Source organism: Coenobita brevimanus, chromosome 94 (assembly GCF_032717465.1).
Source record: "Coenobita brevimanus isolate Jiangsu-jjx chromosome 94, ASM3271746v2, whole genome shotgun sequence".
Classification (NCBI taxonomy): domain Eukaryota; kingdom Metazoa; phylum Arthropoda; class Malacostraca; order Decapoda; family Coenobitidae; genus Coenobita; species Coenobita brevimanus.
The window spans coordinates 12,357,317-12,429,405 of NC_137047.1; the positions used below are offsets into that span (position 1 = coordinate 12,357,317).

A 72,089-nucleotide genomic window follows, 5' to 3' on the forward strand; every position below is an offset into this window, starting at 1 on the left:
TCTATATTAAGTATGAAACTGCTTAAGTCTCAGGCTTAAGTATTCATTCTTCACAACATGTCAACCCTGTGCTACCAGAACTTATTTTGTGCACACCTGAAAATTCATTGATGGTGTACAGTAATAGTGCTTTTTTTTATTTATTTCATGTTTTAGTTCTGTAATTTAATGAACTGCTACATTAATTATCAGGGTAGGCTACAGTAGTTTTGAATATGCATCCCTATGACTCTCGGCAGGCAACAGTAGTTATACCAGTGACAGTAAGAGTAAATTTAAATATAGTAATGTGGTTATGCTGATTTGAATATATGTGTACATGACTACAGAAATAATGCTGATCAGTCTGATATGCTTTGATAACTCGTTTCGTTTGGAAGGCTTTTTGCCATAGCTACATGCCTGCATGTGTTGGCCATGTTCACCTGCTAGCAGTGTTCCATGCTACATGATCTCTGGGAGCATCTCTGTTCATTTCCTGAGCCTTTTGGTCATAATATTTGACTTCACAAGCAAATTTCATGGTTTTTAGCCACAAACTGTTTATTGAGACCAGACATGGTGCAAATACTGAATAGCTAATATTTGAAAAGGTGAGGTATACAATTTAACCTCAGGATGATGTAATTAATATGAAAGTACAGTACTGTATATTGTGTTTCCACTTTGATCTATAATTCGCCATACGAAAGCTGTATGTAAGCATTGTTTTAGTTGATTCAGTATAAATGCTTCACTGTATATCTTAACTCCTTAGCTGAGTGTACAGTATGATGAAATTTCCCACCAGTTCTTGGAGAGTGTTCTGTATTTAAGAAAAGTAAGTATAGTATACCTAATTTAGTGAACAGATGATCACAGGAAAATAACAGAATCATTGCAGCCCAATGCTTTGGTACATACGGTACTGTTTTATATCACTGAACAACATGCTTTAATTATTGTAATAATTTGTGTTCATGCTGTCATGTAATAAGGTGAACAAGCAGTTTTGTTCCAACAACAAACCCTTTCTGCTGGTAGTGTCCTGTAAACAAGCAAAAGTTTGCAGACAGTTTTCTGCCAGCATTATATCTTGTCCGGCATATTTTTCATTCCTTACCAAACATCAGAGAGTATCCTTATTTCTTGTAATCATTTATTCTTTGCTTTATATTTGCAGTCACATAAATTTTCAAGCAGCACTTTTCATTAGCACAACCTACAGGGAAGTTTCAGCAAACTTTTGATTGTGATAATTCTTCCTGAATTCATGCACACTAATGTACTTCAAGCCTTTTGGTAAATTGTTCCCATTCAGAATTTTGCATAAAATATAATACAGAATATTACTAAAAATTCAATGAAAGTGACAAAAAGTTGCTAAGAAAATTCATTTGTGATTTACATAATTGTCATGAAAGATGAGTCATTACAGTTAAAGCATATTCTGTGTGTCATCGTACTTGTAATGATACTGTAGATAAGTATGCAGTAAATCACAAGTAATGAACATAAATACTGTATAGTAATTGTGCTTTTTAATCAATAGCAATATTGTACAGTTTATAGCATTCTCCTAGATAATGTGGGAGTTATGAATTTGCTAACATGTATTCATATTCTACATTAACAATGAAAATGATGCAATGTCTGATACATTTTAGTATGAGGGTGAAACTGAGAATTTATGATTTTTAAAATAAATATAAATTGTTTTGAAAAAAACAGTTGCAGATACTGTACTAAAAAAAATACTTATTCAGAGGACATATTTATCTCCAATGTAGCCAGGTTATTCAGACCAATTTAGTCTCTCATACTGTACATACCTGATACTGTTTGACAACAACTGGTACTGAGATATGAAGCAGTGTATAAGAATAACTCTTGCAGTCTTTGGTACCACCTAAATTTGCCCTCTAAATAAACAAACTAAATACATCATATATACATATTTGACTAGAATATTAGTACAGTAGTTGTGGATGGAACTATTTACATATCTACAACCTGTGTCCAGGTCATCCTAGTAATATACTGTCTTCTAGATATATAATTACAAACTGACTGATCACTCTAGATAAAAAAAAAAAAAAAATGTGAGGAATAAAGTTTTCTTTTAAAATAAAAATGGGTAGTGCCTCAGTTATAATCTGTGTAGTGTTCTGCTTGCATTCTTTCATACCAGTACCCAGAAACTAATTTATCAAAATAGTGGTCCATTGTAATGTTAGAAAAAAAGTACTAATAGGAGTCTGCCTAATTAAATTTATGACTCATAATAACTGAAGTCCCCCATCTTTTCCAAACATCCACAGATGGTGTGAATCTTCTTTTTTTCATGCTACAGTATTTATATAGTGACCATATTTTGCAGATGCAGTACATCATACTGTTGTAGACCTAAGTACAGTGTACAGTCAGGTCTCCTTTAACACATATTATACTGTACATTATAATGGTTAGCTGGAACCCAAGAAAGGCACAGCACATTTTTAAAAGATATGTACAGTATAGTATACAACATAATGCAATTTCCTGTGTGCTGAAACAGTCCAGTTATGAAGTATTAGAGTAGTTCTTACTTCATTGTATTACAAAAAAAAAAAAAAAAAAATCTGTATTGCGACACAGCCTGTTCCAAAATAATAAATTTTAGATGGCCTTAACTCTAGTAAGCATGTGTAAGAAATCCCTTCACTGTGATTCTTTCATTTCATTCCTGCTATATCCAGACAGTTATATTAAGCTTGAGAAGAAAGGAGAGAATACAGAAGAGCACCAAACCATAATATGGCTATATGCCACTAAGGTAGAAGGGAGTGGGGAAAATAATTAAATGTACAGTGTGGAGAGCAGTAAGAAAGTGATAATATTGAAAACAGAAACAGTGAAAGAGTCACCTGGAAAGTCAGTACCATAAGCAACAGGGGCTGATGTAGTGAGGAAAGGAAAGGGGAAACTGAAAAACCATGTTGGAGTGTAGATGAGCAGTCAAGAGATATGTGACAGATAGTCATGGGGCAGTTACAGGGTGAATAGAGGGGCTGAGGGTCATGGCTTATTAAATGACTAAGTGAGGAGGGTATGACCTAAGTAAAAACGAGCAGGGATAGTCTCCCATCGATGACTGGGGTGGGATGATGTGTGCCAGGGAAGAACTGAGGATATAAAGCTATGAAATTTGTTGCTGAAATGCAGGTCCCATAAGGATTGCCAGTGTTCATGGTATGATGGGTCAGAAGAGGAGAATGATCAACAGCAGGAATGGGGTGGAGAGAGGACCAAAAGGAGGGAGTAGCAGAATGTGCCAGTGAATTAAGCTTGAGAGTCACTATCAAACTGGAGGTGACTGAAGGAAGGAGGGAAGGAATAATGAAGAACTAACACCAAGCCATAATATGGCTATATGGCACTAGGCAGAAATGACAGAAAGCCTTTACTCACTCCATCAGTACCACAAGTCTTTGCTAATTTGAGGAAATTGTCTGGAGGTAGCATGAAATAATGAAAGAATGATGTCCTCCCACTGAGACCATTAACTGGTTTTAGTATCACTTTCCCTAATGGGATGTGCTAAAGTTGCCCATTTTAGTTTAGTTTTAGTGCAGTTTACATTAAAGTATTAAAAATATCATCTCAGATTTTGTGAAATAAAATTACTGGTAATTTTGGTACACCAGTACTGTATGCTGACAACATCTTGTGGATGGGCAAGAAAATAAAGAATTATAATATGTGAACATATTCTTCTACAGTCAATTATGCATTATATTCAGCAATACAGTCACAAGATAACAAGATGCTCTGCAAGTTTTTTACTGCACCAATGTGCAGAGTTCGGTAAGACTTTTAAATGCTGCCTCTGCCTATGCATTTCACAGAGCTACTCTTACCTAATTGATCCATTATCTGCCTTTAACAGAACTAATTTGAAATAACTTAGTATCCTATATAAAAAAGTTAAGAAATCACAAGATGGTTCAATCAAATTGCAAGGCATATGGCAGTGTGGTTTCTCTTAACCATTTTGGGTAATCAGCCTCTAGTATACATGAAAAGTATTTTGTGGCATCCAGTGCCTTTTGGTTTGCTTTTAGCCTTTGATAGCCACCACTGCTGCCAATAATAACCCTAACACTTCCTGTTATGCTGCTGTAACCTCCAAGAAAGGCAGTAAAAACCTAATGTGAGAAGGCAAAGATGTTACACATGATAGATAATGCTGGTGTGTGAGTTAGTGATTTCATTTTTCAAGCACTTCATGTACAGTCTATTATTTACTGCTTTCACAATACAGTACTTTACATTAAAGGTGTCATCAGTGTTTTGATGGTTAAATGTACTGTACAGTTTTATTTACTGTAGACTTTATGTTTGCAGAGCCAAATGATTCAGTACAGGCATTGCTTTCTGTGGTTCATATTTTTTGAATCCTTATGTACTGTTATTCTTTTTCTTTGTGCTTTGTACTGTATTTTGTCTGGTGTGCGATAAAATTGGAAAAAATATGATGAATCTTTTGATGAAGCTTCTGTCTGAAAATGTTTTCTGGTAGTGGGGTTTTGAGGTGGTGTGTGGATGTGAGGCTTGTATGACTGGTTATGCAATTTGATATACTGTATATATTTTTCACATTACAGGTTTTATTTTACCTTTTATTCAGAATCATGCCTCACTTCTTCTTGTAAGTGGGAATTGGGATTGGGATGATGATGGCAGTGATGAAGTTTAAGGCCCCCAAATTACTTTTCCTCATAAGTTACTACTTTGCCTTACGATTTTCAGTTGCATTATCTTCCAGTATCAAAAATTGTGAGTGGAAGTCTAACTGTACAGTTTAAAACATTAGCAATTATGGAACATTACAAACCTATGGTATTTCTTGAAGTTTATAAAAAATTCCATTACTTGTTATATAAAAGTCTAAAATACAGCAGAATTATCAACTAGATGTGAACAAATGTGTGTCCTGAGTACAGTAACTGCAACCTCTCATCGTATTTTAACTACTGCCGGGCTGCCTTTAGATTATATTCGTCTCTGTGAGGAAGAAACTCCTAAACTCAGGTGTTGCATTAAGAACACAAAGCCTTCCTATAAATAGGTACCATAATAAATATGCAGTAACCAAAGGCATGTGAACTGTACCAACATGCATTATTAGTAATTTGATAATGATGGGTTTGGAGTTCAGTAGTCTGTATAGAAACTCTTGGTGTTACATGACCCTTCATGCGTATGTAGTACAGTGTGCTAGTTGTCCAATAAAAGTATCAGATGTCTCAGTAAGATACCATACTGAGAAATTTAAAAATATTTACACATGCTTCTAATGGAAGGGTAAAATAAATGGATAAAAATCAGTTGTACAAAATTAAGTACAGTGTTAAAAGTGAGATAAGGCTGTACCTGGCACTTCTGCACTGCTAACATATATTGGTGCAGTACAGTACAATTTTTTTTTCTTAGAGAATAGTTGTTATGTTTAAATTTCTTCCATTTTTGCTACTGTAAGTGATATCCACCTTGCATAAATTTGTGCTTCATGGTTATGTAATTGCTGACATTATTTCAGGAATCATAGCACTGTATACAGTGGCAAGTACAGTACATTTTCTTAAAGTGCATTTCCATAACCCTGGGATTAAGCACTTTTTCACATGTGTATTGTACTGTATATTTTATTTGTGCTACCTTCAGTTTCATTCAGCTTAGAGCCATTTTGAACTCGAGGGATTGTGTTCATTTACTTAACCCCTTCAGTATGAGAAGTTTGTTGTAAACTGAATAAAAGCATCTGGAGGTAGCAAGAATAAATTTAAAATGATCATCAGATTGAAGAGGTTAAAAAATTAGGGTTAATGTTCAGAGGCTCATATACCAGATAGAGATCATACCTATATTACGGAATTACCTTATTGGATGTAACTCATATAAATATAGATGCTATGCTCTTAAAATATTTATGGATATAAGGTTTATCCTCATTTGAGACAAGACAATTAAACATTCACTTCAAACAGTCATTCATTCTATAGTATATTAGTAATGGTAACTAATTTACTGTAAATCTACCTTTGGCCCATGAAAACTTTTTAGTTGAATATCCAGCAAGCACATTTCAACACCATCAGCATCTAGTGAAATTTCTGACAGATGATTTCATGTTCAGTTCACTCACAAGATCATTCAATACACTGTCCTGTCCCATTCCTAGCTCTTTTCAGTATGATTTCTCCTGTCATTAGATTCTTGCTTCTGTCATATTATTTAATTCAATTTCAGGGGAGATTTCCCATTGTGAAGAAAAGCTTTACTCAACAACTCCACTTTGGAACATATGTACGTACACATCCAAGACCACAACAGACTCGAAAGCTGATTGGTGTTGTAACTAAGACTTGATGTTACAGGAAGAAAAGGTGATGCTGAAAGATTCCCTGCTCTCATCTCCTTCCCTTCGTGCCAACAGATGAACTGTAACTTAAAAAATGGAATTGATGATAATTTTGTGACTTTGCCATCAGCTTCACTTTACACAACAATTAAGGTTGCTATGGAAATAAACTTCTCAACAAACATTTCATATCCATCTCCATTTTAGAACATTACACTTGTTAGCTGCACTTCGCACCATCCAGTTCCATTTTATAACTTAGAAATCAATGGCTGCAATCTGCAAGTTGTTATCCACTCTTCAGCCTTACATTGCTTAATGTCATATTAAAACCTTAATTTCATTGGCTGCACTACACACACCATCTAAGTCCATTTTAAAACTTCCCTCTTGGTGGAGGCATTTGTAACCTATTAATGTATCCATTTTGCAGCCTTACATTGCCTACCATCAAACACCACATTAAAACTTCAACAGTTTATGCACATTTCAGTTTTAAAGATCTTACTGGGGTTGGCTGCATTTAATACTATACAACTTCATTTTAAACCTATACACTCATTGGCTTCACTTTGTACCATCCATTTTATAACTTTCCACTTCTTACCCTGAAACTCCATTTTAAATTTCATAGCATCATACTCCATTATAAAGCCTTACTTGGGGATGGTACATTTGAACCCATCCACTCTCATTGTAAAACCTTATATATTGTATTACCTGACTTCATTTTAAAACCTTACATCTCATATTTTCCAGCTCATCTCACCATCTAATCCAGTGTTGCCCCATGAGGAGCGTAAGAGCCCGGGGCTAGGCAAGTTGGTCCTGACATTTAAGTTGAAAGTGACCAGCCTCACTCATCCCTGAGTGACATTACATGAGCTATAAACCCCAACCACTCCTTATATGTAAAGCTGCACTGGCTCAATCTGATTGGAACGCCTTAATTACCCACTAAACCACCAGGCGCCTCAATTTGGTTATATAGTTGCCATCCAGCATAGTAATCCATTTGGCTTGTCACTCAGTGTAGTCACCCAGAGACAGAAGGAAGAGGAAAGAATGAAGGAAAGAAAGACAAAAGAGGAAGGAGGGAAAGAAGGAAGGAAGAGAGGAAAGGGCAGGCCCCCAACAGCAGCAATGCATCGATTGAGTGGTTAGTGAGTGCCCCCAACTACATTTGAAAACCTAACGCCTGACTCCATTTTAAAACTGTACATGTCTTGCCAACCAACTCCAGTTTTAAATCTCTCACATGGTGGCTGCATTTCCCAGACCTCAAGATGATTCTGTCTTACACATCATCCTTCATAGTGACCTTGACTGCATTAGGAGAGTAGATGTTGACACCTTTTTTCTCCTCTGGAGGCATGTCATTTAGGCCAGCTGTTTCATCATCCTTGGAGGCTGTAGTGAGAGAGTGCATAAGGAGTTAATTGATTAATAAACCTAAGTAAAACAGTACTATACACTAAAGATAAAGGTAATGGTAAAATAATAGTAACCAGTTTCATATTACCTCCTCTGAAGTGCAGCGACTGAAGTCTAGGCTGCTGTAGTGCAGATAAATGACTGTCCTGTGTCCCCCAGGTGACTTTACATGGTCAGTTGCACCTTTTTATTGTAGATTAAGGTAGCCTTGTCTGAGACCCCTATTTCTCAGATGGCATAATAAGGACTTGGCTGTTACACTAGCATGCATTAAACCACCATACATAATAAACCTTGGAGATAAACATAAATCTAGGGTAGGTGTTTCCCATACCTGAATAAAATAATTTGAAAGTAATGTAATTTGAACCTATTCCTAATGTTTCCTAGCAGTAATTAAGGTATTAATCTCCTTCCTCGACAAACTGGGGCTTTAGTTTTAAGATTTACACTTGTACAATATTGATCATAAACCATCATGAAACCTCAGATGTGCTTTATGTTTTATGCTGAAATGCAGTATTTATTCAAACATGAAGATCTTAGAGTAATATAAATACAGTACTTTGTTACATGCAGTTTGTTGGGATATATTTCTTTGGATCTGGTTTCTTTTTGTGTGTTGTGTCCTGTTGCTTATCTCGCCTGATTTGCGTATTTATGAACAAGCATTGATGTTATGGATTGGTGTCTGGCCAACCAGTGACTTTTTCTTCACTTTTGACATAAGTGATAGGAACTTAGTTCTTTTACATATATATATATATATATATATATATATATATATATATATATCTATCTATCTATTGCCAGACGCCTCAATCCCGTTTGGGGTGGCCACAAACAAATCGCCTCCAAGTCGCCCTGTCCCCCGCCATTTCACTACCCTGCTCCCAACTCACACCCCCCGCTCTCATATACCTCTCCACCCCATCCCTCCATCTCATCCTCGGTCTCCCCCTCCCTCTTCCACCCTCCACCTCACTCACATACACTCTCTTCGTCAGTCTTTCACCCTCCATCCTCTCCACATGGCCAAACCACCTCAGTGTGTTCCTCACAACGCTTCCTATCACATCCACATCAACACCACAACGCTCCTTTATATCCTCATTCGTCAGCCTGTCTCTCCACGTGACTCCACAAGCTCCTCTTAAATAACTCATATATATATATATATATATACTGTATATATATATATATATATAATGTAAACTCTCAATGGATGTGGAAAATGTGCAGATTGGCCTGGGAGGAAGGTAGAGTCCAGGAGGATTGGAAGTCAGGTATAATTATTCCCTTGTACAAAGGAAAAGGGGAAAAAGAAGTGTGTGGTAATCATAGGGGCATCTGTTTTCTTAGTATAATAGTTAAAGTGTATGGTAGGATACTTACTGACAGAGTTAGAGAAAGAACAGAGGAATTAGTTGGAGAAGAACAGGGAGGCTTTAGGAAGGGAAGAGGTTGTGTAGATCAGATATTCATTCTTAGATCTTTAGTGGAAAAGTTTCTAGAGAAGGGAAAGAAGTTGTATGTGGCTTTCATGGATTTGGAGAAAGCATATGACAGGGTGGGTAGACAAGGATTGTGGAAAGTATTAAGAATACATGGGGTAGATGGGAAGATGTTGAATGCTGTGAAGAGTATGTATGATGGTGCTAAGGCTGCAGTGCGTGTGGATGGTGAACTGAGTGAATATTTCTCTTTGAAGGTTGGGTTGAAACAGGGATGTGTCATGTCTCCATGGTCATTCGATCTATATATGGATGGGGTAATAAAAGAGGTACAAGGTAGGGTAGTGGATGTTGGAGTGGCCCTGGTGAGAGAGGGTAGTGTTTGGAAACTCCCTGTACTGTTGTTTGCAGATGATACTGTGTTGTTGAGTAAAGACGAAGGAGAGCTGCAAGGCTTGGTGGATGAGATTGGGAGAGTGTGTAAGAAACGGAATCTAAAGGTGAATGTAGGGAAGAGTAAAGTGATGATCTTTGAGAGAGGTGAAGTCAGTGAATGTACACCGAGGTTGGATGGTGAGGAATTGGAAAATGTGAGTACGTTTAAGTACTTGGGTAGTGTGATGAGTAAGGATGGAGGTTTGGAGGGTGAAGTGCTTGAAAGGGTACAGCAGGGAAGAAAGGTTGCTGGTTCCTTGAAAGCAGTGATAAGAAGCAGGGAAGTGAGCATGGAAGTGAAAAAGTTACTACATGACAGTATTGGGATACCAACCCTAACGTATGGAAGTGAAGCTTGGACGTTGCTGGAAGGACACAAGTCAAGAGTGAGAGCAGTGGAAATGAGTTATTTAAGAGGAGCCTGTGGAGTCACATGGAGAGACAGACTGACAAATGATGATATAAAGGAATGTTGTGGTGTGGATGTGGATGTGATAGGAAATATTAGGAGGAATACACTGAGGTGGTTTGGCCATGTGGAGAGGATGGAGGGTGAAAGACTGACGAAGAGAGTGTATATGAGTGAGGTGGAGGGGGGAAGAGGGAAGGGGAGGCCAAGGATGAGATGGAGGGACGGGGTGGAGAGGTATATGAGAGAGGGGGGTGTGAGTTGGGAGCGGGGCAGTGAAATGGCGGGGGACAGGGCGACGTGGAGGCAATTTTTTTGTGGCCACCCCGAACGGGACTGAGGAGTCTGGCAATAGATAGATAGAAACTCTCAATTATCCGTCATCACATACCTGGCCCAGTGCAATATCCGGCGCTTTTTTCTCTGCTCTTTTAAAACAATATCAGGTGAAAATAAGGCAATATCTGGCTCAAAAATGGGAAGCAACCAGTGGTACCATGCATTTTCTAGGGGTGAGGTGTATCATTCGGCTCAGACAGGGAACCCAATTGGGTGCGGGCAGACCCCGCCATTGGAAATAAGGCATCTCCATGATATGCAATGTTTAATTATTGTTGTGAGGAAACAATTTCCCACTCAACAGTTTCCATTACAAGAAAGGTCCTTATCTAGATGCAGAATGTATTGTATTGGGAGAACTAGAAACCCTTAACACAAAGAGCATTACTAGACACCACCATTACAGGTTGTCATGCCTCTGTTCTAACTTTGTCCCTTTAATGATCACTGCTTACTGCCACAAAGCTTTAAGTATCTCACACATGAAGATAATAGTGTAGTCTCTTTTCATGAAGAAAGTGGAGAGAGAGAGAGAGAGAGAGTCCTGTCATTGTCAGTCAGAGCAATAACTTCCTAATTTTTTCCAGCTACCTCTGACACTCACAATTGAGCTACAGTAACCCTGCACCATCCTCTGCACTAATCATGCCACTAAAATTACGAATAGCAGCTCATCAGCTTGCTCCAAAGCTGCATCCTTGAAAACAGTCTTTTAGTACAGATTGGCCCACTCATGATGTGTCTTGCATATAGCACAGTTGCATTTGGTTATTTTTTGCAAACTACACTTCACCTGAGTATCTTTTTTGAATCACTTACCACAAACAGTACACAAGGTAGGGGTATTACTAGCCCATTTATGGCATGCAGCACAAAGCCATTCACTACTCACCAAAGTACCATTTGTACCAAAATTTTTGCCTCATACCCCTCCACATTCACCCTCTAACCATTGGACTCCTTACCCATCTTTCACATCTTTAATTATGTCATGGGCATCTCCTTGCTTTCTAAAGTTAGTAGCAGATCATCTGCAAACAGCAGCATCCTTTGTAACCAAGATCTAATATCCCATGACATTGCATCATGCACCATGATGGATGGAAGGGGGGCTCAAGGTAGACCTCTGATAAACAATCTTTACTGCAAACTCCACACTCTCTGAAACCTTCCACTCATGTACATTTGTGAGTTATCATCCATTTTTATTATATGAGCCGGCCTTGCTTTTACACATGTGTTGTCATTACCCACAGGATAATTTTCGGTCCACTTTTTCAAATGCCCCATACTGATGGAATTAAATAGAAAGCATGAGAGGGACTGACCATAGGCAATGATGTCATCCTGATGGTAGCGTATCCTGCAGGTGGTGTAAAGGGGACAGCGGGACCAGAAACAGCAAACGATGATCACTACGGTTGCAATAACACAAGCTGATGTCACGCTAAGTGCGATGATCATGGCCAGTCTGAGGATAAATGATGCTGCTAACCATGTGATCCATTTGTTGCTTATTGACAAAAGATTGGGATGTGACATTACATTTATTATTAGTATGATTAGCTACAGTACTTCAGCTTGATATTTGTAGCTGAACCTTTGGTAATGCTTATGATGGCCATTAAGATTTTAAGTAGTCATGAAATCATAATTTTTAATGTATGGTTATCATAATTTTTAATATATAGTTATCATGGATTAATTACTTTGATTATCTAAATTAGGACATTTACAGTCATACTGAAATTCAGATACAGTAATTTCATTAAAGTCTTCCTCCCCCAAAAGTATTAACTCGTGTAACTTGTGTGTGAATTTTGCCACTTCTATGTTGGTGAGCTATTACTATGTTCTTTGCCCTAAAACCCCCTATCAGTTGTTCATAAGTTCCCTTTACCTGCCATACACCATCCACATTTATACCCTGACGAACACAGACAGGCCCAGCCTTGTTCCAAATTGACCAACCCTGCTCTGTTCCAATTTGACAGACACTTTACTAGTCCCAGTATAGCTAGCAAAATGAAGTTGTTACTTTGAAGTTTGATAAAATTGGACCCAAATGGTATTTCTTCCAGTGTTTTGTTTTGTCTTGTAATTCAGAGTAACCAAATATTCAGGCTGACTTAGAATTTTTACTGTGATTCACCTGATGAACACAGCAAGAAGAAAAAAGAAAAAAAATGTATAATTCTTAGTAGAGTTTACAGTTTTATAACTTTGTTTCACTACAGTATATATATATATATATATATATATTACTGTATATGTATACAGAACTAGCTGGGGACTTTGTTACTCTCCCTCTTGTGTTCTATTGACCAAATATTTTTTTATCTATATCTGTATTTATCTATCTATATTTATATCTATCTATCTATCTCTATATGTCTATATATCTATCAATATCTATCTATCCATCTGTAGATATAGATCGATACAGTAGATAGATAGATAAATACATATATATATATATATATATATATATATATATATATATATATACACAGTATATTTATGTATGTGTGTAAAGGATATAGAACTAACTGGGGACTTCGTTACTCTCCCTCTTGTGTTATACTGACCAAATATTTTTCTGCCCCAGACAGTGGTCTTATTTTCCCCAGCCAGATACTGTATCATACTTTCCCAAGACAGGTATTGTTCCATACTTTTCCTAGACATGTACAACCCATTCATTCCCCAGACAGATAATGTACTGTACTTTCACCATCCTAACACCTATCCTGCTCTGCCTCAGGTTACGTCCTGAAACCTGTTCGAACCCTTACACTTGTCCAAGGGGATGGAAGCAAGTAATATGAAGAAAGCCTGTCCAGAATGAAACAGAGGTGTATACATAAGGTAAGTTTAGCCCTTGATTTTTTGCTTAGATTTTAGAATGATTTGTTAGAAGCCTATTACAGTGCACTCAGACATTCTTTAAAAATTAAAATTACTGATTACAGCTTGTCTTACTGTAACTATAATGATACAGTATTTTTAATGGAACCTTACTAAGACTGCTGAAGTGGAAATTCTAATGTTAATGCAGTACATATCCACCTAATTAAAGTATCACGCCTTGCAGTTAGCTGTAATTATATATACTCCAGCAATTTGCATTAATTTAGTTATATATAGATTACACTAAGTGCATAATTACTGCAGTCTATTCACAGTGTTATTAATTTGATGTTAAGTGTTGTAAAGATTATCACTTAAGACTGGGAGAAGTGAAAACCTGACCTAAAAACACAATATAGGAAATTGTTTAACTGCAAGAAGTGATTCTCTCTGACAAAGAAAGTATGTTTCACCCCTGTTTGTTTGTTTGTTTATTTGTTTGTCTGTTAGCAGGATTACTCAAAAACTAAAAAAAAAGATTTGGACCAAATTTGGTGGGTAGATAGCCCAGGTCCCAGGGAACAATCGATAACTTTTGGGATCGATCTGGATCGTATTGCAGATTCTGGAGCAGGAAAACGTTTTTTGTGAAACCCTAATCACTGATGAGAAAAGCTAACCCATTATGAAGCATGGTTTGAAAATTACGTTGCCCTTGTCAGAAAGATGCGCTCCACTGAGTGCCCCACTAGTTTACTTTCCTTTCAATTTAATCAGGTCATACAGATAACCAGCAAACTTTTTGGAGTAAGAGACTTTTCTGTATGGCCACAAATTATCTGAAAATAATTTCAGTGATCAAGAATCATGTGAATTACATGAATTAAGTTCATTATATCCATAACTACTAAATCATATGTTTGCCAATGAGGTCAAGGTCAAGGATGATGTGTCTGATATTTCCTTTTTGCATTATTATGAGTGTTGTGGCCACAGGCTTATCTGAATGTGAACCTGTTAGACTACTGGGTGAAGCTGCTCTCATCTTGCAGTCCACCATCCTCCATTTTGGACACATGAAGGGAGTTTTGGAAAGTTTATAACTGGGAAATGGGTATATCGGTGTCACCATATGATGGCATTGCTTTCCAGCACCCTGCAATATTATAATAGGCAGATGTTGATAAGGGATACTCCTGTATTACTGTATGTGTGTAGGAATGTAGGATATATCTTGTTCATTATTCTTATTAAAACTCTGTGAAACTTGAATGTGAATTTAATGGATAATTGGAGTACAGTACAGTAATTCACTGGGTAGCTTGTTTTGTTAATGCAGGTAACTCCTTATAATTGCCTGTTTTCTTGTATGATCTCTCTTCACCTAGTGTGTTGTGTGGATGATGATGATGATGATTGGCTTGGATGATTGTGATTATGCTGAGGGTTTGATGGGCTGAATAATGATGGTGGTGGTTGTAATGATCGTTATTAGGGTGGTGGGTGACTGGAATGATTAGGATGATGATGATTGTTGTGGAAAACTGTGATGACGATGATAGGTAACTGGAATCATGATGATAATGGTTGTGGGTGGCAGTGATGATGATGAGTGACTGGGATTACAATAATGGTGCGTGGGTGTCACACTGCATACTCACTGATCATCAATGTAGAAAATACCAGTGGGGGGTGGAGGTGGCTCACAACACCTTGTAGTTTCCCTCCCCCCTCCTTCTCCACCTCCATCTCCTCCTCCTTCCTCATCGACTCCCTCCATCTCCTCCATGTCATAGCAGCATGCTGTGTAGTTCTTAGGATCTTCTGGTCTTGGGCAGGTGATGAATGTGTCAGTGACTTTTATGGTTACATTCCCAGCATCCTCGGCATATTGGCTTACCTTGCACACCGTCTGGCCTGCAATAATAGCACTGCAATAGAATTGATGGCAAAGTGAGCGCAAGATGGATACTAACCCCTCATTTGTCCTTTGGCCACGACATATGAAGATTGTATTTTGTTCCAACTGACGTCTGATACTGTAGTTTTGTTTAGTCCAGAGGAACACATCGCAGTAAAAATGTTAAAAATATATTAACTCAAAGGCCTGATGATTTAAGGTAGTTAAAACATAGCAAGACAACCAAATGGTTTGCTAAAACTGGCCAGCAGTGGCATCAGTGAATGTAAGATGGAACTAAAGTCACAAAACTGACAAACAGGTCACTTTTTAAAGGCCATATGTATATCAGTATCATATTAAAAGGCATAAGTACTGTATTCATTGCTATTTGCTGGATGTTATAAATTAGCAGAACCTCCATGAAGAGATGTTAATGAAGACTGTATCTAACCCTTCTGGTCCTGCAGAAAAAAAAAAAAATCTGGAAATAGCAAGGATTAAAAAATAAAAGTCACTGAAGTGAAGATATTAACACCCTTTGTGAATGCTGCCCCAGAGGATATTTTTCAGGTGAAGGGTTAGTAGCAAATAAGGCCCGAGGTGAATAAATGCTTGGTCGACCCGGTGGATGCAAGGTGTGTGGAGGAAAGTTGTGTGGTGGCTTTAGGGTGTTGGGTGGGGATATAAGAATAATGAGAGGATGTGGTTGTTGTTGTTCTTGTTGCTTAACCTGGGTCTGTCTGACTGAGCATACCCATGGACCACTAGAGATGGAGGTAGAAGAAAGGAATGTGAGAGATTGAGAGAATAAGTGAAGCTAATGCAGACAAGTATATAGAAATAAAAAGATATGACATAAATAGTTATGAAGAGAGATACAGAGGCAAACAGTCTAGATGAGATGATGATGTAAAAGAAGTATAAGAAAATGCGAGTATGAGAGAATAAAAATGCAGTTACGAATATGATATATATAATATATATATATATATATATATATATGTATATATATATATATATATATATATATATATATATATATATATATATATACATACACAGTAGAGAGAGAGAGAGAGAGAGAGAGAGAGAGAGAGAGAGAGAGAGAGAGGATGTGGCAAGAGGTAAAAGAAAGAATGTGAAAAGCAGAGAAAATAAATGGTTAAGAATGTGATAGTAAAAGAGAATGTGATAGACCTTAGTGTGAGCAATGAGAGAAGAGTAAGAGTTAGAGGTAGAAGAAAGGAATGTGATAAAGATACAGTATGAATAGACAGGAAAGAATGTGATAGAAGATAAGAAAATATACTAAGAAATGAGCATAGAAGAAAGATATAAAGATTGAAGCAGAAGAGAAAATCTAAGAAAAATAGCCTGTGCGAAAAAGCAAAATAAACACAGAGGAATGAAATTAGTAAGAGAGAGCGAGGGAAGAGATGTACTGTGCGTGGATAAAATAATTCTGGAGAAACGTACGAGGGAGAAGGCAGGGAGGAAAGAGAAAGTGGGTAGGAGAAAGTCGGAATGGGAGAGGGGGAGAGAAAGCAGTGGGGAGAAAGGGAGGTTAAAGTACAAGCACGGGGTGAAAAAAAACACTGGGGGAAAAAGAAGAAGAAAAAGATGAAAATTAGTAAATGGGGAAAAAAAGTGATAAACGGAAGAGAGGTGAAGAAAACGAGAGAGAGAGAGAGAGAGAGAGAGAGAGAGAGAGAGAGAGAGAGAGAGAGAGAGACATTGTTTAGTAGGCCAAGGGATGGGTCAGTGATGGAGAAGAGAGGGAGAGAGAGAGAGAGGAGGAAAGGACAGGAAAGGAAAGGAGGGAGGGAAAAAAGGAGATGGGAAGGAAAAGAGGAGAGAAGGGAAGGACGAGGGAAGATGAGAAGGAGGAGAACAGTGAATGGAGGAGAGGGAAAGAGAAGCAGGGAGACATGGAGACAGGAAGCATATTGTTCAGTATAGTCAGTGGATGGGTATGATGGAGGAGACGAGATAAAGGGAGGAAGGAGGAAAATAGGGGAAAGAAAGAGACAAGAACCGGGGAGGGGGGGATGCCATATTGTTCAGATAGCCAAAAGGTGGGTGGCATAGAATACAAGGGGTGGGGTGTAGGGGTGGAGTAGTGGGGCGTAGGGGAGGGGAAGAGGGGTGTAGGGGATGGAAACCAGGCAAACATAACTATTGTGGCATAGGAAGAAAACCGTCCCCCCTGTCCGGCCCCAGCCATTCTCTCTATTCAGACCACATGCCCACGCACAGTTCCAGTTTTCTCTCGCATCGCTTTCTCATTTTCTTCTGGGGTTCACTTTCGCTGGCAATGCTCAGGTCTTTTCTGTTTTAAAATGTTAAATGTATGTTTCTCTCTCTCTCTCTCTCTCTCTCTCTCTCTCACACACACACACACACACACACACACACACACACACACACACACACACACACACACACACACACACACACACACACACACACACACACACACACACACACACACACACACAGTCAGGTGCTGCCATTTTTAAAAATCACCTTACATCTACTTTCTAATCCAGCCAGACGCGGTCACGGCTGAATAGCATAGTAATCTGAGGCATTGTTTTTCCACCCCGGATCACAACAGCCCCAGAGCAACATTGTCATCCACTTAATGTTACTTTCCCCTACAGGTTAAAGCAAGGTTGAACATATTTTCCATTTCACCTTTTCCAACCGATTGTTTTTAAAATTCTGCATGATTATCCCTTTTGATTTTTCCTACTGATTTCAGTAGGTGAAATCGTTGAGTATGAACGAGGAAGGGAAGTGTGAGAGAATAGGAAAAATAAAGGAAATACAGTTCATACAGAGAGAGGTAATAGTGAGGAGTAGAAGGAAAAGGCGAAGAGACACAGATAAGGGAGAGGAGATAATGTGAAAATGGGAAGGAAAAGTAATGCAAGAAGAAAAATAAAATGGGTGAGAAGGGAGCAGGACGGAAGGGCAGAATGGGAAGCCAGAAGGGTGAAGTTGAGAAGGAAGACGAAGAGAGAGAGAGAGAGAGAGAGAGAGAGAGAGAGGAGAATGGAGAAAAGAAAGCGAGAGAGTTGGGGTCGGAAAGAACTGGAAGAAGTGGAGACAGGAAGATAGGAGACCTGAAAAGCGAGGAGGAAAAAAATATGGGAGGAAACAGAAGGGAAACGAAGCGAGAGACGAAGGAGAGAAGGGAAGAATAGAATAATGGAAGAGATGTGAAGGGGGAGATAGAGGGATGAGACGATGGATTAAGAGGACTTCTAAAAAAAAAGTAAAGGAAGAAGGAGGAGGAAACGGGAGACGGGAAACGAGGAGAAATATGAAGAATGTAAGAAGAAAAACGAAGAAAAATGAGAGGCGAGGCATTTGGAAGGAGGACAGACGGGAAGAATTTGCTCGAGAGAGATAGAAGCAAAAATATAGAAGAACAACGAATGAGAAGATTGGGAAAAGAAAAACAAAAAGGAGACAAGATAGAAAATAAGGTCGAATGGGAAGGGGAAAGTGAAAAAAAAAAAGGGGGGGGGGATAAAGGAAGAAGAACTGGAAACGGCAACAGAGAAGAGTTGTCAAAGGGGAAAAGAAATGAAAAAAAAAAAAAAAAAAAAAAGGAGCGCAAATGAGTAAGGAGAAGAATGAGAAGTAGGAAAATGGAGGAGGGAGGGATAACGAAAGGGAAAAAAAGATTAATGGGGGAAGAGTAACAAAAATAAATGAATAAATAAAGGTACGAGAAGCGGTAGAGGGAGTGGAGCCGCTGGAGGATAATGTGAGGAAAGAGTGGAGGGGAAGGAACGAAGAGAAGACGGAGGGGAGAAGAAGGAGCAGGGAGAGAGGAGGAGAGGAAGTACAACAAGGAACCGGGAGGGAGGAGCAGAAGAAATAAGAGAGGGGGAGAGACAAGGAGGGGGAGGAGGAGGAAGAGAAGAAATGAGCGGGGAGATACAGGTAGGAGGAGAGGAAAAACAAGAAGCAAGGAGAGAGGAGGAGGAGGAAATATGATGGTGGGAGGGGCAAGAAGGTGTGCAGCGTGTGGTAAGTGGGATGTGGGGGGAGGGGGAGGGGGGACATGACCCAAGTAGTACAGTATAGCCAAGTCACACAGGAAGTTACAAGTTGCTGCCCCTTCTCTCTCTCTCTCTGCCGCGCCTCGTTAATCCCAGATCCTCACTACCCTTTGTTTTCTCCCCCTTTTCCTTATCACCTAATTTTCTCCCATTTCCCTGTTTTCCATGTCTTCATCTTATGTCAATTTTCTTCCACACCCAGATCCTCCTTTCTGTTAGCATCCTGTCGACGTTCCCTCTGTGAAGTATAAAGACTTACACTGTCACGTCATTCCAAAACGCACTGCCACATACATGTTTCACTCTATACATCATTAATCTCCCACACTTATACCCTTTTATTTAGCACTGGGTGAGGGTGAGTCACTTCTCCAGGGATATAAAGTGTTTCTCACAGCTTAGCGGATCACTTGCCTTTCTGGACGCGTAAGGTGTGGCTTTTGCATGTAAATTACAAGCTTCCTGCCCATGTTAGGTGTATGTAAACCGGCCACTACAACCCATCCATTAATTCCGTCCCGCCAGTCTTACGCTGACCTCCTTTCCTGTCTGCCTCTTGCTTCCTGTTATTTTCCTGTTTATCTATCCCTCCAGTCTTACGCTGACTTCCTTTCCTGTCTGCCTCGCGCTTCCTCTTATTTTCCTGTTTATCTATCCCTGCAGTCTTACGCTGACCTCCTTTCCTGTGTGCCTCATACTTCCTCTTATTTTCCTGTTTATCTGTCCCTTCTGTCTTACGCTAACCTACTTTCCTGTCTGCCTCATGCTTCCTTTTGTCTTTCTTTGTCCCTCCAGTCTTACGCTGACCTCCTTTCCTGTCAGCCTTTTGCTTCCGCTTGTCTGTCTCTCACCCTAACCTTTCCTGCCTGCTGCTTCCTCTTGCCTTTCTGTTTCTCTATCCCTTCAGTCTTACGCTAATCTTTTTTCCCTTCTGCCTCGTGCTTCCTCCTGTCTTTCTCTTCATCTCTCCCTCTAGTCTTCGCTTACCTCCTTTCCTGTCTGCCTCTTGTTTCCTCTTGGCCCTGTTTCTCTTCCTTGTTGACTTCTCTTTCCTTCCTTTTTCCTGGTCACCTTCTCTTCTTTCGTATTCCCCTGTCTCGTCATTTTCTCTTTCCCGTTTGCTTTTCCCTCCCCCTCTTTTCTTTCTTTTTATCGTTCCCCCGTTTCTGTTTACTTCTTGGGTCTTTCTTCTCGTTTCCAGTTTCCTCTTTATTTTTACTCTCCCCTCTTTTCGTGTACTCCCTTCTCTGTACTTTCTTTTTATATCCTGCCTTCTAAATTTTCTTCTTTGCTTCTCGTCTCCCTTCACTTTACTGTAGTTCCCTCTTTTCTGTCTATTTCATTCCATATTTTCTGTAATGTTTGTTCTCTCCATTCTGTTTTCTATTATCCTATTTTTGTTTGTTTTTACACTTGCTGCAAGATTACTTTCGAATGAAGAAAATCGTCAGGTGTTACCCTAAATTAGTTTGCAAATGTACCGAGACAGAAAAAAAAAAAATGTTATTCTTTATGGTTTTTGAAGTCCTTGATCACTTTCTCTCAGTTTTACAAAATCACGTGGTGTTAGCCTGAATAAAACACTCAGATCCACGACCCGCAGCGAAAGGGTTGGTGTTGTACCAAAACCATTACCTCAACAACTTCCTTCCGTTCGCCTAATCCCCGAGTGCGTAAAGAAAGATACTACTGTGCCGCTCATTCCTTGCAGAATATTATTAAGCCCTTCAGTGCAGTGACGCCTTTTAAAATTGTGTTCCAGATGAGTAGACCATTTTATTCAGACTATAGCAAATATAATCTTGGGTGAAATGGTTGGTATGGAGTATTTCTTACTCCCTTACGAAAAAAAAAAAAAAAAGTAATTGCAGGGATGAATAAACTCACGAAGAGGTAACAAAAGTAAACTGGAAAAAGTAATTGCATTGAAAAAGTGACTCAGGTATATAAAAGTTGTTATAAAAAAGGTTATGTCGTGGTAGACTGAGCAGATTAGCGGTAGTTGCATAAAATATTCATACCAAATTTCTGGCTACTCCATAAAATTTCCTCTTATTATCCAGTGGTTGAGAGAGAGAGAGAGAAAGTAGTGTGTGTGTGTGTGTGTGTGTGTGTTTTACCAGTTGTTATGGCCAAAGGTAGATATACTGTAGGTGGCTAGAGGTTTTTGTAATTGGGTAGATAGTGGTTTTTGTGCTTCGTTCGTCCTGTGATAATTACTGATATCTTAATTGCTGGGAATAGGCTCTTTCTTAGTAATCGTTAAAGCTTTGTATCCTCCTCAGACTCCCTCTCTCTCTCTCTCTCTCTCTCTCTCAGATGCTTTATAAATGGTATATTGCCAAGGATACGTTCCAAGTCTTACTGCAGAAGCAGAGTAGTGGAAATTAATGGAGCCCTTACGGAAATGTGTACTAGAGAAAACATATTTCAGTGATATCTGGGACTGATCTGTTGGAATGCCAAGCCTCTTTAGACGAGATGGTCTACACTTAAATGCGAAAGGCAAGGCAGAGATGAGGAAATTGATAAATGCGGCCGTTTTTAAAATCCAAGAGAATGCAGGTGTGGCGGAAACACTAACGCCCCCTGGGGACCACACAGACGCTCCCTCCCACCTCACCCATCACCCCCGCCTCGTCCCTAACCCTCACCCCCCCCCCCGCCTTTAATCCCACAGTCGTTCAGCCACCCTCCCTAAATCTTAATTCCCGGGGAGATGGTGTATCCGGATCAGCCCAACAGTCAAAGCCAACCGCAGAGCAAATTAAAGTATTATCATTCAGTGCTCGCGGTCTTAGAAACAAGTTTAACGAACTCAAACTTCTTGTAAGTATAAAAGATTTTCATAAAATAGCCGTAACAGAAGCGCACCTTGATATAGGTAACAGAGATATATTATTTGAATACCAGTTAGACTCGTATAAATTTCATTATAAATGCAGAGGAAATGGATAGGAGGTGGTATTGGAGTATATGTAAAATCACTTAAACCGAACAGAGTAGCCCTAAGTGGAAATGACACCGAACTGGTCTGTGTTAAATTACGTTTAAGATATGTAAAATATAAATATTGTTACAGTCTACCGTTGCTCCACTCATACTTCAGAGGAGGACACATAACTATACAGTACCTTGCAGGAAGTTCTGGATGGGGACGAAACGTTGATTAGCGGCGACTTCAACCTGCCGTCAGTAAATTGGAATACAGTTACGGGTAGTAGTAATGATGACAAAAGGATGACGGATTTCATTAAGAATAACTTTTTATTTCAGTGTGTCACGGAGCCGACAAGACAGGGCAATACCTTAGATCTTTTAATCACTACAAATGAAGGTATGGTCTCAAGCCTCACTGTGGGTAAACATCTAGCATCAAGCGATCATAATCTCGTAAGATTTTCCATGAACCTCTCCAGACTAAGATGCTGGACTATAAAAACGCAGATTTTAACGGCCTAAGGGAAGCCCTGAGTACATTAGCTGAACACAAAGAAAGAATTAACGATGTAAACGACATGTGGGCAGAATTTAAGCACGTATTCATGACTGCTCAAAACAAGTACATGCCAATGAAATCTAGACTAAGAAAGGGTAGAAACAAACCAGCGTGGTTAAATGCTGATATTAGCAGAGCAGTTAAAGAAAGAAACCGTCAGCACACCTTACTTAAAAGTCACACCAGTGAATTAGTCACAAAGCAATATATCAGTAGTAGAAGAATTAAAAAACTCATTAGAACAGCTAAACGACAGTTTGAAATTGATAAAGCAAAAACAAGCTGTACGGATCCTAATCTTTTTTATGGATACATTGACGGCAATTAGCGACTTAAGGCGGGCAATGGTCCACTTATCAGCGACGAGGGTGTTCTTATCTCGGACGTTGAGGAAATTGCCTCTACTTTAAATAATTTTTTCAGTTCAGTTTTCACAGTAGATGCCATTGACACCAGCGAAGAGCAACAAATGTCAGTCCAAAACGTACTAAGTAATTTGAATATTAGCAGTAATGAAGTGAGAGATAAACTTAATAAAATGAACAGTAATAGGACTTCCGGCCCAGACAATTTCTACCCTAAAATACTGAAAAATGTGGTGGATGTAATATGCAGTCCTCTAACATCTATCTTTAACAAGTCCCCACAACAAGGAAAGGTTCCATCAGACTGGAGACTGGCTAACGTGACTCCTATATATTAAAAGGGCAGTAGGGATCAACCAGGTAATTATAGACCAATTAGCCTAACCTCTGTCCTGGGAAAGATCCTCGAATAATTAATTAGAGATAGGATAGTTGGGTTCCTAGAAACTAATTAGATAATTTGGAACAGCCAGCATGGCTTTAGAACGCGGAGATCATGCGTGAGAAGCTTACTTGAGTTTTATGATACACTTTTAAAAGTGAATAATTGTACCAGGTCTTTTGATATTATCTACTTAGATTTCCAGAAAGCTTTTGACAAAGTGCCGCATAATAAATTAATGACAAAGGTAAGATCACTTGGAATTGACGGAAATATTCATAGGTGGATAGGTTGCTGGTTGAGTGAGAGAAAGCAACGAGTCGTTATAAATGGAGTCAGGCTGGGCTCCTATGACCAGTGGTGTTCCTCAGGGATCGGTGTTGGGACCAATCCTATGTATTATGAATATTAACGATAGCGATGTTGGCCTAAACAACTTCATTTCTAAATTTGCGGACGATACAAAAATCGGCAACACTACATTAACAGAAGAAGACAGAAGTAGCCTTCAAAATGACCTTAACAAAATAGTTAGCTGGTCAGAAAAATGGCAAATGCCCTTCGATGTAAGTAAATGTTAGGTACTGCATTGTGGGAAGAAAAACAAAAGGAATGATTACGAAATGAAGGGCCAAATCATTAGCAAGCCCTCACTAGTTAAGGATCTAGGCGTATTAATTTCAGATGACCTAAAATGTTCATCAATATATCTCTGCCGCCAGTAAAGCCAACACGGCCCTAGGCTTCATCAAAAGACAGTTTACGTATAAAAACAGAGATATTGTAATCCTCCTATACAGAAGCATAGTCAAGCCACACTTGAGTTTGAAGTGCAGTTTTGGGTGCCTTACCTGTGTCAAAGAAATAGAAATACTCGGAAGTGGTCCAGCGTGGGGCTACCAAGTTAATCCCGTCCCTGAGGAATAAACCATATCTCGAGAGGCTCAGGGAATTAAACTTATTCTCTCTTAGAAAACGAAGACTCAGGGGACAGCTAATTGAATGATTTAAGATTCTGAAAGGACTCAGTAATATTGATTCAAGCAGGCTATTCACAGTTATTGCCGAGACTGTAACTCGAGGAAATGGTATGAAGTTGCAAGCAAGGAAGGCTAATCTTGATAGAACCAAAAGCTTCTTCACTTACTCTGTTTTAAGTGAATGGAATAAACTCCCTGGGAATGTGATTGAGAGTGGTACCATAAATATCTTTAAAAAGAAACTGGACATGTATCTCGACGCGATTGGTATCGTTTAGTTAGGATAAAGCAATTATTGCATATTCGCATATACATTCATCTGTTTATTAAACACAGTACACCTTAACTGGTACTCAACATAGACAGTATTTTAGGGCGAATATAGCAGATAAACATTCTGTTCGTCTATTTTATATACATATATATATATATATATATATATATATATATATATATATATATATATATATATATATATAATAAAAAAAAGTGCGTACATAAAGAATTTGGCCGTATGCCTAAATTCACCATTTCCATATTATTCTACTTTCTGCCAATGTTATTAAATTCCTTCAGATTTTTCAGTCCTGGAAGGTATTACATCCTCTCTTGTTTCCTGTACGGCAAATGCCGGAGGGTTTGGAGGATGGGGGAGAGAGCCTTCTGATGAGGGAATTGTTGGAGGAGATGTTGGAGGAGAAAGAGAAAAAGGCTGAAGGTTGGACACTAGTTAACAAGGGTGCAACGAAGTTCACCCTTAAAAAGCAACCGGAAGTTAAGACAACTAATACATTCGACGCACTACGGGACGAATGTGAAGGGAAGGCAGAGAGGGAAGTAGAGGAGAAGGACGGTGAGAGAACTTCCAGTACAGGTAAGTATAAACAGAACAAGAAAGGTAAGAAAAATGTTGTTGTTGTTGGAGACTCCCAGGTGAGATATCTGAACAGGGCCATGTATACTCCACTCGCTAAACATGTGTGTCTTCCAGGGGCCAGGGTGGCTAATGTGGTAGATAAAATTTCAAATATCGTAAAGGAAAGTGGTGACAAACCCACTGTGTGCCTCAGTGTAGGAGGCAATGATATTAGTAGCCGAAACAGTGAAGTAATGTGGAAAAGGTACAAGTTGATGTTAGAAAAGGTTAGGGAGAGGGGGAACCCCTGTAGTGCTTGGTGTTTTACCAAGGTGGCGGGTTGGAAGGGAATGGTTGAGCAGGGCAATAGGGTTTAATTGCCGCCTTGAAAGGTATTGCAAAGATAATGCAATACCTTTCATAGACAGCTGGGACCGGTTTTATGGACGAAGTGCCTTGTATAGTTGGGATGGGACTCATCTTAGCAGGCAGGGAGTTACTGTTTTAGCTGGAATGATAGATAGGGAGTTGGAGGATTTTTTCGAGATTGAGAAGTAGGTGTACAGGAAGATGCAGCAACTACACTCAGAAATCATTATTACCATGTTTGGATAGATGCATCGATACTTGCAAAATTAAGAACAAAAGTTCAACCAATAGTGTAGATACATCCACTCAGGCACCTCAAATTGAGCAGGCGATGATAGATCATAGAACAAGCGATGATAGAAGGGCGATAAGCGATAGTACAAAAAATTGTTATATTAGTAAAGTAAAGAGTTTCCCAGTTAGTAGTAAAATAAATAACAGCAAATGCCAAGGTAGAGGCATAACTACTAGTAATAATCTGAAAGTGTACTACACAAACAGCCGGAGTTTACGTAATAAAATGGATGAACTGAGGGCTTTAATTTGTACAGAGAAAATAGACATTGCCGTTATTAGTGAAACTTGGATGAATACAGACACTCGAGAATTTTTAGCAGAATATCAGATAAAAGGCTATAATATTTTTGTGTCAAACCGTCAGGGAAGAAAGGGGGGAGGGGTAGCTATTTATGTAAAGGATTCATTAAACTGTTACAATAAAGAAGACATTAAAGTAAATAGGGACACAGAAAGTGTCTGGGTTGAAATTAGTAACAATAGGGAGAAATTAGTCTTAGGAGCAATTTACAGATCTCCTAAATTAAGTAGAGCTGATAGTAAATACCTTTGGGAGGAAATGAGGAAAGCATCACAGTCCAGCTTAGTAATAATTGTAGGGGACCTTAATCTGCCAAGGATAGATTGGAGAATTCAGACAGGAGATGCAGAGTCAGAGGAATTTCTAGAGGTAGTACAGGATAATTTCCTTTATCAGTATATAAGGGAGCCCACCAGAGGTAATAATATACTAGATTTGGTTTTAGCTAATAAAGAAAATATCATTAGCGATATAGAGGTTGGTGGACGACTTGGTAATAGCGATCATGAAGAAATTAAGTTCAAATTTATTTGGGATGTCTGTTCCACTGAAAATACCTCCACCGTTCCTAATTTTCGTCTAGGAGATTTCGATGGCTTAAGAGCTTATTTTCGAACGGTATTCCACAGGGAGATTAGCTATTGGAGGGAATGCCAGGCCAGTGTGGAATCCCAGGTCATAGGTCAGGCGCAGGAAACACCTGGAGATGTCCGTCAGGTGTCTGTGAGGGAGGAGGTGGTAGATAGGAATGTAGTCCAGGTGACGGAAATTAACTCAGCTACAGTACCAAGCAGACGTTCAACCAGTGAGAAGTATAACGAGTTAATAAATATAATACACGGAGGCCAAGATAGATATATTCCTTCAAAGCCGTTTAGAACTAATAATTCGGAACCTAGATGGTTAAACAACAGATTAAAATCTCTCATAGGCCAAAGGAAAGGAATATATAGAAAAATAAAACGTGGAGAGGAACACTTACGTAACCGGTACACAATTTTAAATAGAGAAGTAAAGAGGGAGATAAGAAAAGCAAAGAGAAGTTATGAAATTAAGGTTGCAAGTGAATCAAAAGTAAACCCCAAGGGTTTTTATCAAATGTACCGAACGAAAAATAAAGACAGGATAGGACCACTCAGAACAGAATCAGGTGACATTACCAGTGAAGATAAAGAAATGTGCTCCATCCCAAATAATTATTTCATATCAGTATTCACCAAGGAAAATCTAAGCCTGGTCCCTCAAGCAGCAAATATTTACCATGAGAATACGGAAAATATTCTTAGTAAAATAAACCATTAGTAAGGAGGACGTATTGAAAGAAATTAACAAGTTAAAACCTCAAAAATCGCCAGGTCCGGACGATATATATGCAAAAATTATAAAAGAAACCAAAGAAGAATTATGTCAGCCACTTTTAACGTTATTTAATGACTCTTTAAGTTCAGGAGAAGTTCCAGAGGCGTGGAAAACCGCAAACGTAGTGCCCATCTTTAAAAAGGGTGATAAATCAGCTGCGTCGAATTATCGTCCGATAAGTCTAACGTCAATAGTAGGAAAAATGTTAGAGTCAATTTTGGCAAATAAGATTAGAGAACACTTAGAAAGATTTAATCTTATAAACGAAAGTCAGCACGGATTCAGGCAAGGACGATCCTGCCTCACAAATTTGTTGTCATTCTACTCTCGGAGGTCTATGAGGCAGTAGATAGCGATAAAGCTTACGATGTTATTTATCTGGACTTTTAGTAAAGCTTTTGATAGGGTCCCACACGAAAGGTTAGTTAGAAAGGTTCGAGCGCACGGTATAGACGGCGATATCTTAAAATGGATAGAATCCTGGCTGAAAGGACGAAAGCAGAGAGTATTAATAAATGGAACTAAGTCGGACTGGGGATTAGTAACTAGCGGTGTACCACAGGGTTCAGTACTCGGTCCCTTATTATTTATCATATATATAAATGATCTAGACTTAGGAGTCAATAGAAGCATCAGCAAATTTGCCGACGATACAAAAATAGGGCGTATCATTAACTCGACTGACGATTGCCATAACTTACAGAAAGACTCGATACATTGTCCAAATGGTCTAAACTTGGCAAATGGAATTTAACGTTGAAAAATGTAAAGTACTTAACGTAGGCAAGACCATTGGAGATACTAAATACAGCTTAGATAACAAAGAAATTAGCAAATCGGAATGCGAGAGAGATCTAGGAGTTATGATTAGTAACGACCTTAAACCTAGGCAACAGTGTATTAATGCGAGAAATAAAGCAAATAGGGTCCTAGGATTTATTTCGAGAAGCGTGAACAATAGATCGTCTAAAGTAATACTAAAACTTTATCTAGCATTAGTAAGGCCACATTTAGACTACGCAGTACAATTCTGGTGTCCTTACTATAGAATGGATATTAATTCGTTAGAAAATGTACAGAGAAGAATGACTAAAATGATACATGACGTCCGGAACCTGTCATATGAAGACAGACTGAAAAGACTAAGTCTGCATTCGCTAGAGAGGCGTAGAGTAAGGGGAGACTTAATTGAGGTGTTTAAGTGGATGAATGGTATAAATAAGGAGATATTAGCAAGGTACTTAAAGTGAGCATACAGGATAGAACTAGAAATAATGGTTTCAAACTAGAAAAATTCCGTTTCAGTAAGGAAATCGGTAGAAATTGGTTTGGTAATAGAGTAGTAGACGAATGGAATAAGCTACCTAGTAAAGTAGTTGCTGCCTCTTCCATTGAGAGTTTCAAGCATAGGCTAGATAAGCATATGACAAATAAGGGGTGGATATAGAATAAAGAAAATCTTATAACCAATACTAATTCAAAAAAAATTTCTTTTCAGGTTACACTATGATAGTCTCTATTCTCCTTTCACACTTTCCTGTAAAATGTCCACGCCAGTTTTTCTATACGGCGTGGTGTTCTTTCTGACTTTTTCCTGCCGACTTCGGTTGGAGGGTTTGGAGGGCGGGGGAGAGCCTTCTTCTTTGCTGTCCTTATCTCATTCTAGTAGTTCAGTTACTCTTCTAGGAGCTGCCTAGCATGGGCCAACCGGCCTACTGCAGTTATCCTCTCTTCTTATGTTCTTATGTTCTTATAATTATACCGCTGTATTAGTATTAAGGCCGGACCGCCTCGTAGGGACCGTGAGGTCTGTGTAATCTGTGTATCTGTGTAACTCTGTGTAACTCTTTCTTTCTCTCTGGTTTGGTGAATCCATTATTCTTCAGCTGCAGCTTTAGTCACTCGCCCATTAATTGATTCTCTCTCTCTCTCTCTCTCTCTCTCTCTCTCTCTCTCTCTCTCTCGTTTTTATGAATCCATTATTCTTTAGCTGCAGCTTTAGTCACTTGCACATTAATTGACTCTCTCTCTCTCTCTCTCTCTCTCTCTCTCAGATCGATGTCACGTAATTATCTCAGACAAACGAGAAAATACGGGAGAAGAGATGGGCGTAGGAAGAGGTGCGGAGAAAGATTGGGAATTAATGAGTTTAATTTTGCTACATTACTGGCCGAGTATGTTTTGCACTCTTCATTACAGTTACAGGAGTCCCAGTCAGCAAGTGGAAAGATATATTATTAATGCAAGCCCAGAATCCCAAAAGATTGTTCCCCCAAAGAAAAAACAAGATAACAGATCCAAATTCAAGATCCGTTCATCTCGAGTTGGCCTAATTACATCTTTACTGATTCTGTACAGTATTAGTTGTCTCATGGTAGTATATCAACTTTCCCCGTAAACAATAGCTTAACCTAGATCTATTGTATGCAAATCTGTGCAGGGTTAGAATCGTAATAAGTCTAGTTATTGTCATGGAGTCGTATTAATGTTTATATTTGGGGAAAGGGAGGGCAAGAAGAGGAAGACAGGAGAAGAGGAAAGAAGAGGGGAGAGAAGCGAAGAGTAAGTACCGTAGGAGTCGCGAAGAAAGAAGACAAAAAGAGAGTATATGAGATGTAATAGGTACGAAGGTGAAGATAGGAGGCAAAGGAAGAGGATTTATGAAGAGCGAAGAGGGGATGTAACGCGTACATAAAACAGATGAGGCAGAAGAGATGATGATGGAGAGAAGGAAGTAAAAGGAAATGAAAGGAAACGAAGAGAAAAAGATGAGGAAGGAGGAGGAGAGGAAGAAGGAGGAGAGGATGCAGTGAGAAAGTGTAAGAGGGAAAGAGAAGAGATGAGAGATAATAGGAAGAAATACAGAGAAAGAAGGGAATGAGGAAAAGAAGATAGGATTCAGGAAAAGAATGGAGAGGCGACAGCAAGAGACAAGCAGCGACAGACAAGAGAGAGAGAGAGAGAGAGAGAGAGAGAGAGAGAGAGAGAGCAGAAGAGGAGACTGGAAAAGATGGGAGGAAAGGGGGCAGGAAGAGATGAGGAAGATTGGTGATGAAAGGATAAGATAAACACTGAAATGAAATTTATCAAACCTAAAGGGGGAGAGAGAGAGAGAGAGAGAGAGAGAGAGAGAGAAACTACAAATTTTACTGAAACATATGTGAAAAAATTGAAAAAAAAAAAATTATGAAAAGGGAGAAAAAGAAGACGAGGAAGAACGGATGACATGGATGAAAGGCTGAAAAAGAGGTAGAGAGGAATGAAAAAAGAAAAGTGGGGAGGAGGAATATTTTTAAAAAGTGATAGATGGCGGAGGATAAAGCGAATGAGAAAGAGGCTGATGGAGGTGAGCGAAACGAAGTATAAATAAAAAAATATTGTAGTTAATGAAGGGAAAGAGTGATAAGATATGAGAAGTGAGGAAAAGGAAGGCGCCAAATATTTTTAAACTTGTGCAGAGAAGGAAGGACATATAAATAGAAGGAAAAGAAGAAAAATGAAGGAAGTCATGATAAAATAAAATATATGAAGAGAAGGAAGAAGCCAGATAGTTTGGAGAGAGGGAGGGTAGTATAAATAAGGTCAATAAAGATGAGGAATTGAAGGAGGTCGTGAAAAAATTGGAGATGAGGAGAAGAAAGAAGTTATTTTGAAGATGGCGAAGAGAGAAGGACGTATAAATAGGAGGAATAAAGAGGGAGAAATGAAGGACGTCGTGATAAAGTAGGAGAGATGAGGAGAAGGAAGGCGCCAGACGGACCCTGCTGGAGGAGTGTCACTGACCCTCCTCCACTACCCCCTTCACCCCCTCCCCCCGGACATCTCCTCTTTACCTCTATTTCTTCCCTCCCCCCCCCACCTAATCCCCATCCCTCCTCTTCTTTCTCCTCCATTTTCTACTTCCTTTCCACTTCTCCATCCCTTGCCTCCCCTCTTCTCCCTCTTCCTTTTCCCCCGTTTCTTTCCTCTTCCTTCCCTACCCCCTCCCTCGTCTTCTCTTTCCTTCATTTCTACCCTCCTTTCCACGCCTTCATCCCTTCCATCCCACCTTCTCTTCTCTTTCCACCATTCCCTCCCTCCTTTCCATCCCTCCATCCCTTCCTTCCCACCTCTCTCATCTCTTTCCTGCATTTCTCTTCCCGCCTCATAGTATTCCACCCTCTCCCTCATGTCTTTCCTTCATTTCATTCCTCTTTCCGTCCCTCCACCCGTCTTTTCCCCTCTATTTCTTCCCTCTTTGTGACCCTGATTCCCTCTTTCCATCCATCCACCCGTCTTCATTCCTCTGTTTTTTCCCTCCTTCCACCCCTCATTCCTTCCTCCGTTCCTCCTTTTCAACCCCTCCACCCACCTCCTCTCACTCACCCTACTCTTCTCTTCTATTTCATCCTTCGTTCCATCCCCCATTCCCTCCTTTTCGTTCGTGTCTTCTCTCCGTCCATCCACCCTCTTTCCTTCCTGCCCCCTCATCCTCTTCAGCCACTCCTCTTACTCATCGCCCTCTTAATCTTTCGCCTGTCTCCTCCACATCTTCCCTTCCATCTGTCTGTCACTCATTACTTCATCTTCCCTTTTTCATCGAGTTCCCTCCTCCCCCCAACCGTCAATTATCACCCTTCCATCTCCTTCCCCCACCCTTCCACAGCCACTCCTCTTTACTCTATCCTTTTCCTTCCTCAGTTTCTCATCTCCCTTCCTTTCCACCCTGCTGCCTCTCCTATCCACCTCCCTCCCTTCCCCTCCACCCTATCTTTCCTCCACATCTTCCCTCCTCTTTCCATTTAGCTCCCTCTCTCCCCCACTATCGATTCTTCTCCCTCTGCCTCTCGTCCCTTCATCCTCTTCTAAAGTAGGTGGTAAGGAAAAGGACAACATAGACACAGGGCATTGACGGTGAAACAGAAGATTCTTGCAGTGGAAGGATAGGACAGATACGGGGCACAGGCGGTGAAACAAAAGATTATTGATTGTAGGGTATGATTTAGGTTTCGTTATCTGAGTATTGCCGCATTAGCTTGTGTATCCACCCAACAAAGTCCGTAGGTGTCAGCGGGATTTGAACTCCTGTCCAAGCGCCCTGCGAACATTGAGGCCAGTACTAAATTGTCCAGGCTACTCAGTTTCCTACACTACCTCTTCCATGCCTCTCTCTTTTCTGCAATTCCTCTCCCCTCCACCACCTCTTCCATGCTCTTCCCTTTTCTGCTTTTCCTCTTTCCTTTCACTCTCTTTCTTCCATCTCCCTCCTTTACTTCCCATCACTTTCTTGTACTTCGGTCCACTACCCTCCTTCACTCCTCCATATCCTCATCTCATTCCCCTCTTTCACCCTTTTCCCTCCCTTCTTCGCCCCTCCACCACCATCACCTTCATTCTTCACCCCTCTTTATCTTTCCTCTCACTTCTCTCCTTCACCCCCTCTGCCTCCTTCCTCCACTCCACCTCCCTTCTCCACTCCCTTCTCCCCTTCTCATCTTTTTTTTTTCCCCCCTACGATTTGACTGGCTGTTATTATCACCTCTTACTTCCTTTCTACCCCCTACTCTTTCTCCTCCTTTTACTCCCCCTCTCCCCGTCAGTCTTTCCCATCACCTCTTTCTCCTCATCATCTCTATCTCTTGTATGTCCCCCACTCCTCCTGTTTCTCTCCTCCCCTCCCCTCCATCTCCATTATCCCTCCCTCACTTTTTCCCTTCATCCCATACCTCCCACTCCTCATTATCAGTCATCCCTCTCGCACTACCTCTTCCTTCCCTCTCCCCTTCCCCCTCCCTCATCATTCCTCCTCCCCTCTCCCTCTTATCCTTCCAGTTTTTACCCTCCTATCCTCCGGCTATCCTTTAATCTAGTTTTTCTGTGCTCTGTTGACATCCGCTATCCATCAGTAGCATAACTCTCTCTCTCTCTCTCTCTCTCTCTCTCTCTCTCTCTCTCTCTCTCTCATATTTGTACCAGGATACATTCTGAGGTTTACCTTCAACCACCAAATGAGTCGGTAGAGGAGGGAAAGGGAAAGGGGAGGCAAGGGGGGACGAGGGAAGGGGAGGGGAAGAGAGGGATGAGGTAGACAAGGATGAAGTAAACAGGGAAAGGAGAGGAGTTAGGAGGGAAAAGCCAAGAAAATGAAAAAAAAAAAAAAAGAGGGGAGGAGAAATGAAGGGAAGGGGGAGGCAGAGAGGAAGGGAATGGAGAGGAGGTAGGAAGGAGAAGCAAAATGCAAGAAAATGGACGAGGGAGGGGGGAATGAAGGGAAGGGGGGGGGAGAGGGGAAGGAAGAGGAAACAGGGACAGAGACAAGGCGGGAGGGAGAGGCAGGAGAAAGCAGGGAAGAGGAGGGAAAAGAGGGAAACAGGAGAAGGGGGGGGGGTCAGAGGGATGGGGAAAGGGTGGGAGAGCGAGGTAGGGGGAAAAGGAGAGGGAATGGAGAGACAAGAGAGTGGCGAAGGAAACAGGGAAGGGGGAGAGGAGGGGGTGAGTGGGAAGGCCGGGGGGAATGAAGGAGGAGAGGGGAGGGCGAGGGAACATGTCTGCGTGAGAATATATTAGTTCGAGTAATGGGTTAATTGTTGGTGGCAGTGCTAGGCTGAGTTACTCTCGTGTGTGTGTGTGTGTGTGTGTGTGTGTGTGTGTGTGTGTGTGTGTGTGTGTGTGTGTGTGTGTGTGTGTGTGTGTGTAAGAGGTTCTGTGAGGCAGTAACTATTTCTTTGCACTTGTTTCCTTCCTTGGGGTAGGTGTACAGCTGGCGTCAGTAGTTCTTGTACACTGTCTGCGGGCTGTATCGGAGGCTCAACAGACGTACGGTACATCTGTTAAGCCTCCGATGCAGCCCACCTATCAACAGTAATCACGTGGGTTGGAGTTTCGCTGCTTAAGTTCAAGATATGAAAATTGTAAAAGAAATCATTATTCCGGACTGTGCAGTGAGCAAGAACAGTGACGCTGATATTGTACAGGGAGGCCAATCGTTCGTATCCGCGCTGTAGATTCAAGTGCGTACACTTGAGATAACATTCTAATTTAATTTACGGACTACGTACTAGGATTTTACTCGAGATAATCAAAACGTCGAATTTTTGTCTGATTAACATCTACTCGGTTATTATGACCATAACAACAAAAAGACAACTCGACCTATTACTTAACCCACTGACTGCCATAGTTCTTTTACCTTAACATGACCGAGATTTTCGTTCTTTTGTATAGCCTCTTATCTCGGTGGCAAAATACAGTACTAGGACTCCGCATTCCTTTTCATAGCACGTCTCCGGGACATGTATTCTTTTTCATAGCACTTGTTCTTGACAAGCATCTAGATGGAGAGATGACAATTTTAGACCAAAATAAAGGGGAAAAAAAGGTACAAGATTGTCTCTGGTGAAAAAATTGGTGTGATTTTAGCCAGAATAAATGACCGAAGTGCGTCGATAGCAAGGGAAGGGAGGAGCTGTGATGAGAACCGTGAATAATGATAAGTTCCCTATGATGTTCTGATTCCGTGGAGGCTACACTCTCAACACGGCTGCCTGGATTTCCTTGTTGCACACACACACACACACACACACACACACACACACACACACACACACACACACACACACACACACACACACACACACACACACACACACACACACACACACACACACACACACACACACACACACACACACACACACACACACACACACACACACACACACACACACACACACACCTTAGGCGACGGTGAAATTTAACCCTTTCATTGCACTGACCCACATTATATTTTCTTCTTATATCAGCCAGATGATTTTATTCAGCTTTACTTTTCGGGCTGGAGGGATTAGTCAGAGCTTTCATTAACCCCGGCATTTTGTATGGCCCTCTTAAGCTGAATTAAATCTTCTGGAAATGGTAAGAATAAAATAAAAATAACGCACTTCGGGTAAAGGGGTCCAACTGACACTTTTTTGAGTTTTGTTGGAGTGTCAGTTGCTCTCGACAGTAAAAAATCAAGCTGTGAATTTATATTACGTCCATGTAATTAAAAAATTTGATAAAGTTTCACGAAAAAAAATATCATATACGTCTTGCACCTTTATTACTTGGCCCAGATGTTGTTCATTTTGCAGCATTTTTCACATAGTACAGTGACTACAGCCGCACAGTAACACGTATCCGTGACTTGCATCATATTCTCTTGTTATGGTATTGTTTCGACTCGACATTTAAGATGGAGAAATGGGAGTTTTAGACCAGGTTAAAGTAAAAAGAGAACAGTTTACGTCTGTTCCCTGTCAATAAAACTAACCAGTTGCTACTTTCCAAACCGCAAAGCAGCAGCACCTGGACTGTTCCTCACGACTTGTGGTCAGTTGCCATCCCGGAACATCTTGAAATGTGTGTTAAGAGAACGCGGACTGAAGCGTGAGGGTGCATAGGCTATAAACGCTGAGTGTGTGCTGTGTGAGGGTGCATAGGTTGTGTGTATGGTGTAAGGTTGCGTAGGTGCTAGTAAGGAACGCTGAGTGTATGATGTAAGGGTGCGTTGGCGAGTGTAAGTAAGCATGAGAGTGCGGCAGTGCAAGGCTGCCTAGGCGGGTGTATGGAATGCCGAGTGTATGATGGTGGTGTGGCCGGATGCAGTTCTGGAGCTTGTGATCATTACCTCCTGAATGATGGCAAAGGTGAATGGGAGCGAGGACAAGAGACGGCAGGTTACAGCCAAGGACAAAAGTTCGCCTGATAGTTCACTTCATATAATTCTTACTTCCCTCTACTGGCTGATGTACGTACGTAAGGTAATAGAGACTTGGTATGTTCAGCCTATAAATGACTCCCTTGAATGTACTCGTAATGCATCAGGGAGTTACGGAAGTGCCATAAGTGAGAAACAGATGCAGTGGCATAGGCGAACTTTTACCCCCGACTGTAGCAAAGGGGAGGTACACAGGCAGAAGCACAGTGTAGAGTCTGTACACTGTCGGCAGAAGAGCGAGGGAAGGGGGGGGGGGAGTAACTGGGACAATAATAGTTACCCCGACTTTCTAGCCTCAAAGGGATCCCCAGGAGGCGAAGACGAGCTACTTATGCTGAGAGAGGCCCGGAGGGACAATTCTCAGATTGGCCCCAGGCTGTTTGGTGGGTGTTGGAAGGAGAGAGAGAGGTCAAGAAGAGAGCGGTAGGATGATTTATTAGGGGATACGTGGAGGAGATGGAGGAAGGGAAGTGTGTGTGTGTGTGTGTGTGTGTGTGTGTGTGTGTGTGTGTGTGTGTGTGTGTGTGTGTGTGTGTTTGGGGGAAGGAGGGGCAGAGTGGATAGGAAAAAGGTAGTAACATCAATTGAATGGAAGGGATGTGAAAAGTAGAGGTATATAGTGAAGGAGAAGTGAGAAGTAAGAGGTGGAGTGAAGGTAAACACGAATTACCTGGTAGCACAAATCTAGGCAACACGACAGAACCCAGGAAGGACAAGCTGAAAAACAGAACACTTTACCTATTTAACTTTTTTTTTTTTTTTAATTTTGGCTTCAGGACGCATGCATTATATGGCATGAAGTGAGGAATGAAGAAAAATATGTAGATAATTTTAGTAGACATTCTTGGTTAGTAATATATTCGTGATTCTTTGACATAGCCTCTGTTAAGGTCTGTGATTCCTTAACTCTTTACCGAAATTCTGTCAACCTAATGAAATGTCAGAAATATTAGAATAGGTTGGAATCTATTCATAGGTTGGAGCGTTATGAATGTCTGTCTGTTTGTCGGTCTTACAAATTGTGGGATGATGATGGTGATGAATGTGATGATGATGGTGACGGTGATGATGACGATGATGATAACTGTTGATGATGATACACGATTAGTTCGGGACCCCATATATGCTGAGGACCATACCTTTATAATATATTATCATCTTTCTTCCCATCCTACGTCCTTACCCTACCTAATCCCCCCCACACTTTGGCCACTTGACTCTCTCTCTCTCTCTCTCTCTCTCTCTCTCGGTTGTCTGTCTCCCACGGTTTCTCTCTAATTAGCATGAAATCCGGGTCAGCGTCGGGTATTAGAGGAGTGTTAATGAATGAAGCAAGAAGAGGAGCAATTAAGATAACCAGTGAAACGTGACTGTGTGCTGATTTGATGCTGTGTGTGTGTGTGTGTGTGTGTGTGTGTGTGTGTGTGTGTGTGTGTGTATCCATTATATCTGTCTATTTATCTATCTGTCTGTCTGCCTCGCTTTCCCCGTTTATTCCACTTCCCCTAAAAAAAAAAAAAAAAAAAAAAAAAAGGGCAGTGCACATCCCAGCTCTACAAATGAAAATAAATTCTAATCATTTATGATACGGCATATCATAACATTTCCGCATAAGCTTAACACCATATTTCATCAGCCAAATGAAATCTGTATTAATGTGATAACCTTCCATTTTCATACCAGAGAGAGAGAGAGAGAGAGAGAGAGAGAGAGAGAGAGAGAGAGAGATTCTGCGCCTTTGTACCCTGTATTCTTTTCATTAACAGAATTTGACCCTTTTCGTGCACCAAACGATTACTATCATTATCCACAGTGTCGTTTAAATTGAATCCGAGAGTGTTTCTAAAAGCAGGCTTCTATGTGTCTGAGATTTCTTATTAGCTGAAAATTTACAGTCGACGTTAAACTGAAAATTTATACGCGACACTGAACAAAAAATTTATGTCCGACGCTGAACAGAAAATTTATGTCCGACGCTGAACTGAAAATTTATGTCCGACGCTGAACAGAAAATTTATGTCCGACGCTGAACAGAAAATTTATGTCCGACGCTGAACTGAAAATTTATACTCGACGTTGAACTGAAAATTTATACTTGACGCTGAACTGAAAATTTATACTTGATGCTGAACTGAAAATTTATACTCGACGTTAGACTGAAAATTTATACTCGACGTTAGACTGAAAATTTATACTCGACGCTGAACTGAAAATCTATACTAGACGCTGCTCTGGGTAAACTGTTCGACAAATGTGATTCTCTTTTTCTCGCAGACAGTTTGGGATATTAAGATGACTGTTGCGAACTGCTACATTTTTGTCGGATATAAATAGGTAAGAAAAGTAATTATCAGAGAATCAGTCCAAGGGAATATATATTATAGTTATGTTGAGGTTAGGATGTTTTTTTTATATTTCTTATATATTTTTAAGATGAAAATCGGACATGTTTTGAAGTCGGTCGTAGTTTAAGGATTACCATACGACTAAAGAGAAATAAAGTGTCGTTATTGAGTGGGTTATCATCATCACCATCATCTTGGTGGAGTGGGAAGGTTCTGAGGTGGTATTTATGTAGTATCTTAATCTTCTTAGGTAAACAAGCTTCACAGCAGTGAAATTATAGCGTCGCTTTGTATTTCTCTCGTTATCATTCGCTGTCGTTTATTTGTGAAATGTTTGGTAGCTGAGAGTTAAAACAAATGATCATACACGTAATATAAGCTCAAGAAAGGTTATGAATACGACTTCAGAAAATACACGTAATGCTCAGGAAATGTTATGAATACTGCCACAAAACACACGTAATTTTAGCTCAGAGCACGACACGACTGCATTGATCCTATCGGAGACATAAATCAGTGGAGATGGGAGAACGGGCACAGTCTCCACATCCCTAGCTCATGTGGTATAGGAGATGCGGGGGGTGGGGGGGGAGAACTGGGACTTGCCATTTTACAATCAGGTCCCCAGTTGCAGTGCTGGTGAAGAGGGACAAGGGGAAAACAGACTGAGTTCACCAGTCTGACCGGTACGAAGATTGAGAATTGAGTAGCGTATCCTTCCAAAGTTTGAGGAAAACAACGGGAAAAGCTGAGCCATCCAAAATTTTTGTTTGTCCAGTTAAGACTTTGGTTATTTGTCGATACTTTTAAATAATCTTCAAAGAAAACTGGCAAGACGGCAGACTTCTTGACTGCCAAACAAGACTGCTTACTTACGGAACAGGAGGTGAGGGTTGCCGCAACGTACTGCCCGCTAAAGTAAGATGGGATGTGGTGGAATGAAATCTACTCTCCCCCCTCTCATGTACCATCCCTTTTGGCGTCCCTTTTCGACACGCGAGAAGCACGTGTGTAACGTTCTTTCCTTCCTATACCGAAGGATAATTGGAACGTACAGTAGTGTTTCAAAGCTTCGTCCTGTGCATCAGAAAGTAAGGCTGAGCGAGTATCAAGAAAAAATTCATTATTTTATTTTTTGGTTTAGGGTACATTACTTTGATTAAAATCCTCAGAATTCGTGGAATATGCATGCCTTCCTGTACATACCTAGCATGCATACTTCCACCTACACTGTGCCTCTATCCCTGCCATTGTGTTACCTTGAGCTGTATTCTCGCCAGTTAGGGAGGTTCATAAGCACAACTCCAGTTATTTTCTGCATAATTTTCACTTGCATGTTATTTTGGTAATCTTATTTCGATTTTAAAGAGACATGAATAAAATAAAAGAGAATAATAAGGTGGTGGTGGGTTGGAACAAGGGGAATCACCTTTGTTATAGACTAATCTGTCCCAGTTCCTGCGTATCTAGTCCATCATTTTAACCTCATCCCATCTTTAGGTGGAACAAGGCTCAGGATGATGAAGTAGTGTGCAAAATAAATCGCTGAAGAAATGGCACTAGAAAGCCTCTTTGTGTAGTACCGGATATGTAAGGAGAGGTTAGTTCAGGCGAGGAGTGAAAGCAATGGACTCCAGTACAAGCAGGCAGTGAGGATGCAGGAGGAGGCGAGGTTGACATGACAATTAGAAAACGGGGTGTGAGTGAGTGATGCCGGGCACGCGCCACACACCACAAAGGCAAGGCAAACACCGGCGGCACCGTAATAGAAAACGGCTGTGTGTGTTTATCCAATTAAGGGCGATGTAGCGGCGTGTAAAGCTAGTATGTTGTACTTGGTATGAACGGGGCAGCATACGGTAAGGAGAGAGAGAGAGAGAGAGAGAGAGAGAGAGAGAGAGAGAGAGAGAGAGAGAGAACAGGCCTTTAAAAGCAAGTGTACTGCAGTATGAATGTCCTCGTGTAGTATGTACAGTATGTATGTACTGTGGCGACTGGCCGTACACCCCATCTTCAAAGGCGGGTGACTCTGCTATACTGTACATCTTTAGACTGTTTTTCAAGTTTTTTTTTTAAAGCAACTGATTCATGCGGCCGAGGGACACCACTTACACCGTACTGACTCACCTAGTCACCTCATTCCATGCTTCGTGCTTGGGTATACAGTAGGTAAGGGAGGAGGCTGTTTAGGAATGGAGAGTGAGAAGTGCGAGGGGATTTTTTTTCTTGAACAGTTTTTGTATTCAGTTTTTATGCATCCTTAGGGGACTGAAGTGCTGTGAAACTATGGATTACTGCTGATGCTGTGTTAACTTTTTCATTACTAGGACGTAGTCGTAAACTTATCCTTTCTTAAGATGATGTTATTCGCCTATTAAGGGAGACTTCGAACTTGTCGTTTTGATATAGCCTTCATCGTCCCTTCCATTACTAGTACATTTCAGCTGTTTGATAAAATCGTTTGGAAGTAACCTCGTAAAAAATTGAGACGTCAGTATGTTGAAGGAGCTTCTGGTAGATGAATATTCTGGATTGATAAACCGAGCAACAGAGCAGAGTGAATGAAATATTAACACCGAGTTAGGGGCACAGAGAGACTAGACGCGGCGCCCTGTCATCTGGGGTCCTGTTCACAAAATTTCTTATGTTTTGTGTAATTTGCTTATTCTTTTTTTTACAGCTTATAACTATCAGGCACTTCACAACCAATGAAAAGTGAATTGTAATGGTAAAAAAATTCGACTAAGCAAAATTTTGCTTGATAGTAAAACCTTAACTGGTATAGAGATTTTGTTTATCACGACAATTAGTTGAAAACGATTAATTTCCTCTGAGATTTGTTAACCATAAAAAAAATCGTTGTCTATAGCTTATTTATACGTCCTTTTAGCCAGGCAGAGCCACAGCGACATTTTTTTTTTTTTTTTTTTTTTTGGACAGGGTAGATACTTGTAAGCCCCAACACTAACCTTCAGCGGCAGTGCGGACACCTTACTTCCAGTCCTAGTCCTATCACCTGTTATTAATTTTATTCACGCTGCCCTCAGGCGATTCTGTTCTGCTTAGACTTTTCGAAACGGAGGGGTTTGATATAGCCTGCATACACGGGGGGGGGGGGACTTAACCTGAGTAAAATAGTCCAGTGTTGGCTAGAAGAAAATTAAAACAACGCCCAATCGCTGAAGGAGTTAAGGAAGGCCTTTACTGTGTACTTTACTCACCTTGGACAGGTTCTTTGGGAGGTTGTACCGCCCCTGCAAAAGAAAAATAATATTAGAGAGAGGAATATCTGCATTAGTTTCTTTGGCGTATAAATAGTTCTTGTCTAAAGGTATGACAGCACAGCGCAAGACTAAGGTGGTAAAGCAGGCAGGTGGGCTTGCGTACCGGTCCTTCCAGCCAAACCCATCAGGAAAGATTGGGGAACGTAGAATTGGCTGTAGAATAAGGGGACATCAGAAGTGTGAAGGAAGGAAAAGTACAACAGACAGACATTAAACCATAACATCATATTCTTAGCACCCACGTGAACTGAACTTCTGTTGTCACTCCTTACAATTCATATGTCAAGGTTACGTACAGGTGGTACGAAACTGGCCTCTGTAACAATGCCAAGCAATCTGTTTTGTATTCATCAATTTCTTTACTTAAAAACAAGTTCTTATCGATCTCTTTGTAACTAATTTTTTCTAACTAGAAACCCGTTAGACATGTTAACTTGAAACTGATGTATATGTGCTGTGTAATCACTGCTCAGTTTTAGAACATTATTAGTATTCATTATATTCAGTCTTCTGTCTCCTTGTTAAATTGAGCGCCTCTGCAGAGTTTCTTTACCATTGACCTGTTTAGGGAGGGCAGTAATATTTTTCTTATTATATTCCCTATCTTTGACCTTGTTCAGCATTCAGTTTGGTAGTGAACCTATGGCTTTGGTGGAAGCACTTCATGTATTTTAAACCTACTGACAGGACAAGATTTCAGTTGAGAGTTGTCCTAGCAGCTGGAGATAAAACTGTCCTTTAACTCTTTGCCAGATATGAACGCACTCCGGTGTTGTGCTTAGGAAAAGTCAAGGCGATATTGTTTAGTAATGAAAACCTAGCTGCCATGGGGTTGAGACGGCTGACCTATATGTCTTCTGAAAAATGGGAGATAATGGGGATGAAGTATTACTAGTTTGTCTTCATTCCATTCTTCTGACCTTCAACAACAGTATGTCATTAATGACTTGGATTTCTTCCTGTTGATTAAAATTATTTCCTGGTTACATAATGTTGATGACTAAAATAAAAATGCTCAAGCACATCGTCACGTATCTTGAGGCGTACTGGTAATTACTTTTCCATCGTTATTACACATGGAAATCTTTTTTTTCCATACCGGAGTACCTGGATCGCGTAATTGCAAAACCACAATTTCACGGATTTCATGAAAAGGAACAGCGAAATCTGTGAGCTGAAATGTTAAATACAGACCGGCCTAAGCGGTGAAGTACTATCCGGTGTATCAGACGGATAGACATTGCATAGGATAATATAGTTATCACACATACCAACTTTTACTACACATAGGCTACTTACTTTTACCAATCGTGATTATTTACATCCATGGAAGTAAACCATCCGTGGCTCTTGTGCAACATAACATTGATTATTTTGTCTCTACATAACGGCAGTATTATTTCAACTATAAATAACAGGCGAACTTGCTGGCAGAGCTCACGAAAAAAAAAAAAATACCGAAAAGACTTTAGATATCATCCTTTTGATCCTGTTGATTTCCTGCATTGAATTTTACACCAGATGTAGCTAACATTTTCTTTATGTTGCCAGCATATTTATTACTTCAGAGCTATTTCTCTTTTAAAGAATGATCTTTCGTCGTAAATCATCCTTGGAGTCGGGATCAGCTCCTGGTGAAAATTTACGATTACAGTAAACAGCATACGGTAAGTTATTGAACAATGTTGAATCGGTCTTCCACGGAAGGGACATTTGTTAGATGAAGAAGCAGTAGATTGTTTATATGATGAAGTTTGTGAGTGTTTGATAATTGAATATTCAGGTAAGACTACTGGAAGTTTAGGGATCTTTGCCAAAGATAATATTGTGTTGCTGTCGTCGCCAGAATGCACCTTTACTGAAATGCTTCAAAATCTGAAATCTTGAAAAGAATAGTGTCGTAATGTTCCTCAGGTATCCAGGAAACGGGGGGAGGGGGGGGACTTGACGCAGGTAAAAGCGTACAAGTAAACACAGAGGCTAAGTCCAAACCTGGGTATTCACTGGTTACACAAAATTATTTTTTCGACAGGCTTTGCCCCTGCGTCCCTTCCTTTCAGCAGACCATTGTGAATATATCGGATTCTCTGCATGTCGTTGCTTTTTCCATTACTTTTTGAGTAAGTTTTGAGGCAGTGTAAAAGAACTATGGACCCAACTGTAATTATGTCACAGAGCCAAATAGTGCTTAGACAAATAAGCTTTCCGCCAGCTGTAGAAAGATGAGTTTGTGTTGGAGGGACGCGGGAAGGGCAGGGGTAGGGGCAGAAGAAGAGGGGCAAGAAGAAGGGGTATGGGCAGGAGTAGAGGTGGTAGGAGGGCCACGGGTGGTAGGAGTGGCATGGGCGGAGGCAGGAGAGCAGGGGCAAAGGAGCAGGAGTGTTAGCAAGGGTAGGAGCACTGGCAGGGACAGAGACAGGGGGCAGGAGTAGTAGCAAGGGCAGAGGTGGGGGCAGGAGTGGGAGCAGGGCCAGGGACAGGGGTAAAGGTAGGGGCAGGAGGGAAAGAGCAATGGCAGAGCAGAGGGAGAGGGTCTGATGCCGGGGCAGGGGTAGGGGAGGGGAAGAGGTGCAGGGGCAGAGGGCGGGTGTCAGACAAGGGGTTAAAATTATCACCGTGGACCATTAGCACCTGGGGAACACCTGGTGAAGGAGGGAGGGGAGGGGAAGGGGACAAAAAGGGGAAATGGACGAGGGGAGAGAGGGAGGGTGAGATGCAGGGAAGAGGGGAAGTAGACGAGTGGCGGGAGGTTGGGGGTAGGAAGAGGGAAGAGGGCTGTAAATGGAGATAAAGAAGGGAAATGGAGAAGGGTAGAGGATGCGGATGAGATGCAGGGGAGAGGGGAAACAGACGAGACGGGTGAAGATGAGGCTGAAAAGAAGGACTAGGGGAAAAAGGTTGGAAATGGAGACTAGGAAAAGAAATATACAACACGAAAGGAGGGTACGAAGAGGAGAAATGAAGACAGAAAAAAGGAGAAATAAAGAGAGGAATAAGAAAAAGGGAGACTGACAGTGGAGACCAAGAAGGGAGAGGATTAGGGCGAGGAATAGGAAGAGTGGAGGAAAGAGAACAGTGAAAATGGAGACGGAAAGGATGTGGACGAGGAAAGAAATGAGGGTGAGTTGCAGAAATGGGGAGAAAGGGAATGAAGAGTGAGCCAATGATGGGTGACAAGCAGAAAAATAAAGGAAATGACAAAGGGTGAGGGGAGCGTAAGGGTGATATGCAGCAATAAGGGACAGGGATGGTGATAGAGGGGAAATGGGCGAGAGGAGGGGAGGAGTGTAAGAAGTAGAAAAGAAAAAAACAAAGGAAATAATAAGGTGAAAATGGAGTCACCCATGGGATAGGAAATAGAGGGGAGAGGATAAGTGTGATGGAGAAGAGAGAAGAGGAAAGGGACAAAGAAGGGAAAGGATGAGAGTGAGAGGCAGCAGAGGGCGAAAAATGGAGTGAAACAGGGAAAGGAACAAGAGAGGAGTGGATGAAGGCAAGAGGCAGAAGAGGGATGAAATTAAAACGAATAAGGAAGGAATTCTTGTCTTTCAGTACACAGAATAGTTTTGATGGTTGTAATCTACCCCACAGCAAACAGTAGTGAAAAACCATAAGGTCTGTTACTGTTTGCTTTCCTTTGTACTCTTTTGTACATTTTTAAGTAAAGGGTGACTGATGAAAAGAAAACTAAAATGATGTGTGTATGGAAATAGATTCAGTAAGGAAGGAGAAGGGAAATGAAAATGAAGACAAAAGAGGGTAGGAAAAGCGAGATGGAAGCAAAGCAGAAAAGGTGAAAGCTGAGAGGAGAACGGCGAAGAGAGCAAAGGAAACAGGAAGTGGAAATGGAGACAAGAGAAGGAAGAGTGAAAAGGGAATTAAAGAAGGAAGGAGAAAAGGGGTGAAAATTGAGGCAAGGCAAGGAAGTAGACGGGAGTGGAAATGGTGTGAATAGGTTATGAAAAATGAATGAATTGGCAGACGAGGAGAAAGGAGAGGGAAACAGATGAGAAGGAAAGTGTGTGTGTGTGTGTGTGTGTGTGTGTGTGTGTGTGTGTGTGTGTGTGTGTGTGTGTGTGTGTGTGTGTGTGTGTGTGTGTGTGTGTGTGTGTGTGTGTGTGTGTGTGTGTGTGGTCAGCAGCTCTACTGAACACATGTGAGGATGAAAAACAGAAAGTGAAAAAAAAAAGGAAAGAATAATGGATGGAAATGGAAACAACGGCAAGGAAAAGTATGCGAAATAGGAGTCAGATGGGAGAGGAGGGCGAGGGGAGGGGATAAAGGTAAGGACCATAAAGGGAAGAAGGGGGGGGGGTGGAAGAGGGGAACGTGGAATGGAAGGAGAGGGATGGTGATGAAAGTACAGGGAGAAAAAGGGCGCAGGAGAAGGAAAGATACCCGGTAAGATAAAGAAAAAAGGTGCTGGGGAAAGGAGGGAAAAGGGAAAAGAGACAGACATGACAGAAACAGCGGGAAAATAAAGAATATGAATAAACATAAAAAGGTAGAAATTTCGGATGTGAAGAATGAGGAAAGAATGTGGCGAAGCTAAATGGAAGAAGAGATGGAAACAAATAATACAGGTTGAACTGAAATAGAATATCAGTGGAAAGAGCTGTATGAAAAACAAGTGAAAGTGAGGAAGAAGAGAAAAAGAGAAGGGAAAAACATGGTAAAAGATTTTGAACCTAATAAAAAATAATTAATGCGAGAGAAATGGAGGGAAAAAAGAGGAAGGATGTAAAGAAACAAGTAAATGGTTAATAAAAAACAAGAAAACGAGAAAAAGAGATGAGGCAGAAATAGTAGAACAGAAAGATGGAAGATGATTGCGTGAAAAATGAGAATAAAATGGAAAGAAGAAAGGAAGGAAAGAACAAGAAGACATATGCATGGAAATTGTTTTTAACCTTTTCAGTATGATGGATTTCGTTTGTGCAGTCATGTCGTCTGACAAACAAAGAATGAAATACAGATGTCAACGTTCTAGAGGGGTTAATAGCATCGAAGAAAAAAAAAAAGCGAGAACAATGATGTAAAAGAAATGAAAACGGGACTGGGGAGAAACTGAATAAATAATAATTGCAGCACGTAAGCGCGAAATTGGAAACTAAATTAACATACTAATTATAATTTTCTGATGCAGTGTGCAAAAATGATCGAAGATAGAGTGTAACAAGAGAGAGAGTGAGATGGTGGTAGATTGAGGCAGACATGGTGCAAATGGAGACTGGGTAGGTAGAGGCAGCTGTAAGGTATGCAGAGGCAGGGCTGAAACAGTGAGGTAGGCAGAGGTAGAGTTTAGGAAGAGGGAGGTAAAGGTTAGGAAGAGTGACGTAAGTAGAGGTAATGGTGAAGCAATGAGATAGGAAGTAGTGGTATGCAGATTGAGATGCCAGGGGTAGAGCAGAAGTAGAATGAGCAAGATAGGTTGGATCAGTGAGTAACCATGGGCAGAGGTTAGGCATAGAGAGGTAGGGTAGGTAGAGATGAGGCCGAGTGAGGTAGACAAAAGCAGAATGATGTGGGAAGAGGCAGAGGAGACGGGGTGAAAGAGACACCGTGGGAGGGAGGCCGGGCGTAGAGAATCCAGTCCAACAGCCCGTGTCAGGTCCCCCACAGGTTCCCCATAAGTCCCCACAGCCATTACAGGCCCCCACAATTTCCCTCACAGATATTACAGGTCCCCATTGCCATTGCAGGTGCCCAGTTTCCCCCACGTCCCCCCACAATATCGCCTACAGTGCCCGCCCCCCCCAGTCGTTACATGTCCTCACAATTTCCTCCACAACCATCACACATCCCCTTAATTCCACCCCCACGCCCCCTACAGGTCACCAGAGGTACTCGACAGTCTACAATTCCCTCTACTGACGCCTCAAGTACCCACACGTCCCCCATAATTTCCCCACAGTTTTCACGGGTACCCACACTTTATAGCCGTCAAAAGTTCGCCAGATTTGCGATCCAACCCCGACAAAGTACAGTAAAATTAGGGCCTCACAGATCTCCACAGGTCCCCACAGACGCCTCCTCTCCCCGCCGTCGCATTAACCCCAACAGGTCTAGCAGGTCCACTCCTCCTCTCATGGGACTGGGTTTAGGAGGCTCCCTGGCAGTTCCTTCTTACCACTCTGTTTTTGTTTCTGACGCATTAATATTCCTTTGTATGTTATTGATGCACATCGTGTTCATTATAAAAAAGAATATAATAACGTACAAGAGAATATTAACTTACCTTGTGCATAAATATTAACGGTACCTGATTGTTTTCGCATCAGGAACATTAATATTCCCATGAATATTATTTATACTGACTGTGTAATTATGCTGTACATACAGGAGATTTTTAATGTATACCCTGTCAAGAACAGGCATAATAGCACAGATGGTGAAATAAAAGATAGTGGTCGTAGGCAGTGGTATGATGTACGTTGTGACGGACCGGCGTTAGTTTTACAGCGTTCACTTCACACATTGAGTGGCAAGGTTGGACTTGAACCCATGTAAAAACGTCCTCCAAGCGTGTGGCCAGCTCGGCCAGTACCAGGGCCGACAGAAGTACCGAGTTTCTCCTGTTATCACCACGTCCCCTCTCGTCTCCCTCCCCTAGAGTAGGAAAAGTTGTGTCGGAAAAAAAAAATGCAGGTGTGGATAGCAGCGTATTGCAGGTGTGGGTGTGGTGCAGGTGTGATGTAGTAGTTTATTGCAGGTGTCAGTGTATCGCAGATGTGGTTGTAATGGAGGTGTGTTCCATCCAGTGTATTGCAGATGTGATGAAGCACTTGTGAATAGGGTGGCCCTTTACACGGTTAACGGTTATTACTGGTCGGGTACTAATGAACTAAGAGAGAGAGAGAGAGAGAGAGAGAGAGAGAGAGAGAGAGAGAGAGATCGTGTGTGTGGGCGAGTGCGTGTGCGTGTACGTTTGTGTGTGTTCTTACGGTATACCAGATGAGAACACGTACAGCGAAATCCACCACGTAATCATAATATTAAGATGAGCGAATTGTAAGAAAGAAATGATGACTGGCTTGCACAGTTCAGTGTCTTCACCGTCCTACATTTAAACCAGAAAAAAAAAAAGTATTGGAATAAGATCCTGCAGTTTCCGATAGACACCAAGAGAACAATAGGAAGACGAGATTATACCATCACGTAACACACAGCAGTTTATTATTAACCACTGAGGTCCTTCCTAAGACTAAGGAAACCGTCTGTGAGATAAAATCAAAGAAATAAAAACTGCATGGAAAGAGTTACTGGAGACTGGCTGTAATTCCCTTCAACAGTGAGGTCCAACGTTTGGTGAAATCGCCTGGACGTAGCAGTAATTAAAAGATAATTCTGAAAAGGGTAGAGCACAACACTGCACTTGATAAACCAGAAAGATAAATAAGAATGCCCACCTTCATTTCTGTTGAGTTATTGCTTTATTATTATTATTTTTAAGTAAGTAACCAAAGAAAAAGGTGGGAAAGGATTTAAAGGAGGGTGGTGTGTCGTGGGAGGAATTGCAAGTATACGTAGCTACACGAAGGATGAGTTGTGAGAGTATATGAGGGACCGTGATGTGTTAAGAGGTAGACGGTAGATAACAAGGTGGGAAAGTATATAAGGGAGTGTGGTTTGTTTTGGGAGGTGAGATAATAAGAGAGATAGACGAAGGATGTGGGAGAGTAATTGAGGGATGGTGGTGTGTTGTGAGAGAAAGGGTTAAGAGAAGTGTAGTTTGTGTGAGGGGGAGTTGTGTGTGCTGGGTTGGAGTAGGGGAAGATATGTTTGGCCTGGCTACCCCCAACAGGATGCGGCGTCAGGTAACAGGCAGAAAGACAAATAGATAAATAATATAAACAGGTAGACAGGAACGAATAATACAATGCTAAAAGTTTAAATACCTACCTTATACAGAGTGGTTTATTTAACTAAAGCGTTGCGCAGTCGGACTCGCTAAACATACAAAAATGAAAAAACTTGTTCTGTCTTGCAGGTGTGTGTGTGTGTGTGTGTGTGTGTGTGTGTGTGTGTGTGTGTGTGTGTGTGTGTGTGTGTGTGTGTGTGTGTTTGACAAGGTGACCAAACAGACATAACTAAGGAGTGAGGTTGGCAGGCTCCGTCCCTCAGAAGGTAAGGCTAGTGTTATGTTTGTTAACTCTAGTCCCACTTATCACACACATGGTCTGGCTTGCATCACACTTTCTATTCCCGCCTCACCTCGCCTCTCCACCCCGTCACATCCTTTTATTCCTGCCTTACCTACTGTCCGTGCTGCACACACTTCACCTCTGGCTCACCGGCTGACATTTTGGAAACCGTATTGTTATAACAACAACAACAACAATAATAATAATAATAATAATAATAATAATAATAATAATAATAATCATACTACTACTACTACTACTACTAATAATAATAATAATAGTAATAATAAATTGCCGTGGTATCGATATTTAAATCGAGGACTGGGATAGCGAAGCAAGGATGCTCCATTAATCTCTTCAGCCGTTGCCGCTTTGATAACAGTGTGAGGGGCTTGGGCTAACCTACATCCTTTAGGAAAAAAAACTTGGAAATTTACAGGAAGTGATGACTGAGAAATACGATACTCTCTTTTACAATTTTAATCTATAAATGAAACTTAACGATGGGTACTTAAGTGTTTCACTGTAACTGTGGTTTGCGTAGGAGAAAACCAGTTGTATAATCACATGTCTTTTCATTATTCAGCCTTGAATGTGTTATCTCAGAATCTGAAGTCAAGTACTATCCAAGGGACATTGAAAAGTGTGTGGTGTACCGCAGTCTACCGCGTCCCTAGGCAGGTGTACCGGTATCGCATCATCCCTGCCCCATTTCACCACCCTTAGGCTATCTCACACTCCAGCCCTGACTCATCACCTCTGCCTCACCCCTCCGTCTCACCTCTTCACCCCTGCTTCCCCTCCACCTTATTTTCACGCTCTTATGTTCATCTTGCCTCACCCACCCTTTCAGCCCCTACCCTCACACAATTATATTAAATACCCCTGCCTTTTCCACTTCCACCTCCCTTTCCGAACCCCCTACCTCACACACCTATTTACCCATATCTCTTCTAATTCCATCTCCACCTTATACACTTACTTACCCCTGCCTCTTCCACCTCCTTATAGCTCGTCACCCTTGCTTCACCTTCACCATCGTCTTGCCCCATTCCTTCTCCACTGCATCATCTCTCCTTCCTGCCAAACCCTTCATTCTCGCCTCACCCCTGCCTCTCCCCTTTCCAAGCCCTCCATCCTTATATCATGTATCCAACCCCGTCCAAAATGTTCACTCCTTCCTACTCATCACCTAACACCTTCCTAACCCTCCATCTTTTCCTATCCCTTAATCCTCTTCTCATACCTAACCCCTTCTTATCTCCCATTCGTGACTTATTCCTTACTTAACCTCGCCTTCACTTCCTCAGCCTATTCTGCTTCTCCCTTCCACCCCTTCCTAACCTTACGTATTTCGTACCGTCCATCCTTGACTTGTTCCCCTGCCTAACCCCTCCTGCCTCACCCCTAGCCTAACCTCTCCACCCCTTCCACACCTCTCACCCCACTAACATACTGACACCTAATCACACATTTCCACCTCCAGCACACCAACATCCCTTTACCCTTACTGGCGCCGCACTCCCCCTCCCCCTCCTTTCTCTCTCTCTCTCTCTCTCTCTCTCTCTCTCTCTCTCGTGTGTGTGTGTGTGTGTGTGTGTGTGTGTGTGTGTGTGTGTGTGTGTGTGTGTGTGTTCTTTTTTTGCTCTCACCAACTCCCTCTCTCCATCCTGTCATCCCACCACTTAACTGCTCCCCATCTTCTCTCTGATAAAATCCCCCCCCCCTCCCTCTCATCCTCATCTTCTATATCTCCATCTTTATTGTTTATGTATCTTATCTTCGGCCTTTCTTACAGCTCTTCTTCGCCTCTCTTCTTTCTCCCCCCTACCCGCTCCGTCACACCTTATCTCCTCTCTTACCATGTCAGAGCTTTCCTTCCCCCCATCTGTGTGTGTGTGTGTGTGTGTGTGTGTGTGTGTGTGTGTGTGTGTGTGTGTGTGCGTCATACTTTTCCCATCACGTCTTTCGTCTCCTAGATTATTTCCTTCTCCTTTCCTCTCATCCGCCTCTTCCTCCTCTCTCATTCGTATCCTTTTCTCTCTCTCCTTACCTCCAAACATTTTTCCCCCCTCCTCCCCTCCTGACATTCTTCCTCCTTCATCCCCTCTTTGCATTCTTCCTCCTCCCTCCCCTTCCCTCCTCACCCCCTTAGGCCTACATTCTTTTTTTCTCCTCTCACCTCCACTTCTTTTGCTCATTTTCACTACCCCGACTTTTTTATCTCTCCCATCCTCTTCCTCTTCCCCCTTCTTTTGTATTCCTCTTCCTCTTCACTTCTTCCTTTTTGTACCCCTCTTTCCCTTTCTCTGCATCCCTCCTCCCACTCCGTATTTTTGTTTTTATCACCTTTTCCTCTTCCTCCTTCCCATCTCTCTCACTTCCTTCTGTCCTCCTTCCTCTTTCCCTCCTCCTGTATCTTATTCATCTCCCCCTCCCCTTACATCCTTTTTCCCTCCTCCCTCTCTTGGCCCTTACGCTCCTTATCCCTCCTTCCTTCCCCTTCTCTCCCCCCTTCCTCTTCTTCCATCTTATCCATTCCATCTTTCATTTTCATCTCCCTTACACTCCGCCCCCTTACTTCCCCTAACCTCCTCCCTTTTCCTCTTCCCCCTCCCCTCTTTCCCCATCCCCTCCCATCTTGCCCTCCTCCCTCCCTTCTTGCCCTCCCCCCTCCCCTCTTTCCCTCACCCCCTCCCCCTCAACGCTTCAGAAGGGTCAAGTGGTGGAGGGCAGAGCAGGTACTTGAGCATTTGGATTCTCTCTCTCTCTCTCTTGCTCGCTCGCTCGCTCGCACGCACGACACACACACACACACACACACACACACACACACACACACACACACACACACACACACAGAAGGGGCCAAGATGGATCACCCACCCACCACAAGCGACGTCAACACTATTACCGTCATCCAATCACCAAGCGTTAACACCATCACCACAACACCATCCTCTATCACCAACACAGAAATTACTATCACAATTCACTATCACCATTTCATCATCAAGCCTCACCACTATCATCACACGTTCTCTATCACCAACTCACCGAAACTGCAATCACCACCTACCATCACCATTTTCACGCTGCAACACTTCACCATTACGTCATTCTATATCACCACCTCAGTGACTGTTATTACCACGCTCTGTCATCACTCTGGACAACATTGTACATCAGCCACACGCCAGTACTGTATCCGTTAACAGTCCACAATAATTTTTACCCTCATTAGCATGTCAGTCATCGTTACACACATATACCACTGTCACCACCACCAATTACTGCTTTCAACACAATCTCTACCTTCAAAATCACTGTTATTACTTTCACTACCACAGCAACAACTATTTTCCCTGTAATAACCATTGCTACCACCACTACCACCAGCACACTACCACAAAACGATCCTACCGTAGTCTAACCCTCCTTACAGTATCTACCGTCCATAATTACCACTACCACCCTCGCAACAACCACTTTAGCAACTACGATCACAGATAAAGAAGTATTAATTACTCTACCACATCAACCACCCTCACTACAGTTACCAGCACATCTTCCTCTACAGGTGTCACCTACCACAATTACCCCGCCGTGGGCAATACGGCGCCACCACCACCACAGATGCTATCCACACTTCACTATCATCAAACTAATAGCATACCACAACAACCCTACCACCCTGTCACAACCATATACAGTTCTACAAAAGAAAAGTTTCACCATCCTGTGCCTCACTACTACTGCCTACCACAACTGCCATCTTAATCACAGTTTTCACTAAAGCTATGACAACTACCACCTACCACAACTTCTGACTAGACCTACTACAACTCTTGACTATACCAGTTCGAGCATAACTGCAACCACCATCTATCTACAGTACATAGCATCAACACCACCAACATCCAAAAACCACACCACTCCCACCACTATCACCACCACTCCCACTATCAGCAGCACTCGCCAAGACAACCACACATGGTCAGCCGTGAGCCAGCATCAACTAATACACACACACACACACACACACACACACACACACACACACACACACACACACACACACACACACACACACACACACACACACACACACACACACACACACGACTGCACGTATGATTCACTCACATTAATTAAAAACATGCTCAGTCTATTTAGAACACACACACACACACACACACACACACACACACACACACACACACACACACACACACACACACACACACACACACACACACGTTTTAACTTATGTATACACACTAGTGAGTCTGCAAACACAGACTTGCATATATATATCCGTACCCATACATGCAACACATGTTAGACTCACTCTCCTTAAATGAACGACACTGAGTCTGTTCTTTAACACACACACACACACACACACACACACACACACACACACACACACACACACACACACACACACACACACACACACACATTTTTAACAGTAGAAACGACTATTAAACTTATGCACATGACTATTGGAAGCGTACTGAGGGCAAAACTGAATATAAGAAGAACAAAGAATAAATTATACAAAATCTGAATGGTGAGATGCGTAAATGGAACAGAGATAACCGCAGTGACGTTTTGTAATAGGAGAAGACTCGCTGTCAGTGATCTATAACAGGAAAAAGATGACGCGATTGGGGTAAACAGCAGGGTGATTAGCGGGGCCTATATGTGTAGTGTGGCGTACTGTTTTAATGTTGACTATAATTTTCGACAGCTGAGAGATTGGGTGAATGTGTTGTTTATTCTGCAGTGTGTGTTTTTTTTTTCCTTTCGAGCGCCACCCTACTGAAGTGTAACTGCTATTGTGTTAAAAAAATCGTTACTGTCATCCCGTCCTTTGCACTGATATAGACATCTGATTTTGTATGGATGTTACTTAATATTCATCCTCCTAATGCCCATTCCCACTAATACAAGGGGAGGGAGAGATCCGGAAACAGGAACAGTAACGTATAAAAGCTGGAAAAGAGCTACCAGATTAATCAGTAAATGAGCCACATATCCAGTCTCATCATCAAAGCTTTGGGAATTATCGGCTTCATCTCATAGGCCAAACGATCCAATTACCTACGTTCTTCTCGATGGATAAAATGCATGAACGTGGGGGAGAGGGGAAGGGAGGGGATGAGAGATTGGAGGGGAGAGCAGGGATGGATGCTGGGGGATTGGATGGGAGGGGAAAGATGCTGTGGGACTGGAGGGGAGAATAGGGATGGATGCTGTGGGATTGGAGGGGAGAATAGGGATGGATGCTGTGGGATTGGAGGGGAGAATCGGGATGGATGCTGTGGGATTGGATGGGAGGGGAAAGGTGCTGTGGGATTGGAAGGGAGAACAGGGATGGATGCTGTGAGTTGGAGGGGGGGATGCCGTGGGATTTGGAGGGAGGAGAGGGATGCTGTGGGATTGGAGGGGAGGGGAGATGTACGGTAGTGGGAAGGGGGGATGTTGGGATGTGATGGGAGGGAAAGGGGGAGATGCTACGGGAGGGGATGGTTAGTGTTATAAGGGAGGGAAGGGTAGGAGAAGAGAGGAGGGGGGAGCTATTTGGCGAAGGGGGATGCTGGGAGGGGAAGGGTGTTGCCTCTCAAAGTAACATGACACTCCCTGGCAATTACTTGGTTTGTAAGTCATCTCCTCCACCTACATACACATAAATACACTCACACACACGGCCACAAGCAAGGGACAGCAGACACACACATAATCACACACGCAAAACGCGCTCACAGTCACACGCAAAACACACTCATCACTCACAAAGCCTACCGGTACACCTAAGAACACACAAAAGCAAACCTATACACATACACACGAGCGTGCGTCTCTCTCTCACTCTCACACACACACACACACACACACACACACACACACACACACACACACACACACACACACACACACACACACACACACACACACACACCCTACACGTGTTCACACTTGGGCATTCTGATAGTGGTGAGAGGTGTTTGAGTGTTGTGTAGGCAGAGATGGGACAGGGAGAGGGTAAGGCAGGCAGGGAGGCAGGGGTGAAGGATAGTGAGGTAGGGGGGAGGTGAAGGGCAGTGAGTGAGGCAGGAATGTGGAGAATCAGGGTGAATAAGGAAGCAGGGGCAGGGTGAGGCAGGAAAGAGGTAGGGTAGGGTGAGGCAGGATGGGGGGTGGAGGGAAGGCAGTGAAAATGAGGCAAGGAAGGAACAAAGAAAGACAATAGGGTAACTTAAGCAGGGTGAAAGTCAGAAAAGGCGAGATAAGCAGGGAAGGGGTAAGGCAAGACAGAAAAGGGAGAGGGTGAGGGAGGGCGAGCTATCAGGTGAAGGATAGTGAGAGGGAGGTGAGGGTAAGGAGAGGTAGGTGAGGGTAAGGAAGGGCAGTGAAGGCGGATGAGGGGAAGGTGAAGTATACTCGTAGTTGTAAAATACAAATAAGAATGAAAAAAAAAAAGTTGAAATACATCACACTTCATATTTTTTTTTTTTTTTCCACTCCCATCTGGTCATTGATAGTAAGTTAAAATCCTTAAACTGTTCCCTGCCTCAGCGGGATTTGAACCCGGGTCCGTCAGGACTGCAGGCCAACTCTCAATCGGTAGAGAGTTGGCCTGCAGTCCCTGACGGACCCGGAGTTCAAATCCCGCTGAGGCAGGAACAGTTTAAGTTTGAATTTCATAAAATCAGACTTTACTGATCTACCAGAAGGCCCGCCGACATGTCGTAAAAATACCCCCGCTAATACCAATACACCAGTCCTGTATGAGACAGCCCTAGCATGTATTCAATATGGACGATGGGTGTTAGCGCCGAAGTGGTGACATGTAGAGGTGTGCGGTACGTAGGAGGACTACTGGGCCTTGAAAGCAGGCTGTGAAGCCTATGCCCAGAGTCGGTCACATAAAAAAAAAAAAAAAAAAAAAAAAGTGAAAGGCAGGAGGAAATGAAGCTGAGAGATGAGTGACAGGTAGAGATGTAAAGGTGAGGTGAGGTGCGAAGAGACGAGTGAATGGATGTGATGAGCAAAGATGAGGAAAATATTGGTAACGTAAAAAAAGATGATATAAAACAGGAGGAAATGAAGGCGAGATACATAGTGAATAAATGCAATTGAAAGACGATGAAGTGAGCAAATATGATGAGGGCGGAGAATAAAGACATCAGAGGAGTCAGAGGTAAAGCAGAGCAATGGATTAGGATGGGCACGCATAATCGTAAGGTCCCGATTTCAAGCCCCGCCCAGGTCACGAAATGGAGAGAGAATGGGTACACTGCTCTCGAGTTACTTTAGGTCCCTCCCCAACTCGTGATAGGTAACGTGGGTAGATAGCTTGTAACTCTAACCTTTAATGGAGAGTCCGGCCCTGCAGTGAACTAAATTAGAAGAGAGAGAGAGAGGGAGAGAGAGAGAGAGAGAGAGAGAGAGAGAGAGAGAGAGAGAGAGAGCATGAAGTGCAGTGTTGGATCTGGGAAGGTGGGCGTGTCTTGGGAGTTCCGGATCTCCCTCCCCCCTTATTTCAGCTGTGCCATATTATGCAGCTGCCAGAAGGGACGAAACTTAATTACTCGCATTTGTTCTTATGCTCTGTCCATCTGATCGTCTGTATTTGTGTACGTCTGTCTGTCTGTATGTTGCCTGACCCTGGATGTGTAAGGCATGGGTTATACTCAAGGACCTCCAGTCACCTTGTCCCAGTTCAGTAACGACCCTTCCGTAATACACAGCACATCTCTTACTCTTGCACCTTATTTCATCACCTTGTTCTCTGTCTGCGTCTCCTCCTCCAAACCACGTCACACTCATGCACGCGCCATTCGCTCCATTTGACTGACCGAACCACTTCAGTGTTTTATTATTTTTCCCGCATCCGCCTCTTCACCGCACTCTTCACGCATTCTTTTATATGTCGATCTCTTTATATATATATATATATATATATATATATATATATATATATATAGAGAGAGAGAGAGAGAGAGAGAGAGAGAGAGAGAGTGTGTGTGTGTGTGTGTGTGTGTGTGTGTGTGTGTGTGTGTGTGTGTGTGTGTGTGTGTGTGTGACCAGTGTTTCCATCTGCGGGTAAACATTATATTACACTTCTCTTTTGGTGGATCCGCCCCTGGGGAAGTGTGACACTGAAAAATTGAGTTCACCCTCGGCAGTACAATGACATAGTTTTTGTTTGCGTTACCACCTGATTATTTTAAACTAGGGGACATCGTAGCGTTGGGATAAGATAAGTATCGAACCTTTTCAGTACAAAGTATCCCTCGCAAACTGAGGAAAATTGTCTTGGGTTTAGTGTAAGGGTCCACATAAGGCTCTGCGGTACGTGACCCCATCGGAGGCTGAGTGTACCAGTAATTACCCCATCCTCATGTTTGCGAAGTAAGTGATGCTTGTGAAAGTCGTCGTCTTGTACTGGCCATGTAAGTTTGTCAATAAATGTCATCGGTATGAATGAAACGACAGGGTTTCAACATGCGCAAGGACACACTGCCAGCACTGAATGTCCGTGCCGACTTTACTTTCTAACGCTAGACTCTGGGGCACGCAGATCACGAAATTAATACTGCACCACCGAGCCACTATGGTTCCTGTGTTGAGGGTATGGAGAATTATAATAAAAAGAGACGTCACCGCACTGAAGGGGATAGAAGGTTGGTGGGTAATTTGAAGACACGAGGCTCCGGTGAAGTGGACAAAATGAGGGTGAAAGCCGAGGAAACGTGTCCACTTGAGCAGTATGAGTGTGTGTAAACTATTAACACAGATGATGGTTGTTACGACACTGTGACCTCAATCATTAAACTTGGATTAATGTTTCTTACACACACACACACACACACACACACACACACACACACACACACACACACACACACACACACACACACACACACACACACACACACACACACACACACACACACACAAAATAGGCTAATCCGTTCAGTAAGGACATCAGTGAGGAGTGAGGAAATGTCATATTGACTCATTTCCTCACTTTTTCCTCTGACTGACTCCCTTCAACCATGCTCTTTTCGCCGCAGTGTTGCATCTCTATCGCCCTAGTTTCAATATTCACAGCTTTCCTGGACTGCCTATTAGTACTTTCCGATTACGTTAGGCGCGTAACACCGGTAAACAGCACACTCTCATCCATTTTCAGTCCAGCTTTAACTCAGTTAACAGATACATATAGGCTATATTATCGTCCTGTATACGAGTATATGCAGCTGGTCAGCTCTAGAGTTCTCCCTCAGTCTGTTTTTCCCATTGCCTATGACCTTTAGTAGTGTTTGCGGGCAACTTGAAATGAGTAGATCTTAGTTTGGATCTTTTGTTCATTTTTTTCTGGGAGGAAGAACCTTCTGCAGATTTCCGGCCTTTGGATTTTTTTTTTTTTTTGCCTTAAAAAAGAATAAAGACGTGGAGTGAGTGATTGAATCATGATGGGGAGGAAGTGAATCAGGATGAGGAAGTAAGTCAGGAACTGAACAGAAGGTGAGTGAGGGCGGATAATGCTTGTTAGAGTGAATCATGATGGGGAGGAAGAGGAACAGGATGAGGAAGTAAGTAGATGAGTGAGAGTGAATGAATGGTAAGAACTGAGTGAATGAATGAGTGAACATTAAGTGTGAGTAGAGTGAGTCAGAGTGGGTGAGAGTGAGTGAGGGTGAATGAGTGAAGAGTGGGTCAGAGAACAGGACCCAAGTTTGGCTTAGAGCCGTGTTGTGGCCATGTTGGGAGATGGTGGTCCGGCCGTCAGCGTGAATAACACAGCACCCCCGCTCCTTCAACGATCTGCACGCTAGGAAAGAGAGGCCAGGGTGAGGCAGGTGAGGTGGATGGTGAATTAGGGTGAGGGGGGATAGTGAGTTAGTATGAGTGAGGGAGGGAACTGTGAGGTGGATGGTGGTGGTGATGAGTGTGAGAAGTGAGAAGAGTGAAAATGAAGAGTTAGTGCGAGTAAACCAAGTGAGTGTGGATGATGAGTGAGAGGTGAAAGAGGGACAATATTGAGGTGGGTGATGAGAGTTGAGAGTGGGGAGAAAGTTGCTTGAAAGTGAAAAGTGATTGAGGGTGACTGAAAAGGAGGAAGGATGGATGGTGAGTGAGAGGTAAGGGAGGGGAAAGTGTGAGGTGGATTGTGAGGAGGAGGTGAGTAGGAATGAAAGGTGAGCTAAAAGAGGGAGCATGAGAGTGAGCGGTGTCAGCGTGAATAAGTCATCATCCTGCGTCTTGACTTACTATATCGGGTGGAAAGTAAGGCACTGGGTGAGGCTGAGAGAGAGAGAGAGAGAGAGAGAGAGAGAGAGAGAGAGAGAGAGATTTGGTAATAATGAGTATAAGCGTGGCGTAAGAAGAATTGGTTAAAATGGAAGGAGGAAAAGAAGAATGTGAGATGTATGGTGAAAAAGAGAAGTAAAGGAGGGTGGAGGGTGAAAATGAGATGAGAGTGGAAAGTGATGGTGAAAATGAAAGATGAGGAAGGTACGGGGAGGGGGCGAAGGTGAGGTGGATGGTGATAGTGAGAGGTGAGGGAGGCAAGAGTGGTGAAGGTAAGGGGGGAAAAGGTGAATAAAATGAGTAAAAGATGGGGTAGGGAGATGAGATGAAATAATGAGGTAAAAAGGAAGATTTGAGGTGAGGGACAAACGTGAGGTGGATGGTGAGGGAGGTAGAGGTACGAGATGAAAAGTGCAGGAGTGAGATGAGGCGAGGTAAGATGTAGTGAAGTGAGTTGTCGGATTATAATTGAAATGATGATGAAACAGGTGAGTTTGTGAAACAGGAAATGAAATAAGTAGTGAGAAAGTGAGGTGAAGTGAGAGTGAGAGGTAAGGTAGTGATGTAAGGTTATGATTAGAATTGAAGGACTCTGAGAAGAAGACTGACTGAGGTGAGGAAATGAGACTAGAGGAAATATTCACACACACACACACACACACACACACACACACACACACACACACACACACACACACACACACACACACACACACACACACAATACAGTCTTACGATAAACGAGTCTCCTTAGAAGTAAATTATTATCACGTCATTTTCTGTGGCAGTATATTTCCACCTTTATATTTACGCTGGTGTGATTGCGCAGTGCTTGGCTGTAAGAGCGAAGGTAAAAGTATATAACCTACAAGCAGTTTTTTTTTTACACAACTTAAATCAAGGGTGTTTGTGAAAATGACCTCAAAATCCAGGGAGTGAGACGATGAAAGGTGAGGGAGGGAGAAGAGGAAATGAGGTCAGAATTGAAAGAGGAAGAAGAGAAGTGAGGGAGGGAGGTGAGGGGGTGAAACAACAAGAGACTGAGGAAGTGTGAGAAGGAGAGGTGGGAAAGAGATGAGGAGAGCCGAAGGCGTGAAGAGATGAGGCACTGAAATGAGGAGCAGTGAAGGAGTGAGAGATGATGATGTGAGGAAATGATATAAACTGTCATTGAATCTGCAAGAAGGGAAATTACATGAAAATGCTAATTAAAAAAAAAAAAGTGAGAGGGAGAGGGGTGGGTAGGAATGAGGGTGGGGGTGAAAGGTGAGGGAGAACGAGGTAAGGAGGGAAGGATGGAGGGAGGCAGGGGAAGGGAAGCACGGACGGAGAAGTGTGGAGGGACATTGGAAGGGGGGAGGGGGAGGGAGATACGTGAGAGGTGAGGGAGAGGTCAGACTGCAAGAACAAGTCTCTCTCCGTTATGACCCTGACGCACCCTAGAGAGACACGGAGAGATAGTGGTGAGGGAGAGATGGGGATACAGGGAGAGACAATGGTAAGGGGGGATAAGGAGCAGTAAGGGAAAGATTGGGAGGAATGGCGAGATAGTGGTGGGGGAGAGAGAAGTGGTGAGATACCGGTGAAGGAGAGATAGGGAGGAGTGGTGAGGAAGGGAATAGTGATGGAGAGAGTAGTAGTGATGAGAGTGGCTAGGGACTGACAGGGATGGCAAGTGAGAGGTAAGAGAAGTGGTGAGAGAGGGCGCGGTGATGGAAAGAGAAATAGTAGTGATGGGAGTGGTGAGATGGTAAGTGAGAGATAGGGATAGTGGTGAGAGACTGACGAGGGTGGCTAGGGAGAGGTGTGGAGATAATAATTGACAATAGGGGAGAGAGAGAGAGAGAGATTCAAGTGCTTCCGACAGCTGTTGCTCCTGATGTGCATTACCCAATGCGGATAGGCTGTGGGTGTATCTCTCTCTCTCTCTCTCTAAGACAAGGAGGCAGGAAAAAGGAAAAAGAAAAAAGTGAATTAAGTGAGAAAGAAGGGCAGATTAAATAAGGAACCGACCAGATGGTAGAGATATATAGAGGAAACAGAATAAAGATGAAGCGAGAGACAGAGGGGATAAGGTCAGTGGCAAAATGAGCAAGGGGACGTAGAAAGAATGAAAAAAATGGAAGAGGGAGAGAAGGAAGAGAGGGTTATGGATTATTGCATATGGTGCATAGGCGGAGTCAAGAATGGGGGAGAGAGGAAAAGAGGGAAGGGGAGGAAAAGATCAGTAAAGAAAAAAGGAGGAAAGTAGAGAGCTCCAAGGGGTGGCGAAAGGGGGAGGATGGAGCAGAAAGGAAAAAGGTAAAAAGAAAAAACAAAAGGTGGGGGGTGAAGAGGAGGAAAAGAAAGAACAGAAGGGGGGCAAAAGCATAGGAGAGAGAGAGAGAGAGAGAGAGAGAGAGAGAGAGAGAGAGAGAGAGAGAGAGAGAGAATTATAACGAGTGGGATGAAGAAACGATTGACAGGAAGAGTGAAGAGTCAAGGAAAGCAGTGTGATGAAAAAAGGAGTAGAGAGGTGTAAGAGGGGGGAGGAGGAAAAATTAAGAAAAAAAAAGGGAGAAGGAAGAAAGGAGAAAATGAGAGGATGGAGAGGACTTTGAAGAGAAGGCAGAGAGAGAGAGGGGGGGGGGATAAGAGGAAAAGGAAGGAGGGATAGAAGTAGGAAAAAGAGAGTATGACAACGAGGAGGAGGAGGAAAACATGGAGATGGGGGATGAAGAAGTCATGGAAAGGGAGGATGAAGAAAAGAGCTGAGGAAAAACAGTGGAGGAAGTGGACGGGGAGGAACAGGAGGGAAGGGGAGTGGAGAAAGGGGTAATGGAGGGGAGGGGGAGAGAAGAGAGGACAAAGAGAGAAGGGGGAGAAGGAGAAAAATGGGGGAGGGAGAAAGTTTAGGGAAGGGGAGTGAAGATTGGGGAGGAGGAAGGAGAGGAGTATAAGGGATAAGAAAGGATCTGGAAGCTGACAAGTGGAGGCAAAAGCTTGGAAGGAAAGGAGGAGGTAGGGGGGCATGGAGGGAAGGAGTGGAAGGGTGTCTGGAGAGGAGTGCATGGAGGGAAAAAGACTAGAAAGATAGTAGCAATACCGGGAGGAGGAGGAAAGGAGGGACAGAGTGAAGATACAGAGGGTAGAACATAATAATTACCAGAGGATACAGCCACGGTTCTCCCAGTCACCATTACATTACGTAGGCGGCAATTAACGTCTTAGGAGCCTCGATAATTACCCTTGTGTGGTTCGCGGTAGTTAGGGCCTATAATTATGTTCTGTGGATGCAAGTGATTTTGTACAAATCATTAGTGTTGCGTATGATATATATATATATATATATATATATACTCTATTAAACACACACACACACACACACACACACACACACACACACACACACACACACACTTTTAAAGGTAGGAGGTACAGGTGTGGCAGATTGCGTAGGGGACGTCAGGTGTTACCCAATACCCATGTGTCACTCTTTACGTAGTGGTTCAAGATATTGTCCACTGAATAACTGAAAAGATATAAACACATTTATTCTAGTGTAATATCTAAATAAATGGACTCGTTTAGTAAGGTACATTAATTAATTTCTTCTTATCATTTGTATTTTAAATTCAGATGTGCCGGGTAACTTTCGCTTACAGAGGTCACTGCGTCTAGCTGGCATACTTCTCTTAACATACTCGCATCTACAGAGAGAGAGAGAGAGAGAGAGAGAGAATCACTAAAAGTATAATTTTTAAGAAGGCACTTTTTCCCAGAGGGCTTCCTGTTTCATGCCTGTGTGATATAAACTCCCACTGGCTGTAATGTTGTCAGTACCAAGACTGCATTAATACTATAATTATTTCACTTTAACGTGGTCCAGTTGTAGTCCTTTTGTGCTTTATTTCATGTGGCTCGTTGGAAAAAATAAGAAAAAAGAAGGAAGAAAAAATGCCTCTGCTGTGAAGCTCTTCTGTTGCACTTCGTGACTAGCATCACATTCATGTGTTAAATAATAGTCGCAACTGAGCATGCAAGATAAAGAGATGGCACTTTTAAAGCAAGTAAGGCGATGATATTTGACAGGCGGGTTATAAACGTGTACAGCACATAGAGGAAGGGGGATTTAATAGGATGGTAACACCTGAATACCTGTTAATACACGCGGAACTCATTTACAACCCAGTTAACCCTCTTGTGATCTCGCTATCAGTTGTGTTATTGCATCCTACGTCACATTATTATTATTATTATTATTATTATTATTATTATTATTTGAGAGTCATGAAGACCTTGAGAGAGTTGTCCCTTTACCCCTCTTATGGTAGGGAAAACTCTTATACTTTGCTCCAGTTAGTACTGTGCGCTTATATTCAGCAGAGAGTGAGTTATTAGAGCCTGAGAATCACATGACACAAGTGTACAATTCAGTCCCAAAAGACGAACTAGGGTGGTGTGTTGTGGCTCCTATGACTCACTCTAAGCTGATTAAGACAGTTTGGCGTTAGCTGAAAACTACTAGAGTTGCTCCGATATATGAGGGTTGGTGATAAAAGTTGCACACTCAGTTGAATAAAATCGTTTGACAGAATACTAGTGAAGACGCGATCATGCACACTTGAGACATAACACCTCGTTCCCAAAGCACGAACTGGTGTGTCTTTTGGTGTGATGGCTGGGAGGACACTGCTGTATGACGGTCACGGTTGACGGAAATATCTTAAGGTTGGCTGGATTAATAGCCGTGACATTTTATGACACAAAACGAAACGCCTTGTGTAGCTAGTTTTTGTAGGATTGGGCAAAAAGAAGTATTGTCTTATGAGTCCCTAACACGGAAAATAGGCAATTTGGCCGTATTCGGGAAATTGGCGATGACTTTTTTTTTTTTCTTTTTTTTTTTATAACCCACATCGTGAATGCACGGTACTAAGGATTGGTGTTGCTTCTGGCTGCCAGCAATGGGCAGCAAAAAGAACGTAGTTGTTAGTCGTATTGCCTGCTTTCCGTATTTGGGAAACAGTATATATATAATTTGCACCCCCCTTCCCCACCAACGCCCCTGTCCCATCCCCCCTTCAATGTCTCACCCCAAACTCACACCGATGTTTGGACCACTTCATCCTGAGGACGTTTTATGTTATTCCATCAGCTTGCAAAGTTATGAATCTCTTCAGCCTGAGTACGTTAAATCTTCTTTTATTATTGCTGTTACTAGACTACTTTAATCATCCTAGGAGAATAACGTTGTAGCGACGGGGCTACTGAAGACCCAGTCTAGCAGGGCCTCATTTCACCCTCCCCCGTCCCGCCACTCGCCTTTCCACTTTAGGCACTAGGCAGCGACGCAGGCACAGCACGACGTGTCACCCTCGCTTTATATATATATATATATATATATATATATATATATATATATATATATATAAAACTTGAGGATGTACTGCTACAGTGTTGGGGGGATTCCATACCGGTAGTTAAAACTAATTTTCTAATACAGTACATTTAATATTATGTACATGTAGAACTTGCCTTATTTTTTCTTTCCTTTCTCTTCATGCAGACAACTCCGGACATAGGCTATTGAAAGACCATTCTAGTAGTACACCTACAGCATTTTTCGAACGCCACCGCATGGACACTATTACCCACCGTCTCTACTATGATAATGTTTGGGATATCGCATTAAGATCTGGTGTTATGATTTTAGCAGGGGTATTTTCATTGTGTCGGTGGGGCCATCCTGATGCGAAATTACATTCGAAATCAAAACTTAAACTTCTGGCTGTTTAATGCAATAGATAGAACCAAACTCGCCCAGTGCTCTGTTTACCCAAAATCTTCGGTTTATAAGCAGAAAGTTTTTTATTTTTTTTTTTAATTTTTAAAAGCTCATACCTAAACTGGCTGTTGTGATTTCGTGGTGAGCTTACAGACAGTAAAACTGGGTCACGCCCGAAGTAGAATATATTGTGCAGCAATCCTGAAAATCTTTATGAAATACCGAGTGCTGAACTAAAGCACTTTTTGTTTTCATTTACCAATACAAAACATACCGGTAGATATTCTCTTATAAAGCCTGCTTCATCAGCCAACTTAAGCAGCGATTACAAGGTTATTATCGTCTTACACGCCGCATCATAACCAGAATCCTTACATTATAACAAAGCCTGCCCTCATCCCGGCTAATAACTGCTAATTACACAGTGACTGGTGTTATTCTTGGTGCTGGCTCTCACGGCCACATCACACAACCAAGTAACGATTTTTCATGAGTCTAGGAGAAGCAAGAAAAAATATGAGGGAATGTTAAGAGTAACTCATTCGGTACAACTGACCTTGGTAAATAGAACAGAAAACTCACACTCGTTTTTAGCTAAAATATAGAGTCTAACAATACTGTGATTCAATTTTTACTTGTACGTTGAGTGTAGTACTGGTAACTCTTGTGTGTGTGAAATTCCGTTTTGTTGGTAATATCCCCTTACCCCCGTATGGAGTTAAACGTTAATGAAATATATAGTACACTATTGTAAACCCAACTGTCCAACCCACTTTACTCCAAGCTGTGCGGTTTTTAAGAGATGTCGGCGCCATGAAAGGGTTAAATGTGTCTGGGCTTTACTAACCCTTTCAGTCTGATAACATAATATATATATATATATATATATATATATATATATATATATATATATATATATATATATATATATATATATATAGGCTTTACTAACCCTTTCAGTCTGATAACATAATATATATATATATATATATATATATATATATATATATATATATATATATATATATATATATATATATATATATATAGGCTTTACTAACCCTTTCAGTCTGATAACATAATATATATATATATATATATATATATATATATATATATATATATATATATATATATATATATATATAGGCTTTACTAACCCTTTCAGTCTGATAACATAATATATATATATATATATATATATATATATATATATATATATATATATAGGCTTTACTAACCCTTTCAGTCTGATAACATAATATATATATATATATATATATATATATATATATATATATATATATATATATATATATATATATAATCAGGCCATCACCATCCGATTTAAATCAGGGAGTTTAATGGAAGGTATACACAACCCTTCCAGTTCGATAAGCCTTCTCTAATTTGAGTATAATCGTCTGGAGATGGCGAGAACAGAATTTATAACACGTCAAAGGCTTAACCTTGACCTCGGCATTTACTCGTATTGTTATCAGACTTTCCAGCTACAGGTGTAAATTATTAACCATTAGTTCCCAAGGTTCCTGCCTAAGGGATTGTGCTGGAAGGGCACCAAGCTTAACCTACTGCCCTCCGCCTATCGGCTCATAGTCGCGAAGCTCATAGATCCGTACCTCAAAGTTCACATCTTCATTAACTTTTGAAAATGCCCAGTTCCGTCCAGTACCGAGGACACTGGGCGCAAATGGGTTAAACTGAATATAAGCCAGTTCGAAGTTCTTTTGTTTGTTGTGTTGATCTTAAAACCCACGGGCATGTTGTGGAATTGTTTAGAATATATTAGGCAAGTTCAGTTTAGTCATGCAGTCTTGACGAGAAAACGAGGAAAAAGTTTGACTCTAACCAAAAGTTAAGTCTTGAGTGGATATGTGATACTGTGGGAGGGAGATTTGACCTGAGCAAACTGGCTAGACGTTCAGGACACGTTGCACAACCTGGGAAATGAATAACAATGAATAACCCGGTCAGTGATTGATGAACGGGAATGGTTTAATTTCTGGCTGATTTATGGCTTTATTTCCTCACTTTTCGAAGGCCTATGTTGTGGCTGCGTCTGCCTGTGTGATGACTCCCGGGATTCCCCTCTCGGCATAGTCCTGGGCGTTTCCTAATCAATAGTTTGCGTGTGGGCTGGAATCTACTCTCGCACTCACAACACGCACACTCACACACGCGCCATGCCACGCCTCACAAACTCGCAAACACTCAATTAATCCATGTAATAAACCAAACAACCCGGGCAACAACACCTGTATCCCCTCCATTTTTAAATCCCCAAACCTGTTTCCAGCTTTTTAAATGATTCACGCGACAAATCATTACGCTATACTCAAAAAGTACTCTACGCTATGGGTTTATCCATTTCTAAACACTTACCTGTCACTGTTATGGATACGAAGAGAATCCATAGAAATTCCCTCCTGAGCCTTAGGATATGCATTGTTTTTAATACACACGTGTACAGGAGGCCGGCCCTGCGTACCAACACACTCTCACCAACACCACAACCACCACTGAGTGACTCCAGCCCGCGGCAGGATGCGTCACGCCGCCAGTACTATAGGCGACTGGACCCACAGAAAACGAACCCTCCTGGGACACAAAAGCGCATCGCTCTTAACACTGAACTTGATCGGATTCCCTTCTGGTTAGATCTGAAGTGTTACACTAAGATTTGGATTCCCATGTTTTCCGTCTTCAATGCCGACGTAACACCATCGCGAGAAAAATACTAATACTAATGGGTGAATCACACGTTAAGTACTTAATGCACTAATGGTGAAGGCCCCGACATGTTATTGTCCCAGTTTTAGTGTGAGGAAATTAAGTAGTGAAGTATTAAGTAATTGATAGATTGTTTTATGTGCATTGCTTTCGTTGTACCGTAAATCGCTCAAAGTGGTGATTATATACCGCGCATGTGGCAGAGTTTGTTTAGAAATGGCAACAGTATCAACCCTACTTGTACCTGGTTGGGTCGCACTGTTGTGTCCTCTCAATCAGCAGCATTTTTCGTAAGTGTATATAATTTTTCCTAATAGTAATCTCCATAATTAGGGGTTATTTGTTCATATACTTAACAGCGATGATGAATCATATGCATATACATTTATCCTACTTAAACTCTGACTTCAAAATGGCTGTTGTTCATGTTAAGACGCTCTGGATACAAATTTGATAGTTTTGCAAGAGGCGATTTAAAAAAAATGAAACATAAGTTACTGCTAAAGTGTTCCGTTTTCTTTCTATTTAATATAAGCATTTTCTTTTATGCTTCTGTTGACGCACTAACTGCACCAGAAATGTATATCGTCAGATGAACGTACTTAGCGAAGTGTAGAGAACGACACGTATTAACTGAAGTGTAGAGAACAACACGTATTAACTGAAGTGTAGAGAACGACACGTATTAACTGAAGTGTAGAGAACAACACGTATTAACTGAAGTGTAGAGAACGACACGTATTAACTGAAATGTAGAGAACGACACGTATTAACTGAAGTGTAGAGAACAACACTTATTAACTGAAATGTAGAGAACGACACGTATTAACTGAAGTGTAGAGAACAACACGTATTAACTGAAATGTAGAGAACGACACGTACTCACCAAACTGTAGAGAACAACGCGTATTAACTGGTGTAGAGAACGACACGTATTTACTAGTGTAGAGAACGGCACGTATTAACTGAAGTGCAGAGAACGACACGTATTTACTAAAGTGTAGAGAACGGCACGTATTAACTGAAGTGCAGAGAACGACACGTATTTACTATTATAGTGTAGAGAACGGCACGTATTAGCTGAAGTGCAGAGAACAACACGTATTTGCTAGAGAACGACAACGAAGTCATTGTTGTGTAGGAAGCGACGGCTGATGTGTTAACCGTGTCGGTAGGATGTCGTCTGTCTTTTGTATGGTATTGCTGCCTACAGACGATTTTAGCTTGAGACGAACTGCAGGGACTAGAGAGACCCTAATCCCTTCAGTACTAGCGATCCGTCCTGAGCTGAATAAAATCGTCTGATGGTAGCCTGAGAAAAGGTCATCAAAGTGAAGTGGTTCATAGATGTGTAGAAACCTCACCCTGCCCTTGGGTGGGAAAGGAGGTCCAGATGATGATGAGAAACTTTGTTGGTTGGTGCTGGAAACGACAGAACGAACATATTAACTGTGGTGCTGCAACACTGAACAAATTAGATAACTGGAAGCGACCCCATGAACACAGTATAAGGAACGACCAAACATAAGTATCGAGTTAGGGAAGACCGGACCGCCGTAATAACTATAGGGTATGAAACGACAAAATGAGGGTATTAACTAGGCTAAACTGGAATAAATTACAGCTCATAAGTCGCAGTGGGGAGAGAGAGAGAGAGAGAGAGAGAGAGAGAGAGAGAGAGAGAGAAAAGAAGGAAACAAGATGCCTTGATGTCAAATGTAATTGTTCAGCAGTACCAAAAATAAATAAATAAATAAATAATAAAAAAGAAGGGGTTCCTACTGAAAAGATTTATGGATATTGTTTCTTAGTCCTTACCAACGAGAGGCCTGCCTTAAAAAAAAAAAAAAAAAAAAAAAAAAAAAACGGTGGGGCCAAGAATAAAACAAAAGACGAGAACATGGTAGATTGGGTGGTGTAAAATGCAAAATAAATCACTCGGGAGAATTACCTGCGAACACCTTAACCCTTCGGTACGATGACATTTTATACTTTTGCTCTTGTTACCCCCAGACGATTTTATTCAGCATAGGGGAGATTTATCGAACCCCCCCCCTCTCTCTCTCTCTCTCTCTCTCTCTCAAAAACTGAGTAAAATCGACCGGCAGGAGCGAGAATGTATGTAAAAGGTCATCGTTGTGAAAGGTTGAGTGATCATGGGCGACCTTGGAGTTATTATGGTCCTGAGCACTCTTTCTGTGGTTATTATTATTATTATTACTGTGTTTATGCCAGGCCGTTTCACTTAGTATGCATTGGTATTTTTTTCTCATTTTTGTGTGGATCGTATCCCACCCCATGTCTTAAAAAGGAGTTAGGGTTGGGGTGATGGTGGTGGTGATGGCGATGATGATGGTGGTGATGATGATGATGATGATCATAACGATGATGATGATAACGATGATGATGATTGCTCCGTCAGTTTGATATCTTCCCATACTTGTTTTGTTTATGGTTACTTTGATATTTGTTGGACTTATTTTGAGACTGGGGCAGACTTTTTTTTTTTTTTTTTTAATTCCTGTTTGCATTAGCCTGGAGATCCGTCGTCACAGGGTCCTGGTGGAAAACAGAGGGGAAATCAAACAGCATCGGACCAATTGATCTTTTCGAGGCTGTGTGTGTGTGTGTGTGTGTGTGTGTGTGTGTGTGTGTGTGTGTGTGTGTGATCCTCTCGTGTGCTATCTAACGTAGGAGGCATCGTAGCTAATCATCCTTAGTGGTTTTTTCTGCACATTACCGTCGTTATCCCCGTGTACGTTATTGATTGCAGCTGTGTCGGTATGGAAAATACATAAATAGCATACTTTTGTTTTTACAGACAGGCAGAGGAAGGAAAAACAAATTCAATAAATCCATACATAAGATTACAGGTGTCCTCCGTACATTAAAAAAACTGCAACAGTTGGATTTGAACTGCTATAAGTTGAAGTTTATCGGGAAACTAATCTGGGGAACATGACAATATTAAGCATTGTTTTCCACAGGTATGTTATTGATATCAGCTATGTCGATATTAAAGCGGGATAAATAGCGTACAAG

The 72,089-nt window shown here is 41.7% G+C and overlaps 1 protein-coding gene across 1 annotated transcript; it reads right to left on the reverse strand.

Moving 5' to 3' along the window:
• Positions 1–7,679: 7,679 nt before the first annotated feature.
• On the reverse strand, positions 7,680–36,051 carry LOC145413005 (uncharacterized). The gene is made up of 4 exons (XM_080282825.1): positions 36,032–36,051; positions 14,965–15,234; positions 11,782–11,924; positions 7,680–7,792 (listed from the first exon to the last, which is right to left on the reverse strand). The coding sequence occupies exons 1-4, from the start codon at positions 36,049–36,051 to the stop codon at positions 7,680–7,682; spliced, it is 546 nt and encodes a 181-aa protein (XP_080138951.1).
• Positions 36,052–72,089: the final 36,038 nt, after the last annotated feature.

Bases quoted from the DNA above. Each gene is read 5' to 3' on its own strand.
- LOC145413005 (XM_080282825.1), bottom strand. From the start codon at position 36,051: ATGGCAACTGACCACAAGTC. The intron at 15,235-36,031 runs GTGAGGAACAGT...ATTCTATTGCAG, and splicing joins ATGGCAACTGACCACAAGTC to TGCTATTATTGCAGGCCAGA. The intron at 7,793-11,781 runs GTCAGTCCCTCT...CTCTCACTACAG, and splicing joins GGATGACATCATTGCCTATG to CCTCCAAGGATGATGAAACA.